This window comes from Chiloscyllium plagiosum, chromosome 1 (assembly GCF_004010195.1).
Source record: "Chiloscyllium plagiosum isolate BGI_BamShark_2017 chromosome 1, ASM401019v2, whole genome shotgun sequence".
Classification (NCBI taxonomy): domain Eukaryota; kingdom Metazoa; phylum Chordata; class Chondrichthyes; order Orectolobiformes; family Hemiscylliidae; genus Chiloscyllium; species Chiloscyllium plagiosum.
Window position 1 is genome coordinate 33,564,484 of NC_057710.1, and position 66,170 is coordinate 33,630,653.

General features: G+C 42.0%; 1 protein-coding gene across 1 annotated transcript; it reads left to right on the forward strand.

The window, feature by feature from the left end:
* Positions 1-26,584: 26,584 nt before the first annotated feature.
* LOC122564440 (endothelial lipase-like) lies at positions 26,585-60,279 on the forward strand. Its single transcript, XM_043719344.1, has 10 exons — positions 26,585-26,915; positions 38,764-38,960; positions 41,300-41,479; positions 41,724-41,835; positions 43,356-43,580; positions 44,598-44,840; positions 45,380-45,500; positions 49,858-50,085; positions 56,646-56,751; positions 60,032-60,279. The coding sequence occupies exons 1-9, from the start codon at positions 26,825-26,827 to the stop codon at positions 56,743-56,745; spliced, it is 1,497 nt and encodes a 498-aa protein (XP_043575279.1). The 5' UTR covers positions 26,585-26,824; the 3' UTR covers positions 56,746-56,751; positions 60,032-60,279.
* Positions 60,280-66,170: the final 5,891 nt, after the last annotated feature.

Sequence of the window (66,170 nt, forward strand, 5' to 3'; positions counted from 1 at the left end):
GACAAACAACTTGTTAATATTCAAGGCTGACACGTGAATAAATGTGGATGTGTCATAATATCAGAGGGAAGCAAGAGAAGTCAATATCTTCAAGTGGGGAGGGAAGAAAGTTGTTGGAAAGACATGAAATAGGAATTGTTTGGACTTTATGTTAACACAATAAGAGAACAGAGATTCCTAGTCAGTCATGAGGTAGAAAGAAAATTGGAGCGCCCATCAAATCAATTTGAGGCTCTGGTCTAAAGGTAAAGTCGCTCTAATCTTATCAGATCATAGACTGCTCTCTCATTAGAGAGAGACACACAACTGGTGGTGGTTTAACCTGAGAGTCACCACACCTCAGGTGAGGGGAGAGGTTGAGAAGGAGAGTCCTTCATGGTAACCTCAGCTGAAGCAGAAATTGAATCTATGCTGTTGGTGTCTGCGTTAAAAACCAGCTATCCAGACAACTGCGCTAACCAAGCCTCTATACTCTGGTCAACATGTATGCTGCCACAGTGACTCTGATTCCGGGGGTTGGGGGGACTTGGTTTTTTAAAAATTCATTCACTGGATGAGGGCATTGCCCGCTTTGCCTGGCATTTAATGCCCATTCCTAACTGCTTAGAGGGCAATTAAGAGTCTGTGGGTCTGGAGTCACACATAGGCTAGACCAGGTAATAATGGCAGTTTCCTTCCCTAAAGGACATTAGGGAACCAGACAGGTTTTGTTTTGACAACCTGCGAGGGTTTCATGGTCACCATGAGATTCCTAATGGCAGATTTTTATTGTATTCAAATTTTGCGATCTGCCCAGGTCCACAGAATATGCCAATAATGCCATTAAGCCATCATCTGCACTGCTGGCTCAGTTGGAGCAGAATGATGCTAACAGCATAGATTCGGTCCATGTTCCTGCTAGACTTGGGACCTGCATCCTTATTTTGAAGGTTATGAAACTGTGTTCATTAAGCAGAAAACTGAGAAAGAACTGAAATTCTATCAACCACTTACTTTCATTCTGCTGGCAAATGTCCCAGCGGAGTAGAGTTCTAATTGTATATTTAACTATCCAACAGATGCTTAATATCTAAATTGGATCATTTGCAGATAGTTCATTTATTGTGTTATTGGAATAAAATGAAAAGCTGCTGTAACATTATGGTTCAGCCACTAGGGGTCATCAGAATATTTAGTAAATTTTATGGTAATGAACAGGCTTTTAACACAAGGGGAACTGCAGCCAATTTTCTGCAGTCACTTTCCTCTGAGCATGTATCAGTAACCTAGCCTTCCAAAAACAAATTAACCTGCTTTTTCTAATCAACTTGTTGAGAGATGTTATTACACACCTCTGGAGCAGTTGGTACTTGAGCCTAGGTCAGGGGTAGGGACACTACTACTACACCACAAGAAGGCATCCCAAGGCTTCTGAATTTGAAAATCCTGTACTCTGCTTTCCAATCTTCACTCCTTGGAATAATTATCATGTTTAAAGGTGCCATGTGGGTGTTAATGTTTTAGAAATTAAATTTCAGGAGTAAGGTGCTATGGTTAAAGACAGCACCTGACTGAGCATTACGGGGTGCAGTAACGTAGAAACTGAACTGCTACCAAGAGGTACTTCATGCAGAAATGTGAGAACACAGCAAATGGTGGAACTGAATCCTGAGGAAAATGTAACATTTAGCCTCTACAGGCTTCAGAGGTCGGAGCTGTTGTCAGAAACTGTAAAGTTTCAGCAGGGGTTTGCAGAGAATTGAAATAGTTCAAAAGCATGAGAAGAAACCGCCAACTTGCATAAATGTTACTGTACATCAATAATCTGTGGCCATTTGTCTTTAGGAGAATTGCACAAAATAACAACCAGGAAGCTCATCATTTGGAACAAGCTCACAAATTCTCTGTATGATACTGTCTGTTAGATAATTTGAGGAATTTTGCTTCCCATTGGCTTTCCTCAATGTTAGTCCCACGAGTCTCAAATTCACTTTGGGCTTGTAACCTGAGTTGTCATGTTGTTATCACATATTTTATCATAGCCCCCACAAATGAACTTCACCACACACATTGAGTAACTGTCTAATGATAAATCCTACATCCGTCTCAATTTTCCTTTAGTCTAGATGCTTCTTATGCCCTAAAATTTGACTGAAATCCGAGGTAAAGACTAATTTAAAAAGTAAAGTTTCAGCTTATTCTCCACTGGTTTGGCATTACTGTTGAATACTTGCCTTGCTTTATTGATTTCCCAAAGTGACTGGATATGCTAACACCTCAATATCTCTTATTAAAAATGTTATCCTTGGCTACTTAAGTGATTACATGAGTTCTTGCATGACTAGGTCTCAAGTGTAATAAATAAGGAGAGTACAATTAACCAGATTTAGGGAGGTGAAACTGAGACAGATTTCCTACTCCAGATTTACTAATCCCCACTGGATAAATATAGGTTTTCACATTTCACACATGTTTGCCGTAGGAGGATTATATACTTCAGATGAAGTGTAAATCAGGTCTTAGCACATCTGCAGTCTGTTTTAAATCTCTCTCAACTATTGTTTCAAATGACATAATTGGAAATCATAACAAAGAGAGATGTAGAATGGGCAGCTCACTCAGTATTATTGATTTTAAATTAGCACACAGGGAAGGCAATCTGCCATCCTTTTCTGGTCTGGTCTACATGAAACTCCAGAGCTGCAGCAATGTCGTTCACTCTTAACTGTCTGCTAAAATGACCTAGTAAACAATCCATTTCATGGGTAATTAAGGACAGGCAACAAATGCCTGACAGTGACATGCCTTGATCAATAAAGAAATCTAACCACACATTCTTGCTTTTTATGGATATTGGCTGGCCAGATATGCACTTCTAATGTTGGGAGTTGGGGATTGGTTTGCTTTAATGGCTGGTTTGCAATGCAGTGTGATCCCAATAGTGTGGGTTCAATTGCTGCACTGGCTGAGGTCACAATGAAGGCCTTACCTTCTCAATTTTACCTGAGGTGTGGTGACCCTCAGGTTAAACTCATTCCTACCACCACGAATAAGAGGGCAGTCTATGGTCTTCTGGGACAATGGCAACCTCATTTCCAATGACACATTAATCAGTTGGAAGGTACATGCAATTGAATACCAAAAGTATTGGGAGGCAGGCTGAATATACATTCGAGGTATCACTGTTATCTTCTTCACTTGTTCAGTAACACGGCAGTGTGAATTGTTCACTCCTTACAGAACCCATTTGATTATAATTTCTATTGATGTCATTGAAATAAAAACTAGATAAATGCATTAAATGGAAACTAATCCACTCTGTCAGTTCTCTGCCAAGCAGTGAAGGTAAAAATTCATAAAGTCTGACAACAATGAATAATAATTCCAAGCAAAGAGCTATATGTGTGACTCGAGGAGAAAGTGAGGACTGCAGATGCTGGAGATCAGAGCTAAAAATGTGTTGCTGGAAAAGCGCAGCAGGTCAGGCAGCATCCAAGGAGCAGGAGAATCGACATTTTGGGCATGAGCCCTTCTTCAGGAATGAGGAAAGTGTGTCCAGCAGGCTAAGATAAAAGCCACAAATTCACCTGCACCTCCACACACATCATTTACTGCATCCGCTGCACCCGATGTGGCCTCCTCTATATTGGGGAGACAGGCCGCCTACTTGCGGAACGGACCAACCAACCCAACCACCCCGTGGCTCAACACTTCAACTCCCCCTCCCACTCCACCAAGGACATGCAGGTCCTTGGACTCCTCCATCGCCAGACCATAGGAACACAACGGCTGGAGGAAGAGCGCCTCATCTTCCGCGTAGGAACCCTCCAACCACAAGGGATGAACTCAGATTTCTCCAGTTTCCTCATTTCCCCTCCCAACCCTCGAACTCAGCACCACCTTCCTAACCTGCAATCTTCTTCTTGACCTCTCCGCCCCCACCCCTATTCCGGCCTATCACCCTCACCTTAACCTCCTTCCACCTATCGCATTTCCAACGCCCCTCCCCCAAATCCCTCCTCCCTACCTTTTATCTTAACCTGCTGGACACACTTTCCTCATTCCTGAAGAAGGGCTCATGCCCGAAACGTCGATTCTCCCGCTCCTTAGATGCTACCTGACCTGCTGTGCTTTTCCAGCAACACATTTTCAGCTATATGTGTGACTGTCTATAAAAGGACCAGACCTTGACATGTCAGGTTCTGAGCTAATAATTCAAAGAACCCACAATGCCAAAGATTTCGTTCTAATAACACAAAGCATTTTTGTTGGTGAGTATTTTATAGATGAGAAATGGAAAATCTTCAACCATCATTGGGAATCTCCGTGAGGTACCCATAATAGAAATGCAATGAGATTTATATAATAATGATTCAGAGGAAACTTAGAGTTTCCAGCCAGCACATTTCTTACTCAGTATTTCAATCATTCTACAACTGCATTCACAGTGTGGAATATTTTCTTCTCGAGGGTGATGAGAATGATGGCAGTGAGATGAGTTAATTGGTTAAGTCCAAAAATCAGATTCTCAATGTTGAGAAAATCAATTTTGTCCTCATGTCTTAGATGGTGAGTTCAGGATCACAATGCTAGATGATGAGATGCTTATTTCCATTCATTTGCATCTCGTTAATAACACAAATTACAATGTTAACATTACAGCTCCAATCTTCCGCTCCACAACTAAGAAACGTGACAGTGCAAAAACTCAACTGATGAAGCAGGGCAAATTTCTGGTGATTAGTCTCATCAGACCCAATACAGCTCACAGGATGGCTTTAACGTGAATCTGACCTTTCATCAAATGGAACCATTTCTTCTGTGTGATGTCAATGTTCACAATCCTCCTGGACTCTTCATCCACAACTTGGCTTCGGCAAAGCACTAGCTTCATGACATCATCATGCTTAACTTCAGACCATCTCATCCGCAACTCAAATTCTTCAAGCATGTACTTTGGAGGTGAGGAACAGCAAGAACTTGCATACTGGTGACAGGTGGTTCACGCTTAGTGGCAGCCAGGCCTCTCATGGATGTACACAGGACTTTCAGCGCTGTTTAGATTCAGGCATTCTTCGTGGTTTAGTACAGCAGGAAAAGCAAGTAGTTTGTGGTGATGGAGAGCACTGAGGTGTAAGTGTACCAGTCAGGGATATGTCGCTAAAAGACATGGTGATTTAGAAAGTACCAGCAGTGTGTGCTTGCTTGACAGAGATGTTGATGTGAAAGTCAAATGATACCACTACAGTCTGTCAAGAAGCAGGTTTGATTCCAATCCAGGGTACTGGCCATAGTCACTCAGCCACTTGGTCCTACATGAGTCCGTGGATCTGTGCTGTTGCAGTCCCTGGATTAGATGATGGACAAAACTCAAGATCATGTGCAATGAGTAGCCAAACTGGGAATTACATGTAGATGAGTCTAGTGATGTCAAAAGGCCACTCTGGGGAGCTGACTCGGGTTAGTCAAGGGTGTCCTGCCAAGTCAGTCCTTGGAGGTTAATAGTCAGGGAGCTTATCAGGGGCTAGTCCATGGCATTCTGAGGGAACTGGGAAAGTTAATGAAGTGTGCCTCATTGTATTGGATTGCTAGTGTCAGTGACGGGGCAATTGGAGACATTAAAGTGAGGACTCATTTACATACGCACAAAACACTACATAGGACAAACAGGAAGACAGCTAACGATCCGTATCCATGAACACCAACTAGCCACGAAACGACACGACCAGCTATCCTTAGTAGCCACACACGTGGATGATAAGCAACATGAGTTCGACTGGGACAACACTACTATTATAGGACAAGCCAAACAGAGAACAGCCAGGGAATTCCTAGAGGCATGGCACTCATCCACAGATTCTATTAACAAACACATCGACCTGGACCCAATATACCGGCCACTGCAGCAGACAGCTGGAACTGACAACCGGAAACGGCAGAGACAAACCACTATAAATGCCGGAGGAAACATCACAGAAGCGCTTCACAGGAGGCTCCCAACCACTGAGGATGTCACCTAGACAGGGGACGAAACGCCTGCAACTCAAATTCCCAGCTCGACGAACAGAACCACAACAACGAGCACCCGAGCTCGACGAACAGAACCACAACAACGAGCACCCGAGCTACAAATCTTCTCACAAACTTTGAACTCATTTACATAATTCACCAATTAACTAGCTTAATTAACTCATTGGAGGGGACTGGGATCTTTTAAAAGGGAATTTCAAGCTGGTCATAATTACTCTGACCATATATGTGAAGGTTGTAGGGACAGCAAAAACATAGACACCTCCAGAGTTATGGGTTCTGGGGATAAAGTAGACAAATTTATGTAAAGGAAATCAATCGAAATGAAGGGAGGCTGGCCACAATGTCAGCAACATTTAAAAAAATCATGAAAATTAGGGGAAATTGTGGGGCAGATGGAGCCTGAAAGTTATTTACAGTAACATAAAATTAGATCATTGCAATATTAGACAAAAGATAACCATGTAATGTGTGGAGGATGTGGTGGCATGGTGGTAATGTTGCAGCTCTAGTAAGCTAGAGGTCCAGATATTGTTTTGGGGACAAGGGCTTGAATACAATCACATCAGATGCAAAATTAGTCAACAAAAAAATCTGGAATTACGAGTCTATGCTGACCATGAAATAATTTCATTTGTCATAGAAGCCCATAAAAGTTCTGACCTTTAAGAAAAGCTTCTGTCTTTACCTGATCTGACCTACATGTAACTCCAAATCTGTAGCAATGTGGTTGACTTGTTACCATCCTCTGAAGTGGCCCAATCATTTGTATCGACCATTTGAAAGTCTCACAGAAGGAATGAAACTGGGTGGACCACTTTACAGAACTGGAAAAGACAACAGCAGAAACAGCCCTGTCGATCCTGCTAAGTACTCCCTGCTAACATCTGGGGGCTAGTGCCAGCATTTGGAGAGCTATCTCACAGACTGGTCAAACAACGGAATCATACCTTCAAGACTATGTCCCAGACACTGCCATCACTATCCCTGGATATATTTTATCGCACCAGGAGCTCAGACACAGGGGAGATGGTGACACAGTGGCATACAGTAGTGAGGGAGTTGTATAGGTTGTCCTCAATGTTGATGCCAGAGTATAGGAAGTCTCGTGAAATTAGATCAAGCATGACTACAGAATTCTCCTACTGTTCAGTTGTCCAAGTCCTAAAAGACGTAACTACTTGACCGGTCTGCAGCAGCTGGTGAGGCAGGCAACAAGAGAGAAAACATCTTAACCTCATCCAAATCTCTCTGCCTTCCTGAGATCTGAGTATGACAATATTGATAAGAATGTCCACTGCATAGTTCTTGTGAAGATAACATCCTGCCTTCACATGCAGGATATGCTCTGTCATGACACCATCACCATCTAAATGGGACTTTGAATAGATCTAATAACTTAAGACTGCACATTCATAAAGAGCTGTAGGACATCAGCAACTGAAGAACAGTATTCCAACACAATTTGCAACCTCATAGGCTGGCATTTCCTCACCTGTACCATTACCATCACGCCAAGGGATCAATCCTGGTTCAATGAAGGGTACAGGAACAGCACAGGCATACCTTAAAATAAGGTGTCAATCCTGATGCTACAAAACATGACTATTTGTGTATCAAAAAACATAACCAACAAGTGATAGACCAAGCTAAGCAATTCCACAAGCAGTGGATTAGATTTAAGCTCTGCAGTCCTGCCAGGTCCAGTTGTGAATAGTGGTGGAAAATCAACCAATGCACTGGAGGAGGAAGCTCCACAAATATCATCATTCTCAAAGATAGGAAAGCCCAGCACATCAGTTCAAAAGCATTTGCAGCAATCTTCAGCCAGAAGTGCCAAGTGGATTATTTACCTCAGGCTCCTCCAGTGGTCCCAGCATCATAGATATCAGTCTTCAGCCAATTCGATTTACACCATGTGATATCAATAAATATTATCAAGAAATCAACAAAGGGACTATTAGCTATCCTCCATTCATCTCGTGCCTCACTTATGGCCAGTGAAGTATGAAATATCTCTGCCAGGAACCTAGCAATCTCCTTCTTAGCCTTCCGTAGCAACCTGGGATACAACCTGGGGATTTATGCGCCTTTAGACCGCTGAAACACATAATACCTCCTCTTATTAATGCTTTAGAACTTCACCACTCCAACTGAAATCACCAGCTACCATATCTTTCTCCTTTGTGAATACATGTCATTGTATAATGACACTATAAGGCAGTAAACAGATGAGAAATAAAAGAGCCCAAGGATAAATCCTTGAAGGTCTGCAAAGATAATTGTGTGGTAATGAAGAATCTCAATTAATATTTCATCCATGCATAGATAAATTAGACTGCAAGGATGAAAATTTGTAAGTACCTCACTGGTAATGGAAGACTAATGGAAACTGAAAAGGATTGTGTGAGTGATTGGGATGTTGGTGTGAGAACAATAGCTGTGTAAGTTTTGACTGACTCAAATCTTGATATTAGGTAGAGCATTTGGAATTGTGCAAGCAACATTTTCATCATTAGATCTGATAAGCAGCCAATAAATTGCCAATAAATCAACTTTACAGTTTAGGACCGTCTATTTAATTCAAGCACCCAAATTCTTGATTGAACCTATTGTGGTTCATACGTTGTACTTCGCAGTGTGCTAGCTCCGCCTTTTACTGTGTTACTTCATTCAGTTAACTTTTCCTGTTACTGTAAATCTTTGAGAACTTTTCCTGGCATTTTATAAATGATGATACAAATGGTTTGAAAACAAATAGAGCACTTAAATCAGCTGTGAAGAACAAATCTCTTTGCGACAACAGGCTGTCCCACTTTTGTTTTCAGTTTATTTCGTTCACTTCCCTATTCTCCTGAAAGGGTCAGCATTTGCCAATGTTATCAACGGACTTCTGATATTCCACCCAATTGATTTTCTCCACATTTGATAGCAAACAATGTGTTTTGACAGCGCGTGTATCTATGGAGGCATCAGACTGCATAGCTAAACACATTCAATGCTGCATTGGCACCTTCCGGAAAGGGGAGGGGGTAAAGAAAACTTTAAAAAAAAACACCTTCTCAGAATAAGGAATAGGTAATTTATTATTGAGTTGAGGAGAAATTTCTTCACACAGAGGTGCAAATCTTTGACATTGTCTACCCAGAGGGCTGTGGAAACTCAATCATCAAATATGTTCAAGACAGAGTTTGATGAGTTTCTGGATAATGATGAACCTCGTGTTATGGGGTTAATACAGGAAATTGATGGTGAATTTGAAAGGTCAGTCATGATCTGGTTGAATGACAGAACAGTCTCCAGAGGCTGAATGGCCTACTCGTCAACCAATATCCTATGTTCCTATGAGCATATTTTTCATGAACAAGTATTTTTCAATCCTTTTTAGGAACTGGAAGGTAACCAAAAGAGCTGTGCTTTGTATTTTTTTGGATGACATTGGAAGCCAGTGAACACTTGTTTCGAGTTAAATCATTTTGTTATGTTCTTACAAATGAAGAACATTTTTTCCTGAAGCAATCATCCTTTAAAGAATTTTTCCAGATGCATTATGACCATTGTGTGTAAAAGGTTGTTTCACAAACAAACGGCCAACCACAGAAACAGTGATGCGTGCACTGTTTGTGTCAATGGGCGAGGCATATTAAATTCAATACAAAATACACACTGACATGTGTTTTCCCCGGATCTGTTGCTGTTTTGCCCTTATCAGGATTTTATGTTTGCTGTACTTCAGTACAGTACAAAGAAGAACAATTATTGATATTAAATGGTAAGAAGTTTTCTTTGTTGTTTTGTTTAGCAGGTAGGAAGGTGTTACTTCAGATTATGAAGTTCCACTGATAATGGATACAGAATCCCAACCTCTCTGTTGTCTTATAATAATTTTACAGCATTGGCAAGATTCTGGTATCTTGGCATTCTATTTTCACGGAATACTCAATTTACATTGGTTGGTGAATATGTACTCACTGAAATGCTGGATGACCAAGCCATTCGTTCATATTGTGCTGTGGATTTTATGTCGAAGATATACCCATGTGTCAGTGCAGGCAGCTTTCTGGTCTATTTGAATGAGATCTGAGGTTTAATTTCGATTGGCCAAGGGCCCACCAGTTTTGAAACAAGAATCAGACTGTGATCTTGCATGGTTCCTTGAAGCAGGCCAGGTCTGTAGGAATTTCTCTTCACTGATATGACAAAGGAATGGACACAGGTTTTGGTGATGCTGGGAATGAAGTGAGTGGGTGAAAGCACATAGTCCAAACAAAGACAAAAGAGCTGGATTCCATGGGGTGAGAATGTGACTACTCTTTTCATCAAAACAACATTTAACCATAAGGGCATCAAGGATCCCTAGCAAAACTAAGGTCAATAGAAATCCAAAGCAAATCTCTCCTTTAGCCCAACCTAACACACAAGGAAGATGGTTATGTGTTTTTGGCAGTCAATCACGTCAATTCTGGGATGGATAGTCATAGAGTCATAGAGATGTACAGCACGGAAACAGACCCTTTGGTCCAACTTATCCATGTCGACCAGATATCCTAACCTAATCTCATCTTATTTGCCCGCACTTCGCCCATATCCCTCTAAACCCTTCCTACTCATATACCCATTCATTTAAATGTTGCAGTTTTACTAGCCCCCAACCACTTCCTCTGGCAGCTCATTCCATACACGCACCACCCTCTGCATGAAAATGTTGTCCCTTAGTCTCTTTTATATCTTTCCCCTCTCACCCTAAACCTATGACCTCCAGTTTTAGATTAGATTAGATTACTTACAGTGTGGAAACAGGCCCTTCGGCCCAACAAGTCAACACTGACCCGCCGAAGCGCAACCCACCCATACCCCTACATTTACCCCTCACCTAACACTACGGGCAATTTAGCATGGCCAATTCACCTGACTTGCACAGCTTTGGACTGTGGGAGGAAACCGGAGCACCCGGAGGAAACCCACGCAGACACAGGGAGAATGTGCAAACTCCACACAGTCAGTCGCCTGAAGCGGGAATTGAACCCGGGTCTCTGGCGCTGTGAGGCAGCAGTGCTAACCACTGTGCCACCGTGCCGCCCGGTGGCACAGTGGTTGGACTCCCACACCCAGGGAAAAGACCTTTTCTATTTATCCTATTCATGCCCTCATGATTTTGTAAACCTCTTAAGGCCACCCTTCAGCCTCCGATGCTCCAGGGAAAATAGCCCCAACCTATTCAGCCCCTCTCTATAGCCCAAATCCTCCATTCTTAGCAACATCCTTGTAAATCTTTTCTGAACCCTTTCAAGTTTCACAACATCCTTCCGATAGGAAGGGCACCAGAATTGCACACAATATTTCATGAGTGGCCTAACCACTGTCCTGTGCAGCCACAACATGCCCTCCAAACTCCTATACTCAATGCTCTGACCAATAAAGGAAAGCATACCAAATGCCTTTTTCACTATCCTATCTAACCGCAACTCTACTTTCAATTAACTATGAACCTGCATTCTAGGGTCTCTTTGTTCAGCAACACTCCCCAGGACCTTATCATTAAGGACCTCACATTTATCTAAATTAAACTCCATCTGCCACTCCTCAGCCCTTTGGCCCATCTGATCAAGATCCTGTTGTACTCTGAGGTAACCTTCTTCGCTCCTCAGGGGAGTGGCCTAGGCCCAACCATCTTCAGCTGCTTTATCGAATGACCTTCCATCCATCATAAGGACAGAAGTGAGGATGTTCGCTGATGATTGCACAATGTTCTGCATCATTCAAGACTCCTCTGATAGTGAAGAAGTCCATGCTCAAATACAACAAGATCTGGACAATATCCAAGCTTAGACTGGCAAGTGGCAAGACACATTTACAACTAATAAGTGCCAGGCAATGACCGTCTTCAACAAGAGAGAATCCAACCATCAACACTTGATATTCAGTTGTGTTACCATGGCTGAATCCCCCATTATCAACAATCTAATAGGTTGTCATTGTCCAGAAACTGAACTGGACTGGCCAAGTAAATATTTTGGATACAGCAACAGGTCATAGGCTCAGAAATATGAGGTGGTTAACTCACCTCCTGACTCCCCAAAGCCTGTCCAACATCTACAAGGCACAAGTCACAAGCATGATGGTATATTTTCCTTTTGCTTGAATGAGTACAGCTCCAAAAATGCTCAAGAATCTCATCACCATGCATGCCAAAGCAGTCTGTTTAATTGGCACACTAACCACCACCTTCAACATTTGCTCCCACCATCACTGATGCACACTGACAGCAGTCTGTGCCATCTACAAGGATGCACTACTATAACTTACCAAGGCTCCTTCAACAGCATCTTCCAAATCAACAGCTGCTAGCACCTCAAAGAACAAGAGCAGCAGGTTTGTGGGAACACCATTGCTGCACATTCCCCTCCAAAGCAGACATTATCAGATTTAGAAAATATCACGATTCCTTTACAGTCACTAGGTCAAGATCTTGGAATTCTCTTCCTAACAGCATTGTAGTGTCCCTGTACCTCGTGGACTGCACTGGTTCATTAAGGCAGCTGACACTACCTCCTCAAGGTATAGCATCGCCACTGTGTGAAAACACTATCTGAAAACACAGTAAAATAAACCAAAACATTAAATGTAAAGGCAGAAAAGTGAAGAAATAATGAAATTGTCCAACTTTACAGTCCTTGTTGTTAGGTGCTCCATCGTGGATTGAAGAATTTAGACAGTTATTTGTGGAACGCGAACTTTCCTTACCTATATTGGCTATAATGTGATTCCGGCCCCAGCAGTTTAAATGGCGCTGCTATTGCATGATTTTCTTGTAACGCAAGATTGCACGACAACGCAAACATCACATTATATCAGAACCGACTGCAATAAAGAAAAATATTGAGAGAAGAGGGAAAAGCAAGAAATGAAAAGTGGATGCAGTGGAAGGGCCCTGGGCTAAGAAGCCCTACTCCACCATCATCTTACCAGAAGACGTGGCACATATGGCAATACCCGCAATATGGAGTTGGTTTGCCCATAGAATAATTGAGATAACATTAAGAGTACAATATAACTCTTCTTGCTGACAGACCTGCTGAGTTCTTCCAATACATTCTCAAAAATAAATTGTAATGTGTTTGTAGTTTAACATCAATAAAAATTAAAAGGGTCTAATTTTTATTTGGACACCTAATAACAGAACATTTAGAAAATCATAGCATTAAGCAGAGTTGAGATGGATTTTATAAATGGAAAATCTTGTTTGAAAAATCTCTTTGATTTCTTTGCATAAATGACAAGTAGAATGGATGAGATGTGTTTATTGATTATTGAAATAGGTTACCAGATTATTTATTGTCTTTCAGTTCTGAGGAAGAGTCAGTTGTCATAGAGTCATAGAGATGTACAGCATGGAAACAGACCCTTTGGTCCAATTTGTGCATGCCAACCAGATATCCTAACCTCATTTGGTCTTATTTGCCAGCACCCGGCCCATATATTTCTAAACCCTTCCTATCCATATACCCATCCAGATGCTTTTTAAATGTTGTAATTGTACCAGCCTCCACCACTTCCTCAGGCAGCTCATTCCATAAATGCACCATCCTCTATGTAAAAAAGTTGCTCCTTAGGTACTATTAAATCATTCCCCCTTGACCTTAAACTTATGGCCTCTAGTTCTGGACTCCTCCACCCCAGGGAAATGACCTTGTCTATTCACCCTATCCATGCCCCTCACGATTTTGTAAATCTCTATAAGGTCACCCCTCAACCTTCGATGCTCCAAGGAAGAATGTTAACTCTGCTTTCCCTCTACAGATGCTGCTAGACCTATTGAAGTTTTTGAGCATTTTCTCGTTTTGGTTTTGATTTCCAGCATCTGCAGTTCTTTCGGTTTTTGTTTATTGTCCTTTTTTTGCGAAACAATTTCAATGTTTATTTTCATTTTAATAACTATTCATTTATGATATTTTTTAAAAAGGAATAAAAATCAAACACTAATGTTTCTTTAACAAATACTTTTTATGAAAATGACAATAGCTTGAATCATGACATTAGATTTTGGAACTGTGTACAATATCAAATTAATAAGTAATTAGAACAGTTGGTTTTAATAAGATATTTTGATGTACAAACAAATTCACAAATGTGCTTCGTTCCATTTCACCTGAAGAAGGAACAGCCCTCAGAAAGCTTGATTCAAATTAACCTGGTGGACTATACTGGTGTCGTGTGACGTCTAAATTTGTCCACCCAATCCATACTGGCACCTCCACATCACAAACATACTGAATCAGGTGCAGAAGTAGGCCCTTCTCATCTGCTCTGCAATTTATTAAGATCTGTTTGTATTTCAAATTCCATATTCCCACTTACCCGCCAATAACCTTAGATTCTTGTAAGGCAAGAGAATCAACTGGCTTTTGATTTTAAAATATTCAGTGGTCCCACTTTCACCACTGTCTGAGGCAGAGTGTTCTCTGAAACACGATAGTTTTCCACCGCGTGCTAGACTGGTTAGTGAAGTTAGATCATGGGTGGCACAGTGACTCAGTGTTTAGCACTACTGCCTCACAGCGCCAGGGACCTGGGTTCAATTCCCGCCTTGGGCAACTGTCTGTGTGGAGTTTGCACGTTCTCCCCGTGTCTGCATGGGTTTCCTCCAGGTGCTCCGGTTTCCTCCCACAGTCCAAACATGTGCAGGTTAGATGCATTGGCCATGCTAAATTGCCCGTAGTGTTAGGTGCATTAGTCAGGGGTGAATGTAGGAGAATGGGTCTAGGTGGGTTACTCTTCGGAGGGTCGGTGTGGACTTGTTGAGCTGAAGGGCCTGTTTCCACACTGTAGGGAATCTAGTCATATAGGATTCAGGGAAGCTTGCCAAAATTGTCCTGACGGTAGGAGACAGAGGGTGGTGCTGGAGGGTTGTTTTTCAGTTGGAGGCCTGTGACCAGCAGTGTTCCACATGGATCAGTGCTGGATCCACTTTGTCATTTTTATGGATAAGAATTTAGGAGGCTCGGTTATTAAGTTTGCAGATGATACCAAAAATTGGTGGTATAGTAGACAGTGAAGAAGGTTATCTAAGATTACAAAAGGATCTTGATCAATTGGGCCAATGGGCTGAGAAGTGGCAGGTGGAATTTAATTTGGATAAATGCGATGTATTGCATTTCAGTAAAACAAACAAAGGTAGGACTTCTACCGTTAATGGTAGGGCCCTGGGTTGTTTTGTCGAAAGAGAGACCTAGGAGTTCAAGTACATAGTTCTAGGAAAGTTGCATCACAAGTTGGTTAAGAAAGCTTTGAGCATGCTTGCCTTCATTGCTCAGACCATTGAATTTAGGAGTTGCGACGTCATGTTGCAGTTTTACAGGATGTTGGTGAGGCCACTTTTGTACTGTACAGTGTACAGTTCTGGTCACACTGCTATAGACAGGATATTATTAAGTTGGAAAGGGTTCAGAAAAAATTCTTAAGGATATTGCCAGGAATGGAGGGTTTGAATCATAAAGAGAGACTAAATAGGCTGGGACTTTTTAACTGGAATGTAGGAAGTTGACGGCTGACCTTATAGAGCTTTATTAAAATCATGAGTGACATAGATAAGGTGAATTTACTTACTGACTTATTGAACTTGTAAGTAAGACAGATATTTTACATTAAGTGTAAAAAAAGGACATACAAACCAAAAATGATTGAGGTAATTCTGTGACTGTCTGTAAATGTCTGTAAGTACTGTATAATTCTAGTCTATAGTCCTGCTGTAGAAAGGATGTTATTAAAATAGATTTCCAAAGATGTTACTGAGACTACAGGCTTTGAGTTATAAGGAGAGGCTAGATAGGCTGGGACTTTTTCCCTGGAAAAGTGTGCAGGTGGACTGGGAAAATCAACTTGGTAGCGGATCTCAAGAACAGAATTTGTGGAATGTCTATCTTTGGAGTGGCTTATGGTAGAGCTTACTAGGGAACAGGCAATTCTGGATTTGGTGATGCGTAATGAGGCAACTTGAAGGTGAAGGGGGCAGTAACCATAATATGAAAGAATCCTCGCTGTAGTTTGAGGGGGAGAAGCTGCAATCAGATGTTAACAGAATTACAATTGACTGAAGGTAACTATGATGGCATGAGAAGGAGCTGGCCACAGTTGATTGGAAGGGGAGCCTAGCAGAGAAGACAATGAAGCAGCAATAACAGGAGATTCTGGCGTTAATTCAGGAGCCACAGCATAAATTCGTTTCAAGGAAGAAGAAACATATGAAAGGGAGGATGAGGCAATTGTGGCTGACAAGGGAAGTGTGATGAAGATTAGTGGGAAACCTAAAAAAGCAATAAGTGGAGGTCGGGGGATGAAGTATGAGGGTAAGCTACTTCATAACATAAATTAAGACTGTATGAGTTACTTTTAGATACAGGAAAGGTAAGGGAGATGCAAGAGTGGACTTTGGACCACTGGCAAATCAGGCTGTAATGGTTTTGCATCAGGTTTTGCTGTGGAAGACAACAGCAACATACCAGAACTTCAAGAGAGTCGGGAGGCAGAGGTGACTGTAGTGGTCATCACTAAGGAGAAATTGCTGGGAAAGTTAAAGTGTCTGAAGGTGGATAAATCACTTGGACCAAATGGACTGCACCCCACAGTTCTGGAGAAGATAGTTGTGGAGGCATTGGTGATGATCTTTGGAATCACTGAAGTCAGGGAGAGCTCTAAAAGACTGGAAAATGCCTAATGTAACATCCCTGTTTAAGGAGGGAGAGAAACAGAAGGCAGGAAACTATAGGCTGGTTAGGTTGACCTCAGTTGTTGGTAGGATTTTAGAATCCAGTAAAGTTGAGATGAATCAGCACAGCTTTGTCAAGGGAGGTCATGCTTTGAGGATGTAACAAGCAAAGGAGAGATGGAGATGATTTATGGGGATTTTCAGAAGGCTTTTGACAAGGTGCCACACAGGAGACTGCTAAATAAGATGAGTCCATGGTGTTAGGGCGAGCTACTGACATGGATAAAGGATTAGCTGACTGACAGTAGGCAGAAAGTAGGGATAAAGGGATCTTTTTCAGGATGACAGCCGATGATGAGTGGGGTGCTGTAGGGGTCAGTGTTGAGATCACAATGATTTACATTATACATTAATGACCTGGATGAAGGAATCGAGGACATTGTTGCTAAGTTTGCAAATGACACAAAGATATGTGGGCGGCACGGTGGCACAGTGGTTAGCACTGCTGCCTCACAGCGCCTGAGACCTGGGTTCAATTCCCACCTCAGGCGACAGACTGTGTGGAGTTTGCATGTTCTCCCCGTGGCTGCGTGGGTTTCCTCCGGGTGCTCCGGTTTCCTCCCACAGTCCAAAGATGTGCAGGGTCAGGTGAATTGGCCATGCTAAATTGCCCGTAGTGTTAGGTAAGGGGTAAATGTAGGGGTTTGGGTGGGTTTCGCTTCGGCGGGTCGGTGTGGACTTGTTGGGCCGAAGGACCTGTTTCCACACTGTAATGTAATCTGTAAAATCTGTAATCTAATGTGGAGGGACAGATAGTGTTGAGGAGGTAGGGAGGCTGCAGAAGGACTTGAACAGGTTAGGAGAGTGGGCAAAGAAGTGGCAAATGGAAAAATGTGAAGTTATGCACTTTAGTAGATAGAAGATGGCGTACTATATGTTCTAAACTCAGATCACAGCTTAGCTTCCAGCATGAACTGTGGGACTGCTGTGCACTCTGCTTCACAGAAACTTGGCTCAACCCATCCATTCCCGACTGTGCACTTCAGGCTGATGGTTTTTCTATCTATCATATGGACCGTACAGTGTCCTCAGGTAAGACAAAGGGTGGAGGGGTTTACTTTTTAATTTGTGGTGCACGGACATTGCAAACCTGGGAAGCCATTGCTCCTCAAACCCTGAACTCCTCTCCATCAAATGCCGCCCCTTCTATCTACCACAGGAATTTCCCGCTGCTATACTAACTACTGTTTACATACTGCCACAAGCAAAGGTTGAGGAAGGTCTGGATGTGCTGTACTCCACCACTAACACCCTGGAGACGGAACACCCCGAGGCCCTGTTTGTTGCGACTGGCGACTTCAATCAAGACAATTTAAGGAAGGTGTTGCCCAAGTACCACCAGAACATTACCTGCTCCACCAGGGCCTGAACATTTTAGACCACTGCTACACCACTGTGAAGGAACCCTACCACTCCATCCCCCACCCTCATTTTGGGAGCTCTGACCACAATGCCCGTGCTTTCTTTTCTCGGCTTACAGGCAAAAGTTCAAGCAGGAGAAACCCTCGCGGATACAGGTCCAGTGCTTGTCGGAGGAGGCAAAGGATCAACTCCAGTGCTGTCTGGAATTGGCTGATTGGGCCCTGTTCAAACAGTCTGCAGGTACCTTGGACATGTACGCCACCACCATCACAGACTTTATCAGCAAGTGTGTGGAGGACTGCATACTGAGGAAATCAATCCGGGTGTTCCCCAACAGGAAACCCTGGATGAATCAGGACCTACAGAACCTGCTAAAAACCAGGCATGAGGCTTTCAGATCAGGAGACCCACTCAAATATAAGGAATCCAAGCATGACCTTCGCAGAGCCATTAAGACAGCCAAGGACCAATACCGATCCAAACAAGAGACCCAGACAGACACCCGGCAACTATGGTAAGGACTGAATGACATCACAGGTTCTAAAAAGAGACAGTGCAAGATAGCAGATGATGACACATCCCTCTCAGATTGTCTCAACATCTTCTATGCTTGCTTTGAGCAGAATTTCGGAAGAGAGGTAACACCTATTCTGAGAAGTCCCAACAAACCTATCCCAACAGTCAGTGCATCAGAGGTCAGATCAGTTTTCCTCCGTGTGAATCCAAGGAAAGCGATGGGACCAGATGGAGTACCAGGCCATGCACTCAGAGCACATGCCTATTGGACTAACAGATCCATGTCAGATGCCATAACACTTTCCCTTCACTCCTCCCCAGAACATCTTGACACCAAGAACAGCTACGTATGAATCCTACTTATTGACTACAGTTCAGCCTTCAGCAATATTATTCCCTTGAGACAGATTACTAAACTTAGTGATCTCGGACTAAACCCCACTCTCTGCAACTGGATCCTCTGTTTCCTGACCCACAGGCCACAATCAGTGAAGACTGGGGACAATATTTCATCCTCACTAACACTCAACACCCTACACTCCAGGGATGTGTACTCATCCCCCTACTGTACTCACTGTATCCCCATGACTGTGTTGCCAAATACCAGACTAATGCCATTTACAAGTTCACTGATGATACCACCATAGTTGGTCGAATCTCAGATGGCAACGAAACAGACTACAGACGGGAGGTGGAAGACCTGGAAAAATGGTGCCCTGAAAACAACCTAGCTCTCAATGCCAGCAAAATCAAGGAACTCATTATTGACTTTCGGTGGGATGTTACTCATGCCCCCCCTACACATTAACAGCACAGAGGTGGAACGAGTGGAGAGTGTCAAGCTTCTGGGACTGGTCATCCACAAACTTTATTGGACTCTTCATGTGGACCTGCTGGTTACAAAGGCCCAACAACGTCTCCAGTTCCTCAGGCAGCTGAGGAAATTTGGCATGACAGCGAATACCCTTGTCAACTTTTATAGGTGCGCCATCGAGAGCATTCTGTCTGGATCTATCATTAACTGGTATTGCAACTGTATCATTCAAGATCAGAGATGGTTACAGAGAGTGGTGAACTCAGCCCGGATAATCACAAAGGCCAACATCTCATCTCTAGAATCCATCTACCAGGCCCGCTGTCAAGGAAAGGCTGCCAGTATTCTTAAAGATCTGTCCCACCCTGGCAATGTTTTTCTACAACCTCTACCATCGGGGAGAAGGTACAGAAACCTGAAAACTTGCACCAGCCGGTTTCGAAACAGTTTCTACCCTACTGTTGTTAGATTACCGAATGAATTCACAAACTCTTAACATTTGCCTGTACCTGTGCTTTTGTTTTTGCCACTGTTTACCTATTATTTACTATCTATGCTACTTAACTCGGTGATCTGCCTGTATTGCTCGCAAGACAAAGCTTTTCACTGTCTCGGTACACATGACAATAAATTCAATTCCATTCAATTCAATTCAATTCTAAGTGCAGAACGGCTTCGGAAACCTGAAGCATGATGGGAATTGGGGAGTTCTCGATCGGGATTCTGATGGTAGTTCAGTTGGTAGTTAGGAAAGCAAATGCATTGCTAGCATTCATTTCAAGAGGGCTAAAATACAACAGCAGAGATGTACTGTTGAGGCTGTATAACGCTCTGGTCAGATCGCACTTAGACTATTGTGAATAGTTTTGGGCCCTATATCTTAGGAAGGATGTGCTGGTGTTGGAGTGAGTTTACAAGAATGATCCCAGGGATGAAGGGTTTGTCACTTGAGGAGTGGTTGAGGACTGTAGGTCTGTACTCAATGGAGTTTAGAATGATGGGGTGGTGGAGAGGGGTGGAATCTGATTGAAACATATAGAACACTGAGAGGCCTGGACAAAATGGACAAAGAGAAGCTGCTTCCACTCATAGGAGAGGCGAGGACCCGAGAGCACAGCCTCTGAATGAAGAGATGATCCTTTAAAACTGAGATGGGGAGGAATTTCTTGAGCCAGGGCATTGTTGTTTTGTTGCCATAGTCTTACCAGACTTTAGGGATTGCTGTCTCATTAGGGAGAAGTGATGGTGGAGATTTAACCTCAGGGCCACCAGGCTTCAGGCGAGGGACGAGGTTGAGAAGGAGAGTCCTTCATGGGAACCTCAAACCGGTGATGGGAATTGAACCCATGCTGTTGGCATCACACTGCTTTGTAAACCAACAATCCAGCCAGGTCATCTCTGGAACTCATTGCTGTAGAAGGTTATGAAGGCCAAGTCATTGAATGTATTTAAAACAGAGGTAGTTAGGTTCTTGATTAGTAATGGAATCAAGGATTATGGGGAGAAGGAAGGAGAATGGGCTTGAGAAATGTATCAGCCATGATCACATAGCAGAACAGACATGATGGGCTGAATGGCCTAGTTCTGCCCCAATGCCTTATAGTCTTATGGTCTATACTCCAAAGGATGTGATGCATTGCAAAAACTGGCCTGCAATCTCTTGTACTTGCAGAGATTAACAGGGATAGATTATCAGCTCAGCAGAATCCATTTCCTGTGGGTCATATCCCAGATTTTGGAAATGATGTGTGTAAAAGAAAACAGTTCTGGGTGAAGGACACAATTTGTGTTTTCGATTTCTGACATAGACACGTGAAGCAGTTAAACTCCAACTGCAGCCTGAGTAACTGTGTACTACTCTGGTCTTCTCGTTCTGTGAAGCTGGTGTATGTTATGAAGCTCACAAATAAAGGACATTCTCTATATTCCCCTGTGCTGGCTGGTAAAAAGAAAAATCCTTGATTATTAGAAGTAAATCACAAGTCAGCAAAGCCACTGTTGAAAAGGAAACAGGAAAATTCCTTTCAGCTGACTTATCGAACCAAGAATCTCCAGTTGAGCTGCTCAACTGCTGAAGTCAGCACCACTGGAACCACAGTTTCATGGCCACTTTTCTTCTCCCTGTGGATAATCAAAAGATTAATTTGTATAAAAGCAAAATACTCTGAATGTTAGAAATCTGAACTAAATTTAAAAGTGCAAGAGTAACTCATAAAGTCTGGTAACATCTGTACTGAGCGAAGAGCAGGAAAATCGATGTTTCGGGGAAAAGCCCTTAATCAGGAATGGATTCTCCATTCCTGATGAAGGGCTTTTGCCTGAAACATCAATTTTCCTGCTCCTCGGATGCTGCCTGACCTGCTGTGCTTTTCCAGCACCACTCTAATCTAAACTCTGGTTTCCAGCATCTGCAGTCCTCACTTTTGCCTAACATCTGTAGTGAGAGAAACAGAGTTATTGTTTTGAGGCCAATGACTATTACAGAGTTATAAAGTTATGTAGCATGGAGAGAGGCCATTTGGCCCATTGTGCCCATGCTACATCAAGCATTTATCTACTCTAGTCTCATATTCCAGCACTTGGCCTGTAGCCTTGTGTGCTATTGTGTTTCAAGTGATCATCTAAGTGCCAAAGTTTTGAAGAAGCGCCATACTAAATTCAAAATATTCATGTTGCTGCTCTGTCCACAAACACTGCCAGTCCTTTTGAGTTTCTCCAGCACATTCCAGTTTTATTACTGATGTGTACATATTTTTCCAAATTATCATGTGTTTTCTCACTTCTCACTTCTAATCTGTGTGTATGTATTGTGTTTTATTATTATTCATTGCATTTTAGTATCTCACTCTTTCCTTAACCTAAGAATGTCTGTTTAAATTAGCTTCTTTTAAATTATAAGTATATTGGAACTCGGAAAGGTATCCATGAGGCAAGAGTTCTGTGTTAAGCTAATCTTGTTGTGCCAACTGAAGTGTGTAGTGTGGAGGGCGACAAATTAAGCATAGTGGGATTTGTTTAAACTGCAGGGATTTTTTTTTAAAAAAGAGAAGCCTTATCTTCTCCAAACTATATTTCACAATCAGGTTTTGAAGATATGTTTGTCAGGGCACATCCACCAATAGAATGCATTTAAAGCACAGTTCTTGGCATCACATGGGAAATGGATTCTGCTGAGCTGATAATCTATCCCTGTTAATCTCTGCAAGTACAAGAGATAGCAGGTCAGTTTTTGCAATGCATCGCATCCTTTGGAGTATAGACCATAAGACTATAAGGCATAGGAGCAGAATCTCACAGCTCTTGGCACTCAGTCCGAGCTCTGTGGTCCAGCACCCTTGCTGCTTTGGAGGTTGTGACCTCAAAATCTTGTCTCATGACCACATTAGGGATTATGGTCCATATTTTGGAACACCCTGTCTTAAAGTCAAGCAGTATGTTTCCTTTTCTCTTCTAATTTTTCTGAAGAGTCTCCTCGATCAGATATAGTCTTACAATTGCAATGCCCCAAATGATGATTTATTGATCTTGATCTATTTACTCAATGATTCAGATCGCAGGGATCTGATGCATCTCCGTCAGCTGGGACAGTGAAAGATGAGGCTCTGTGCTGTTGACCTGGCAAGTTGTTTCATTTCACTTGGTCTTTTGTCAATTTTCAAAATTTATTTAGTTTTAAAATGTCATTTTCCAGAAACTGGGCTGCATACTTCAGAGATCTTTGTTGTTCATAACATTTAAAAGGAGTTGCTGTAAGATCTAAGCTCACTAGAAGCTCAAAAGAATGGGTAAACTAAACATTGTTATTTTCCAAATTACATGCATTGTAATTGCCAGTCTGCTCATGTCATTCTTATAATTTTCTTATAATTTTCATATCTCACAGAATTGTTACAGCACATAAGGAGGCCATTCAGCCTATTGTGCTGTCCTGGTCCTATCACCTCCTGCTTTTTCCCCACATTCCTGCATACCATTTCTATGAAAGCAATTATCCAATGCCCGCTTGAATGTCAGAAATATAGAATTTAAATTTCACCATCTTCCATGGTGGCATTTAATCTCATACCTCCGGAACATTAGGGACATTACTCATCTAGTGACATTATCACTACACCACTGCCATCCCTTGCACTGTCTGCTTCCAATGGGAGTCAGATAAAATGAATTTATGTTCATGACTCAGTTTCCCCTTTTTTAAATAGCTCCAATGTAACTCACATCTCATTCTTGAGCAATATTAGGTATTTCTTAATTTTAACTGACTTTTTTCTTAAGCATGTACTTAGTATTCGAAACTGCTGTTACAGATGTTCCTTTGTATTTTTAGACATTGCTGAAAAATGTGTTGCTGGAAAAGCGCAGCAGGTCAGGCAGCATCAAAGGAGCAGGAGAATCAATGTTTCGGGCATAAGCCCTTCTTCAGGAATGAGGAGGGTGTGCCAAGCAGGCTAAGATAAAAGGTAGGGAGGAGGAACTTGGGGGAGGGGCGTTGGGAATGTGATAGGTGGAAGGAGGTTAAGGTGAGGGTGATAGACCTGAGAGGGGTTGGGGGCGGAGAGGTCAGGAAGAAGATTGCAGGTCAAGAAGGCAGTGCTGAGTCCGAGGGTTGGGACTGAGAAAAGGTGGGGGAGAGGAAATGAGGAAGGTGGAGAAATCTGCATTCATCCCTTGTGGTTGGAGGGTTCCTAAGTGAAAGATGAGGCACTCTTCCTTATGCCCGAAACGTCGATTCTCCTGCGCCTTTGATGCTGCCTGGCCTGCTGTGCTTTTCCAGCAACACATTTTTCAGCTCTGATCTCCAGCATTTGCAGTCCTCACTTTCTCCTAGTTGATTTTTAGCTATTGGTTTTCACCTCACTAAACAGCTGCCACTATGTCACTCTCAGTGATATCACTATTGAGAAGGAGCCCTGTATGCAGCAAAGGAGTTCCACAGCTTGTAGAGGCGATCATAGGCTTGTCACTTGGAGCATGAACCTAGGTCACTGGATTTACAGGAAAAAATCTGCCCCTGCTGAACATCTATTTCCCCCTCTCTCTTTTAAAATCCTCCTTAAAACTCACCTGCCTTAGTCACCTTAAAATCTCCTTCTTTAGCTCTGTGTTAATTTTTGTTTACATCCCTGTGACGCTATTTGGGGCAATTTATTCAATTCTATTGTTTATAAATACATCTCATTGAATATTAATCTATTTAACATGACTCCCTCAAGTTTTCTTTAACCTGAAGATACTGTTTTGTTTAGTTTATATAATTCCACAAGTAGTGATGATCTTAAGTAGCCATTTTATCCATTTAACAGACAGCAACCATTATTCTGTGCAAAGGATCATAGTATTTTAAAATGTCACTTTTGGGATGTGGATACTGTCATGCTTGTGTTTATTGTCCATCCCAATGTGGCCATGAGGAGGTGATGGTGAGCTGCCTCCTTGTACTAGTTTATCTGGCATAGGTGCTGTTAGGAAGGGCTTTCCAAGATTTTGATCCAATGATAATGAAGGAATGGCGATATAATGTCATGTTTCAGTGGTGTGTGACTTGAAGAGGAAAATGCGGTGGGTGGTATTCAGATATCCCTGATGTTTCTGTTCTTCGAGAGGGCTGTGGTTGTGGGTTTGGAAGGTACTGTTGGAGGAGATTAACGAGTTGCCACTGTGCATCCTGCAGATGGTATGCACTGTTGCCTCTGTGCACTATGGTGGATGAACGAATTCCCCATTCAACTGCTTTGTCCTGGGATGGTGTGGAGTCTGGTGAATGTTGTTGGAGTTTCCAGAACAAGTGGGGCGTATTCCTTCACACTCTTGACTTACACCACATTGATGCTAGACTGCCTTTGAGGAGTCAGGAGGTGAGTTTGACTTTGTAAACAATCCAAGCTCTGATCAGTCCAGTCTTATTCTGAACTCATCTACTTTGATTAGTGCATTTCCCAGCCAGAATCCCTGAATAACGATCAGAAATGGGGAATCTTGTCTATTATTTTTCTCCACAGTATGTGGGATGATGATACTAATTTCAGATCTTCAGTGTTCTGAAAAGGGGTCACAGTCTGTAAACGTGAACTCTGATTTCTCTCTACACATGCTGCCAGATCTGCCGAGTTTCTCCATCAATTTCCGTTTTTGTTGCTTTAATGTCACCTAATATTTGGGATATTATTGATGTGGATGGGACATTTCGCACAACGGAGCAATTTGAAAAAAAAGTCCACACCTGACGCAGCGAATTTTGCCACATGGTAACATTAGAAGGTCAAACACCACTAACCGAGTTGAAGGAAAGTGAAACCGGCGAACACTAAGGTTCACACGCCCTTTCTCCAAGGAGCAAGACTGAGTGAATTGGAGATTCATTTGCCCACATTACCTGATGTACAGGATAGGAACCTGTTTAGGCACCTGTCAGCTGTTTAGGTGGCTTTATGACGGGTGTGTGGACTGTCTGGGTCCTCGGAAGGAGGTTCAATACGAAATCAATGTAACACGCACTCCCTCATTTCGTTTAATTCATTTTTTTCCATATCTATGTTAAAGGTACCTTAACATAAAGCCGTCAGGACAGAGAAGGTTTGATATATCGGATTGTTAATCCTCTTTTTTGTTGTAAATTAACCTATCACAGCCGTGACAATTCGTCCATCCGTGTTACACACTATGCAAATATTGTCCCGCAAAAGTAAGAAATGCTTTTTTTTGCAGCAAATGCCACATTAAAATGTTTACTCTTCATGTGCAAAGACTACTTCAGTAACTGTGTATGTACATAATGATATTTTATGAATAAAGTGTATTTTTGCAATAAAACATTTTGTCCGTGTTACACAGACTATAAAATAGTTGTGAAACAATTTAGTAACTTCCAGCAAACTGCATTTCTTAAAGAGCAAACGCCTTAAAGGTGACATTAACGTATTTTAAACTGATTATAAGACTATGAATTTTGCCGTTTCTCTGAGAATTCAATTTCCCAGACCCCTGTCGAGTCTGGAATATTTGGTAAGAACTCAGTCCCCCAATGTCATTCATCTATTGAATATTCAGACTCCACCTCTAAGGCTCGACCAATGGCGGGGAAGAAATGCTGAAACATTAGCCAAATATCTATCTGCCGATTAGTCGGATGACTGAAGAGATTTGTTTAAAAAGCCAACTGCAGGACTCGAGCATGTGAAACAATTGAAACAAGGTGCCTGAAAAGTTTGAACTCACTCACAGAGTCTGAAGTAGCTTTTTGAGGCCAGTGGAATCGGGGCTGGCTCTTTAACAGCAACATCATTAATTAAAAAGTACAAACATTAATTCACAAAGATCCGCCTTTGTAAAGCACACCCGAACATCAAAGGGGCATCTGAATGAAGGCGATGACTAGCGTCACACTCTGTATCTGTCTATCTCTCTTATCCGTGGGCTTCTCAGAGAAAGACTTCAAGGACACAATTGCTGGTAAGAATGCGTTTTATAGTTATTATCAAGTGTTCTGTAAACTTTAAAAAAGCAAGAGTATTAAACACTAACAGTGTTGGAAACTTTTCTGAAGCATCTTCCTGTAATTAATATTCTTATACAAATTCATGGCGTCTTTCAATTCATAAAAGAGGATACCATTTTTACTCTTGTAAGAACTTGTACCTCTGATCCGGTCGGTTTAAGCTCCTTAGTGCTTTGTTTGTAAGAGCATCGCTTCTCCTCATGTGCGGAGAAACAAGACGCCACCACAAAACAAAGAATTGCGGATGCTGGAGATCTGAAACCAACCCAGACATTGCTGGAGAAACTCAGCAGGTCTGCGGAGAGAAAGCAAAGTTAACGTTTCGGCTCCAGTGACACTTCTCCAGCTCTGAACAAGGGTCACCAGGCCCGCGATATGAATTCTGTCTCTCACTCCTCAAATGCTGCTGAGTTTCTCCAGCAATTCAGCCTTTGGTTTTAACGGGAAAAAAATCTTCCTTAAATGACAACAGCAATGTCCTTCCGTGCAAAGCGGCTGGATTGCTGCACAACTAACCCAAATACCTTCTGAAGACAAGAGGCCGTGGTATATTCTAAGACATCTTCACCGAGTAGTTGTGTTACCAATCATACACCTGGCTGTCCTCAACTCCTGGTGAACCCCTGAACGCTGCTTGATGGCAGAATGGGTGGCGGGGCTGTGGGCAGATCCAATGATCGGGTTTAGTCAGTTTTCATCCCAAGACTGAGGCGAGGGAATTAGGCAAGAAGGCCAGTGTTACGAGGCAAAACTCCAATTGATTTTCAAAGAACTGTACGGAAAGCAAAAGTCAACTTTAGATCGACTTACAGAGAGAAGCCAACAGTTTACAAAGAAAGCGAGGCGTGCGGGAGAAATGAGAAAGGTAGGAGGGCAGAGAAGTCTGGGAGCAGGAAAACGATTCAGAGATGCCGAGATGTTTGAAACACAGTCCCCCTCTCTGACTCCTGTAAAAAAGATCATCCGCAGGTAAACAACAGACAGGTTAAATTGACCACAGCAGCCGGTTCCAACAGTTTTTACAACAGCGACTACACTGCAGAAAGTACTTAGTTTAGTTGTATAGCGCTTCGAGATGTTCGAAAGTTAAAGTACATTGTTTCCTTTTCCCGGCTGAACTCAATGTTCAGTCCGCGTATCCGCGTGCTTTCCATCCAAGTTTCCTCCCACATGTGCAGGTGAGGTGAATTGGCCATGCCAAGTTGCCCACAGTGTCCAGGGATGTGTAGGCTAGGTCCATTAGTCAGGGGTAAATGTGGAGTAATAGTGTAGGGGAATGGGTCTGGGTGAGTTACTCTTTGGAGGGTTGGTGTGGACTTGTTGGGCCGGATGGTCTGTTTCCAGACTGTAGGGATTCTATGATTCTGTGAATGTTCAACTCTGGAGGTGGCCTGGCATCCCCTGCCCCATCCCCTTGGTGCTTGAGCTTTTCCTCTGGGGCAGTGGTAATAATAAAACTTCCCTAATGTAAGATGCTGTTTTCCCACTGGTAGGCGGTGAGGTAGAGCAGTGTCCTATTGTTGTGAGGCAGTGGCACTTCACTACCATACTCAAAGAACGCTAACATCGCTGGGTAAGCTGCATTTATCAAAGCAGCTTCCTTCGTATTGTCTGGCTAATCCCTTCCCTCCTGTTGCCCTTGTGGTGTTTGACATCTGCAGGCTCCAACTTTCCCCCATTCTCTTCTTGCTGCAGTATGATTCCCTCACAGTTTCACAACCTTGAGACACGCAAGGTTAAGCAGGTGATGAGATTCTGCAGTACATCACAGGTATACGCAGGCTGGGTCAGGGGTGCTAAACCGTCAGGAGCCAAAGTTACATAGAGCAAAAATGCATACTAACGCTGCTGCAGTGGGCTCAGATATCAAATGCGAGAGCACAGACTGCAGCAAGGCCTAAAGGACACTCATCAGGAAACTGCAAGCAATAGATCGCAGTGTGGAAAAAAAACTGCCCAAATTTGTGCCAAAGCATTTATCCAATATGGGTCAAGTGCACAGCTCCATAGAAACCATGGTGGTGCCCACCATGCTGATGTCAAGGTTGACTACTTCCATGGTAGCTAACATTGCAGAGAGCTGCAACCTTGGCTTCAGGGGGCAGTGTTTTCAAGGAGCCCTGGAGGCTCACATCACTTCTGCATTGGTGTAACGGTGGCTTATTTCAAGAAGCTTTTTCCTTAAAAAGATCAGATCTGACCACACATTGGCCAGGAAGTGGAATTGGTCTTTGGCCTTGAAATCACTAGCTTTCCTTTCTCCTATTCCTTTTCTGAACTTCCTCTAACTGACGGTGTCCCTTCATACAGAAGTTTTTTCTGAACAAGGGTCTCCCAGATAGTAATACAAATAGAATTCAGTTGTCTGATAAATCAACCTTTTGTTCTGGATTTAGTTTTGATATTTATATAAGTAGTGAACTGAGGGAAAGATTCACTGGGGTGGACAGAAGAAAGATAATGGCGGGTGGTGATAAAAGTTGTGGGATTGTTGCTTTATTTTGGATAGGCGACATGTTTCATGTGGAGCACTCTTCAAGCAACTCTTTGAGAGTTCTAGGATCTGGGGGCACTTGCTGTCCATACTCTTCATGGTGTTCCTCGTTTTTGCTATACTGCTCATTCCTGCTGCATCTCCTGCTCCATTTCTTGCCACCCAGGTTGTGCCAAAGGCAGGCCCCTCACACTGGGGAAGTTGTGCAGTCATCACCAGAGGATGACAAATCACAGCAATGTGTTGTAGAGCTCCATTGGAATAGTCCAGGCAGTACATACAATATATCACTTCAGCATGCCAGCTTTCTGCTTAATGACCTTACTGGTGGCAGTGTAGCAGCATTGCTACTCTGCTCTGTAGCTCTTTGTAGACTCTAATAGGAATTAGTGGCCAAACCAGAAAGTAGCATTTAACATGATGAGCTGTATTGGACAAAGGCAATACAGATGATTGAAACACAATATATTATCTGCAAATAAGATCGACATTGAGAAAGTGAAATGTATTGAGAAAGATACTAGACTAACGATAAGAATTGTACATGGCAACATGGATCTTAGATAAACTTCCAATATATCTTAAATTTAATGCTTGCTTAGTCTCCTTTTCTCTGACCATGGGAAAGGGTTATAAGTATGCTTCCTGATGTGAAGAGCCCCTTGTCATTCTCTAGCATATTGGCAGCCTTAAAACTGTAAAATGGCACTCATCTCATCTGCTGCAAGCTGAAAGGAAACTATGGTAAAAATAGAGCCACGGTGACTGTGTCAGCCACAGGAAGCATTGTCAGTGCCCTGGCCTAAAGTTCAATTAGTTACTGCAGGAGGTGAAGTCGCTCATTTAACACATTATTTATAGAGGAAATGCACCTGAAACATTTCTTCTCACTGAGGTTTCTGTAGGTAAATTGCTCCCCTGAAGATATGGGAATGTTACACTTTGAGACCTGTAGGATTTAGAGTCACTGGTGGTCCATTCACGCCACACTGTTCTGACACTCTCTACTCTTGGTCACCTCCTGCTCCAAATTTGGCATTCTCAGGTGGTGGAGCTTATTTTTGCTCCTATTTTTGCTCCTGTTCTTCCCTGTTTTCCCTTGCTGTTCTGCCTCTTCCAGGCCAAAGCTATTCCTACCAGTCCACTAAAGTAAACCTGTTCAGAAGGTGGCCAAAAAACCATTGCAGCACCAGCAGAATCACCGTCTCAGCAGACAGGTTTGCCTTGATGTAGCTAGAAACCAGACCATTAACATCTGGATAGAAGCCGGGAAAACTGCAGATGCAATTCTCAGGAAGGGTCACTGGACCCTCAACGTTAAATCTGATTTCTCTGCACAGCTGCTGCCAGACCTGCTGAACTTTTCCAGCAATGTCTGTTTTAGTTTCCAATTAATGTCTCCAATTAAATGCAATAGTAATTAGCTCTTTAAATTGAAGGGGGTGGGTGGAGAGTTGGTGTGAGGATTATCGTGTGGCCAATCTGGAATTGCGGCAAGCCAATAACAGTTAAACCCACAGCAACTTATTAGGACCATTATTTTAATGTTTCATTCACAACTTTAAAAGTTTCTGGCATGTTCCCTAGATACTTATGGATTAGTGCAATACAATAGCTGAGGCAATGCATTTCGTGTGTGTGTGTGTGCTCTCACCTGCATATGAATGCTGAAGCATCTGTCACATGCAAGATAACTTCAGCCCCAGTGATTTTTCCATGTACTGAGTTTAATGTTTACTGAGTTTAACCTATTCTTCAAGTAAGTTCAGCTGCAAAGTTTGAACGTAAGCATTCATAACATTTTTATGACTTGAATTTCCACTTTTAACCTTCATGATCACCTTCTCTTGTATCAGCTGTCGAAAGCGTCATTACTACCCAAACCTCAATAATTAACTTGCATGAGATTCTTTGGATGTTGAGTAGGTTCCAGTAGACTGCTTCATGGATCCAGACAATGAGACATCAAATGCTTTCTGAAAAATCATCCTGCTTCCTGCTGATGCATGGTTCAAAGATAAACTCCTCTATTCGTTAGCATTTCTAGTCATAGATCATAGAGTCATAGAGATGTACAGCACAAAAACAGACCCTTTAGTCCAACTCATCCATGCTGACTGGATATCATGAATCAATCTAATCCTATTTAAAGTAATAGAGTCATGGAGATGTACAGCATGGAGACAGACCCTTTGGTCCATGCCGATATCCTAAATTAATCTATTTGCCCATTTGGCCCATATACCTCTATACCCATTCTATTCATATACACATCCAGATGCCTTTTAAATGTAGTAATTGTACCAGCCTTCACCACTTCCTCTGGCAGCTCATTCCATACATGCACCACCCTTTGCGTGAAAAAGTTGCCCTTTAGGTCTCTTTTATGTCTTTCCCCTCTCACCCTAAACCTATGCCCTCTCATTCTGGACTACCCCAAACCATGGAAAAGACCTTGTCTATTTACCCTATCCATGCCCCTCATGATTTTATAAACCTCTATAAGGTCACCCCTCCGCCTCCAAAGCTCCAGGGAAAACAGTCTAGCCTATTCAGCCTCTAACTATAGTTCAAACCCGCACCCACCAACCCCATCACCCCTGTGGTTGAACACTTCAACTCTCCCTCCCACTCCGTCAAGGACATGCAGGTCCTGGGCCTCCTCCACCGCCAAACCATTACCATCTGACTCATATTCCACTTTGGGACCCTGCAACCACACGGGATAAATGTGGATTTCAACAGTTTCCTCATTTTCCCCTCCCCCCACATTATCCCAGTCCCAAGCTTCCAACTCCAGACCTGTCCATCACTTCCCCCACTGACCTATAACCTTCTCCCTCATCTTCATCCACCTATCGCTTTCTCAGCTGCCTTTTCGCAAATCCCACCCCCTCCCATTTACCTCTCAGCCCTGACCTACAAGTCTCATTCCTGATGAAGGGCTTATGCCTGAAACGTTGACTCTCCTGCTCCTCGGATGTTGCCTGACCTGCTGTGATTTTCCAGCAGTACACTCTCGACTCTGATCTCGAGCATCTACAGTCCCCACTGTCTCCTAGTTGAATTCAAATCCTCCAACACTGGCAACATCCTTGTAAATCTTTTCTGAACCCTTTCAAGTTTCACAACATCCTTCCTATAGCAGGAAGACCAGAATTGAATGCAGTATTCCAGAAGTGACCTAACCAGTGTCTTGTCCAGCTGCAATATGACCTCCCAACTCCTCTATTCAATGCACTGACCAATAAAGGCAAGCATACCAAATGCCTTTTTCACAATCTTGTCTACCTGTGAGTCTAGTTCCAAGGAACTATGAACCTGCACTCCAAGGTCTCTTTGTTCAGCAACACCCCCAAGGCCTACCTTCAAGTGTATAAGTCCTGCCCTGATTTTCCCTACCAAAATGTAGCACCTTACATTTATTTAGATTGAACAAACCACTTGATATATAGGGAGGTAGCCAGGATAACATATAAACAAAAATTAGCAGCAATACCTTAAGCAGCAGATACTTCAGGGAGACACATCGGCACATTCCAACAAGGTTAAGGGGTAAAAACAGGGCTCATTGGATGATGAGGGAGTTTCATAGATCAATTCATTGAGTCTCTGCAATGTGGAAGCAGGCAATTCGGCCCATCGAGTCCACACTGCCCCTCCAATGAGCATTCCATCTCTACATCTTCCATGGCTAATCTACCTTCCCTGCTCATCTTTGGACTGTGGGAGGAAGCAGAGCACCTGGAGGAAACCCACACAGACACAGAGAGAATGTGCAAACTCCACACAGTCTCCTGAGGGTGGAATTGTACCTGAGACTCTGGTGCAGTGCTAACGACTGAGTCACTGTGTTGCCCAATTTAAAAATTATGATGAACAAAAATATGTGCTAGTTCCTGCTCTGCCAATCACATGTGTGAATCAAAACAGATGCTTGTCACAGTAACGTAGCATCAAGTTACCATGTAGGGGCTCTCTGAATATTGTACACAGGCTAGCTGCTAGTTTCCTGGAAAAGTATAATTATAATCATAGCTTATCTGATTGACTACTTTTTCTTGCTCAGTTTTTCCAAGTGTCAGAACAGTTTCCTTTGGGACTAGCTGCCCTATAATAGTTACCCAAGTGGCAATTCCTCATAACTGAGCTGAGGGAATGTTAGAGTGCCATTCTACATTGGGTGGAATCATTGATATTCTGGTTCTATTTTTTTCCCAATATCCTCAGCTGTTAAATAGTAATCAAATGTGGAATTCCTGGTTTAATTTTTCCCACATCATGATTAAGCAGTTAATTACAGCTCATCAACCTTTCCTGGCTGAGATGAATTAATTCAATTCAGACTGTAGTTTGAACCTGGAACTATTTTGCTCAGTTCCACATTAAACAGTGCATTCCATATTTGATATCCTCATGACCAAAGTAAAATATTGTTTGTATCATGGGTAGTGGTTTTTTTCATGTTGTGAATATACCTACAGTGTTAAGAGCAGATTAAATTGCAAAACAATGACCAACAGTCATTACAATCATTACAAAACATGGAAACTGCAGCTAATTCTTGCTATGGTGGATAGCATAAAACAGGGAGTGGTGAACTAACAGTCTGTTTTACATTGTTCTGTAAGAAATTTAGAACTGACTCTAGACTTGCTATCAGGCTGTTTACATTATCACACAAAAACCAAACTTGCCCAATCAGCACTGGTTAGGTACATGAAGGAAAGGCCAAACCAATAAATTTAATGCGTTGGTTTACTCTCTTACCTTCTAAAATCAAGGGTACAAAATATAACAGTTGCTGGTTGTTGTTTTCTGTTCAATTAGCTTGCCTTGTTATCAATGGCCTTACTATTGAGTAGCTAGAAGCACCATTTTGATTGTGGGAAATGTAAGCTCAGTTAGAGAGCGGTCTCAGGTATTGAAACCAGGAAAAGAAATGTCCTGAGTAAAATCCAAAAAATGTAGCAATTATCACTTTGCCTCCTCCTCCCACATATAGCTTTACAGTGCTGACAATTGATTCCACCTTAGTTTATCTTTCTTTGTTCTTTCCTACCAAATCTCCTCCCTAGGTGAAACACTGCTTTGTAAGGTCAGTAACTCCGTTTGAATCTGAGTGGCTATTAATAGAAGAATGGATTAAGATGATAGGAGTGGCAGAGCAGACGTCTTTCTCATGAGTCAGCATTACACTGTATACTTTGTGTAATACACTAATGGTCAGTGTTATTAAAAACTGGTGTAAATTCTGTGTATTTCTTTAATTGTTCAGGGTTTGGTTTTTGTTTCTCCATTCACTTTCCCCCCAAACAGTGTCATTACAGTAAAGTCATACAGTATAGAAGATGTCCTTTTGCCCATTGACTTTGCAAGGGGCAATCTACAATAATCCCACTTTCCAACACTTGTCCCTTGGCCTTGAATGTTATGACATTTCAACTGCTCATCTGTGTACTTTTTTAAAAGTTGTGAGGTGTACATCCTGCTAGGTACTGCATTTGAGTTTGATTTTGAGATTGATTTATCATTGTCATATACTGAGATACAGTGAAAAGTGTTGTTTTGCGTGATATGCAGGTGATCGAACCATGCGAAGTGCATCAGCTTAGCAGAACAGAGCACAGAATACAGTGTTACAGCTGCAGAGAAGACGCAGAAAGACAGATCAAAATTAACACATTTGAGAAGTTCATTCAAAAATCTGATAACAGCGAGGTAGAAGCTGTTCTTGAATCTGTTCTTATGTGTATCAAATGTTTATATCTTCTGCCTGATAGAAGAGGGTGGAAGAGAGTATAACTGAGTGGGAGGGAGCTTTGGTTATGTTAGTGGCTTTCCTGATGCACCGGGAAATACAGATGGAATCAATGGATGGAAGGCTGGTTTGCACGATGGGCTGGGAAGTATTCACAACTCTCTGTAGTTTCTTGCAGTCTTGGGAAGAGCTGTTGCTGTTCCACGCTGTGATATGCAGATAGGATACTTTCTATAGTACATTTATTAAAATTGGTAAGAGTCTTTGTGGACATGCTGAAGTTCCTTAGTCTGCGGAGGAATAGAAGTGTTGTTGTGTGGACTGGATAGAGTCCCTGGCCATCCTGTGCAGACCAGCTGGCAGGAGTGGCTTCAAGAAGACCATCATCATCTGAGTGCCAAAGAGAAACCATGCAGTGTGCCTCAATGACTGTCACCTGGTGGCTCTGACCTCCATAATTATGAACAGCTGACATCAACTCCAGAGTCAAAAAGTGTGGTGCTGGAAAAGCACAGCCGGTCAGGCAGCATCCAAGGAGTAGGAGAGTCAACGTTTCAATCATAAGCCCTTCATTAGAAATGACATCAGCTCCAGCCTGCCAAATTGCCCTGCTTTACAATTTGCTGACCAGCGCAACAGGTTTACAGCAGGTACCATCTCCCTACCAACTACCATCATCCCTGCAACATCTGGATAACAAGGATATCTACATCAGACTCCTATTTATTGACTATAGTTCCAAATGTTTCTGTTCATCCACTCTAGTGGAATCACATCCTTCCTATAATGCAGTCACCAGACACACACATGCTACCCTGGTTGTGGTTAACCAAAGTTTTGAACAGCTCTAAAATAACCTTTCTGCTCTTACAATTTGTGTCATGAGTAATAAAGGCAAGTGTCACGCATGCCTTCTTAACAACCCTACTAACCTGTTTTGCCACCTTTGGGGATATGTAGACAAGCACCCCAAGATCTCTCTGTTCTTCTGAGTGTCCTGCCATTCATTGAACACTTCCTTATCTTATCACCTCACACTTCTCAGAGTTAAATTTCATCTGCCATTGGTCTGTCCATCTGATTAACCAGTCTATTTCCTCCTCACTATTAACTACTCAGACAATCTTTGTGTCATCCGCAAATCTACTTATCATCTCCCCTACATTCTCAGCTATATTGTTTCCACTATCACAAACAATAAGGGAATGATCACTGATTCCTGTGATACACTGGCCTCCACTCACACAAACAGTGATTGATTTCCTGTAGGGGACAATTCAATGAGTACCAGCTACTTTCCTTCACCTTGCCAAAATGGTTATGGTTCCTATCTGAGTTCTGAGCCTGTTCTGTGAGGATTGACACACACACACACACTATACTGAGGTCGCTGGATTTCAAGAACTTTTCCCCATCCTCTCTAATCCAGGTGCAAGGGATGTCATTTTGGTATTGCACCAATTATTTTAACAGCACCTTATTGTGATGAAATGGAATGCACTGTGGATAAATACCTGAAGCGCAAAAATGATGAGGCTATGGAGAAGACTTATTGGATAGTTGTAGCAAAGCAATGACAGTTAGAATGGGCAGTGCCTTCTCTTGCTGTGCTGGTAGATTCGATGGACCACCACTTCTCTGTGATTGACCAAGGACTTGAGACCTTCCTTTGGTCTTAGTGGGATGTAATTACCTAACTTGTAATATGAAGGAGCTCACCACTGAAGGATAAATCATTGTGATATAACTACTGGAGATTTATTGAAGGATAATGACCAGTTATTTCAAGAATAATAAGCCCAATATTACATCCAAGGTCATCCAAGAAAGCAAATGTTCCTTACTTCTGCAGTAACATTCTTAACATATTTAATCAAGGATGTTGAAACTAATTAGTTATGAGCATCTGAGTTCATAATTGTTAAACTGAATATAAATTTGACCAACATTTTCCATCTTCTGCTGACCCACCCCATGGGATGCTGATGCCAAATTTCCAAGTACTCAGCCTTGTATCTGGGCTGGAGGAGTGGCCTTCTGACTGAGTAGCCTGTGCTAATTAGTGGTGCCCACCAGATATTGCAACCTTTCCTTCCTCCACTGCCCACTCCATTGCATCCTATTTAAACTGATCACTTAAGCCAGCTCCCTGGAGCTTGCCTGATTGACCATCATGTGTGGCGAAAGTGAGGACTGCAGATGCTGGAGATTAGAGTCAAGATTAGAGTGGTGCTGGAAATGCACAGCAGGTCAGGCAGCATCTGAGGAGCAGGAAAATCGTCGTTTCGGCAGATCGTTCTTGATGAAGGGATCCTGCCCGAAACGACGATTTTCCTGCTCCTCGAATGCTGCCTGACCTGCTGTGCATTTCCTGCACCACTCTAATCTTGACCTGCATGTGTCCCCAGACTGACTTACCTGCAAGTCCAGGTTCCAAGTTACTTGCCCATTTGGAGATAGCCTGTGGTCGCAAATATTCCCATTTCATTGGCTGGCTGCTCATGGGAATGGGACTTAGGGGCAGGGTCCTCACGCTCCAGTAGGAATGTTAGCGTGAGCCCTGTTGCTCTTGGGTAACTACATTTATGGCCACAGGGCTTTTAAATGGAACCAACATTCATGCTGTGATGTAGGGACACTATCCCCACTATAAAACCTAGATGTTATAGCTGATATTTTCCTCTGGTATTTTACATTTCTGGTAGATTACTCATATAAGCAAAATAAATTGTGAATTCTATTAACGTTAACTTTTCCTTTAAATGATGTTCATAAATTTGTGTGCTGACAGAAGTCTTTTATTTTATGTCCTCTACTCATTTATTCCTCTTTTCTTGGCACACGTTGTATAGAAAACTACATCATTCACTTTAAAGTTAGAGGATATCTGCCACAGTTGTGATTTATCGTTTGACATGACGGATCTGAATTTCTAAAATATATTCGTTGCAGTTCAATTAAAAATTACACATTTTCTGCACTGCGCCTTCATTTGATTTGAAGAATTGACCTTTTGGAACGTTGCCTGTCACAGTACAACTTGAATAACTTATTTGGTTATTATAAAATAGTGAATGCTAATACAGTTTGTATATCTTATATGGAATGAAGGAGACCTAAAGCTCAAGTTATCAGGCCAAATCCCAAATTTAGGCAGACCGTCTTCTAGATCAAAAATCAATTGAGTTTACAAAGCTTGAATGCATTGTTAACTGATAACTGATATAATACCTTCATCTTTATACTAACATATACAGCATACTTTATAAAATGATTTTAACAACTGCTGGGTCCAATCTTGCTTTGCTGTACCATTTCAATTTTCTCTACGGAACAAACCAGCACAATCTGATCCAATCTCTTGAAGCAGTCGTAAGCCTTTTTTCTTGTCTCCTTTTGTGTCTCTAGACAATACATAGCCTTGGGGTATATGAGCAGATATCAGAGTTTGAGCAGAGTTTTAGTGTTTCATTATTATTTCATTTTTTAGTTTAACTGCAACCTTGTACTGAGTTCCTGAACCTGACCTTTAGTGGTTTTCTTACAGGCAAATCGGGCCACAATCTGATGCATAAGGAAAATAAAGGTTGGGACTACAGCAATATTCAGACAACGTTTAGCCTTCAGAGCTCAAAATTGACTGATGATGAGGACTGTGACATTATTGCAGGTGTGGGAGAGAGTCTGGTGAAATGTAACTTCAATGTGACGTCTAAGACATTTGTTATCATCCATGGGTGGACGGTGAGTTGCACAGTCTGCTAATATTGTCTAATCTCCTCAGAACTGAAGTACTGACCATCTTAGATATCTCATTTTGCTAATTATGCAAATATTCAGATGCACATCAACAAATAATCTTAATCTTTTGGGGAACATGATTAAAACCTTTAAAACTGTAGTTATTTTATGCAGTAAATAAACTATACTAAACTTTTTATTGACTTGCAATGAGTCTTTTCAAAAATCTAGTTCATTAATTCTAACTCTGGGGAGCAGTCGTTTTAAAACAAGGTCCTTAAAATATTGTGCTTTATTCACACACACTGTTATCAAAAATAAAAACATGATTCACTAAGTTGTTGAAAAAGGACAGGTTTAAAAAAAAATTAGATCGAGTATTCGAGTGACTTAATTTTATTATAAAAGCTTTGAGTATATCAAAATTAAATGATAAAGAAGCCCAACATTGATGCATATGGTTAAAATCAGGGTCATTGTTTCCTGATCAGAAGTGGGTCAGCCTTCTTCACCCTACACTAAATTTAGCCCAGAAAGTTTTGTGGCAAATTGTGCAATCCCAGTACCAAATCAGCAAATTTAGTGAAGGTATTTTACTCAAGATCAGGATGACCCACAAATGGATAAGGTATGGGATCTTTTACATTGACACGAGGCAGCAGAAAGACTTCAGTTTAATAAGAAAGTGTGTATAACAGTACAGCATTCATCGCATTGCCTCATTCCATCCTGTCCCTCTGACCAACTGCAGCCGTCCAATCCTTTGAGTTCCATCATCTAAACTTATTTTTCTTTTAGCATCTCTGATTTCATTACTCTACCATTCTTGGTCCTACCTCCAGCTGCCTCCAACCTTAGTTTTTCCTCCTTAACCCCTCCAGCTCACTCCCTTTCCCTCCTTTTTTAAAATACTCTTTTACACTTATGTCTTTGAATAAAATTTTGGTCACCTTTTCCAATATATCCTTTTGTGGCTTGCTGTGTCAAATACTGTTTAAAAACTCTTCTGCAAATCACTTTAGGGCACTTTATTATGTTAAAGCAAGTTACTGTTGTGCTTCTAAGAACACCATGTATAAAAATGATTGCTGATCCTTGATTCTTAGGTTTTTATCATGTAAATGACGCATATAATACAGAACATTTCCCAATGCAAACTGCAAGTTGTTCAACCATCAATGACCAAGTAACATTGTAGTAGATAGTGATTGGCAAATAAAAGTGAGGCTGTTTCTTTCAGATTTTTTGAAGTTTGTAGTCAATTATTAAGGGTGAACTAAAAGCTGTTATCCTCATCTTTGAATAATTGACAAGATGGGAATAATCTGTGAGATCTCACTTGAAAGATATAATGGATATGAGTAATTAAAAGAATGCTCTTTTCTTTGGTTAACTAATTCAAATTTGAACCAAGATTGTTTTCAGAGTAAGAGCAAGTGGAGTAATCATTAGATCAAATAGAAGACAATTATAATTACACTGTGGCAAGAGTGTTGGTTAATGCCTCTGACAGTTATCCAGTTACTGCGCCTGCATTTTGAAGTTAGGTGAGAGAGGGAGACCTTGAGGGAGAATCTCAGCTCTTTGCTGGATTCTATAAATTTAAAGGTGCCCAATAATCTGCTTCCTGTGTCCTAAGTTCCATTTGCCCATCACTCCTGTGCTCGCTGAATGATGGGAATCTGGTTCAGCAATGCCTCAATAGTGAAAAGTCTCATCCTTGATTTGAAATACCCCAAGGCCTTACCCCCTTCCCCTCTTTATTATCCCCACCAAACCTACAACCTTCCGTAATTTCCTCTTTCCTCTATTTCTGGTTTCCTGAACATTCCTGACTTTAATTTTTGTGTTAGCCACAACTTCAGTCAAGACCTAAACCCTGAAATTCATTCCTTAAATGTCTCTGCCTTTCTGTCTCCTCCTTTAAGACATTTCTTAAAATTTAACACCTTCACTAAGGTTTTGGCATTTGCCCTACTTTCACCTTATGTGATTTGGTGTCAATTTTTTTAATACCACCACTGTGAAGTACATTGGAATTTTTATCATGTGATTAACATGTTATAATACAAATTGTTGTTATTTTTGGAGTTGGCGGTGTGCTTTTATATGAGTTTATCTTATAGTTCACCTCAAGAGTTGATGTATTCTTTTGTACTTATTTGATATGCCTATAATCAATAAAGCAAAACAGCTAGGTTTCCAGGAGCATCTTAAAGGAGGAGAGTTGATGAGGCTTAGAACAAATTAAATTTTCTTAAAACCTACTGAGGGTTCACAAAAGTATATCAGTGAAACATGAAGAAGTTACTTTTATTTATAATCATTGCTCTTGTTTCTAGACAACTGGACTGATGGAATCTTGGATCAGCGGAATGGTTAAAGCTCTGCAAACACAAGAAGTATATGCAAACATCATTGTAGTCAACTGGCTTGAGCGTGCACACCAACTTTATACAATTGCTGTCAATAACTCAGAGGTGGTTGGAAGAGAAATTGCCATGTTAGTTGACTGGCTGGAGGTAAGTGATGCAACGTTACAACTCAGCAGTTGTTCTCTATTGTAGTTGTCAATCAAAGTAAACATCATTAATTTTGGTTGGGTGGCTAGCATAGCTATAAACTACAGTAATATATCCTGTGAAGGGTACTGTCCAGCAAGGAACATTAAAAAAAAGTACGAAAAAAGCTACTTATTTTTAATCTACTGTTACTCTGAAAAAAAGATTGTCTAACTGCATATTTTAAAAATTTCTACAACTGCAGCAGGTGACTGATGTGCCGCTTCATAAGATACATATGATTGGCTACAGCTTGGGAGCTCACGTTGCAGGATTTGCAGGAAAAGCTACACAAAATAAAATTGGACGAATAACAGGTATGATTGGTGACGTTGGGTTCAATGTTTTGACAATATATATACCTAGTGTATCATATCCAAGATGCATTTGACTAAGGATTGGTAGAATATTGACTTTACTGTGGTAGTTCATAGCACTTGCTGCCAGTTCTCCTGTAAGAGTTACCATAAAGGAGAGAGGCCCTTCTTCTGAGGTAGAGATGGGTTGATAATTGTCTCCTCACCCTCAGTGAAATAATGCAATATATGAAGTGACATTGAGACTAAAGCTGAATGAGATTGTCTGATACAGCATTAATTATTGAATCTTGGGAAAGGTTGGCAAGTCAGTGATACTGCTCCAGCAATTTGAGGTTGACAGCAATTTCTTTCCGTAGAGAATTGCTGTGTATAGACTAATTGAGGTTGGACTTTATGTTAATGTTAAGTTGCAAATATTTAAAAGAGAAGAAAAGACAAGGCAACTCTAAGAGACGAGGGAAGAAAATAACCAACACAGACTTGATAAACTGAGTGTCTGCCTTCTACCTTGCAAATCTTCATAATTTTATAGTCCATTTTAAGTGGGGAGGTGATGGCTTAGTGGTATCAATGCTTGATTGTTAATCCAGTGACCCAGGTTATTTTCTGGGTGATCTGGGTTCAAATCCTACCACAGTAAAAAATCTGGAATTAAGAATCTAATGATTACAATGAGACAATTGTCAGGAAAACTGATCTGGTTCACTAATGTTCTTTAGGGAAGGAAACTGTCATCCTTACCTGGTCTGGCCTACATGTGACTCCAGACCCACAACAATGTGATTGACTCTTAACTAGCCTCTACGGGCAACGAATGCTGGCCTAGCCAGTGACAAAAAAAAGGCATGAACTTGATATTACATTTGACTTCAACTGCATAAGCAAATGGAAAAATAGCCTATAGCTCAGTATTCCATACCATGGCTGAGTGTATTCCTTCCTTCGTACCAGATCATAATTCAAGCCCTGCCCTGCTATGTCTCCCTCTCTTCCCCAACCCAAATGCCACTCACTTGCCTGTAAACAGGGTTCTATCAGGCGCCATGTGTAGTTTTTTTTTTAGATTAGATTAGATTACAGTGTGGAAACAGGCCCTTCGGCCCAACAAGTCCACACCGACCCGCCGAAGCGAAACCCACCCATACCCCTGCATTTACCCCTTACCTAACACTACGGACAATTTAGCATGGCCAATTCACCTGGCCTTGCACATCTTTGGACTGTGGGAGGAAACCGGAGCACCCGGAGGAAACCCACGCAGACACGGGGAGAATGTGCAAACTCCACACAGTCAGTCGCCTGAGGCGGGAATTGAACCCAGGTCTCTGGCGCTGTGAGGCAGCAGTGCTAACCACCGTGCCACCGTGCCGCCCCTGTCTACATTCTCGGCAATACCCACCATGCAACTTTGTTGCAGCCAAGACCTTCAGAGCTGCCAGCCAATTCTGAGAGACAGAAAGCAGTGAGTACAGAGGAGTCATTTTCACTGAAACAAAAAACATATCTTTTTTTTCCAGGTTTGGATCCAGCTGGACCCATGTTTGAGGGGGTCAACCCGGACCAGCGACTCTCCCCAGATGATGCAGACTTTGTAGATGTACTACACACTTTTGTATATGATACACTGGGAGTTAGCATTGGCATCAAACAACCAATTGGCCATATTGATGTGTATCCAAATGGTGGCAGTTTCCAGCCTGGATGTGGCCTTCATGATGTCATCAGTATTATAGCCAATGCAAGTATGTATTTCAATATTTTGACACCCTGCCCTAAAAATGCTTGTTCATTGTAATTTCTATTCATTAGGATTGTTTCTGTAATGGGTTATTTAATTAAATATTACCTGTTTCTTAGTTTTCTTTCTGATTGTCAGAAAAGCTCTATTATTTTTCACTGAGTCTATTTGGTTATTATTTGAAACCAGCTCATGGCCTAACTTAACTGCAAGACATGTCAGGTGTGTGCCAGGTTTGACTTCCAATTAGTTCTGCATTGGTTGATCATAAATTAATAAGCAGTTTTATGAACTTTTAGAAGAAAGAAAGATCCCTAAGCTAAAGAAACCTGTCCAATTCCAAATATCACCATCTCCCTTGCCCCTGCATCTAATTCTCACAATATCCTATCTCCTTTCTACAGAGTTCAGTCACTTTTTCTTGAATCCATTGAAACTTCCATAAGATACCTTCATTATTAGGTTTATTGCTCAGTGGCATATGTGGAAAACTTTTCACCAAATTTTAGGTTATGCAAAATTTCTTAATTTTATTTAGGCCCGTGCTTTGACATCTGGGCCTTCGCTATAATATGCTGCAACAATTTTGCCAGTGAACTTTACAAGCTTGAAAAACTCATTTAGACTGCAGTGGACCCCGAGTATTCATTTTTCATATTCATAATAGGGACACCAAGCTGCTTTGCAAGGTCCTATTGAGATTTAATTGAAATTTCTAAGGCTCTGAAGTGAATGGACAATTATACTATTTCCATTCCCTCCTTAAGAGTCTGCTGACTCTTAATTGCCTGTAGAAACTGTGTTTAGACTTAATGTGAACATTATAAGTTTGGCTGTGGTAGGCCCCATATTTAGGTTAGGCTACTCTTACTGATGTTCTCGGCCAGTTTGAAGAATCTATATGTTATAGGAAGACAGCCAACACCTGTAGCAAAGGCCCTTGTCTGTTTCTTCAGAAAGTGTAAGGAACATGTGTGGAGATTTTTGAATGTTATAATCGTTTCCTTATTTCTATTGGCAGATATTGGTGAAGTTGTTTATTGTGAGCATGAGCGTTCAGTGCATCTCTTCGTTGACTCCATCCTGAACCAGGATAAACAGAGTCTGATGTATCGATGTCCCGACACTAAGACATTCGAGAAGGGAATGTGCCTCAGCTGTCGAAGGAATCGTTGTAACAAGCTGGGCTACAATGTCAACAAGATCAGAAGCAAACGTCTCAACAAGATGTACCTGAAGACACGAGCAGATATGCCCTTTAAAGGTGAGTAACAGGAAAGCCTTACATACATGGTCAAAAACACAGATATATGTTTTAAAACAGCTACACTTTCTATCTGGAAGGAATAATAAGAAGAATGTTTCTGCCTGGAAATGCCTCACACATATGAGATTTATATGCAAGTGGCCAAAATCTTTCAAGGTACCTCCTTTAAAAACAACAATTTAGTTTAAAATTTAGTTTGAAACTGGTACTTTCTCAGAATCTTTCTTGCTGCATTCCCACAATGTCTTCTGTTACTCTGATGTACGTATGTAAGTTATGATTTGTCTAGTTAGTGTGACCACAATACCTTTCACTGTATCTCAGTACATCCGACAATAATAAATAAGTTAAAAGAGGCAAGTTCTAAGAGCTACCACTTTGCTAATGCATACACCAACCCAAGTGTCCTTATTGACTTTGAATCACTGAGATTTTGGCATCTTTAGTCAAGATTCCTAAAAAAACAATTGAATTGCACAGGACTTTTAAAATGTTATCCTCTATGAGTTAAAATATTTTCTCTACTTCTTCTCCAGTTTTCCACTACCAGTTGAAACTGCACTTGTTCAGTGCAGAAGAAATACAGAATTCAAATCCTGAACTCCATGTTAAGTTGTATGGGACCAAAGCTAACAGCAAGAAGACCAGAATCGAAATGTATGTATGCCTCATCTTTGAAAGTTAATAACGAGGTTGCAAATGGCTATTTCTGGAATGCATGTATACAATAAATGTGGGATATAGAGGCAATTTCTTTTGTATTTAGCAGGGACATAAAACAGTAAATTAACATGGAAACTCCCAGAGAAGCATTTGCTTGCAGGCATCGGGTTGTGAAGGTGGGGTTTGGGGTTTGGTGTGGGGGAGGGGGGGGAGCATGTCATCATTGTGGTAATTTCATCTGTTCTCCTACCCAGCTTCTGTCAGGGTTTAAAGAATCTAAAATTACTGTTACCACATTACTACATTAATAAAGTAATGTTAGTATTTCTCCACAATTTTTAATTTAAAATTGATAATTTCACTTTTGTGGAATCATCCCAAGTCAGTTGAATAGTGGAAGTTGTAACTTAGAAGTTTATTTTTCCTGTTGTGTATCACACCCATCAATTAAGTGGATCATGATTGTTTTCAGGAAACAGCTTTGGCCTTGAGAATGCAAAATACTTGCATTTATGTATAATTTTTAACATCCCTCAAGGGCTTACAAAGCAGTTTACTACCAATAAAGTATTGTTAAAGTGTAATTGCCAGAGGAAATATAGCAGCAATTTGTACACAGCAAGGCAATAATGATAAGATAATCTGCTTTAGTGAAATTGACTGATGGATAAAGTTTGGTCAGGTCAACAGGAAAAACTCTCCTTATTTTCAAAGTAGGGTAGGCAGGAAATCACTCTTAACATCCCCTCTGACTGTGGACACCCCCTCAGTATTGACCTTCAGACTGTGCAGCACTCTCTCAGTACTGACCCTCTGACTGTGGACACTCAGTACTGACCCTCTGACTATGCAGCACTCCCTCAGTACTGACCCTATGACTATAGAGCACTCTCAGTACTGACCCTCTGACTGTGGAATACTCTGTCAGTACTGACCCTCTGACTGTGGACACTGCCTCAGTACTGACCCTCTGACTGTGGACACTCTCTCAGTACTGACCCTCTGACTGTGAACACTCCCTCAGTACTGACCCTCTTACTGTGGACACTGCCTCAGTACTGACCCTCTGACTGTGCAACACTCTGTCAGTACTGACTCTCTGATTGTGGACACTGCCTCAGTACTGACCCTCTGACTGTGAACACTCCCTCAGTACTGACCCTCTGATTGTGAACACTCCCTCAGTACTGACCCTCTTACTGTGGACATTCCCTCAGTACTGACCCTCTGATTGTGGACATTCCCTCAGTACTGACCCTCTGACTGTGAACACTCCCTCAGTACTGACCCTCTGACTGTGGACATTCCCTCAGTACTGACCCTCTGATTGTGGACACTCCCTCAGTACTGACCCTCTGACTGTGGACACTCCCTTAGTACTGACCCTCTGATTGTGGACACTCCCTCAGTACTGACCCTCTGACTGTGGACACTCCCTCAGTACTGACCCTCTGACTGTGAACACTCCCTCAGTACTGACCCCCTGACTGTGGACATTCCCTCAGTACTGACCCTCTGACTGTGAACACTCCCTCAGTACTGACCCTCTGACTGTGGACACTGCCTCAGTACTGACCCTCTGACTGTGGAAACTCCCTCAGTACTGACCCTCTGACTGTGGACACTGCCTCAGTACTGACCCTCTGACTGTGGACACTGCCTCAGTACTGACCCTCTGACTGTGGACACTGCCTCAGTACTGACCCTCTGACTGTGGACACTGCCTCAGTACTGACCCTCTGACTGTGGACACTGCCTCAGTACTGACCCTCTGACTGTGGACACTGCCTCAGTACTGACCCTCTGACTGTGGACACTCCCTTAGTACTGACCCTCTGATTGTGGACACTCCCTCAGTACTGACCCTCTGACTGTGGACACTCCCTCAGTACTGACCCTCTGACTGTGGACACTGCCTCAGTACTGACCCTCTGACTGTGGAACACTCTGTCAGTACTGACCCTCTGACTGTGGACACTCCCTCAGTACTGACCCTCTGACTGTGGACACTGCCTCAGTACTGATCCTCTGATTGTGGACACTCCCTCAGTACTGACTCTCTGACTGTGGAATACTGCCTCAGGGCTGACCCTCTGACTGTGGACACTCCCTCAGTACTGACCCTCTGACTGTGGACACTCCCTCAGTACTGACCCTCTGACTGTGGAACACTCTGTCAGTACTGACCCCCTGACTGTGGACATTCCCTCAGTACTGACCCTCTGACTGTGGACACTCCCTCAGTACTGACCCTCTGACTGTGGACACTCCCTCAGTACTGACTCTCTGACTGTGGAACACTGCCTCAGTACTGACCCTCTGACTGTGGACACTCCCTCAGTACTGACCCTCTGACTGTGGAATACTGCCTCAGGGCTGACCCTCTGACTGTGGAAGTGGGTACTGAGGCAGTGTCCAAAACCAGTAAGTAACAGAACAATATCATGGGATTTTTCATTTTTATTGGTGTCAAAAAGAATTAAAATTTGTACTATTAACCTAATAATGTAGTTCATAATGACTTATGCTATAAACTCAGTTTGATTTTTTACTTAGCCCAAGAGTTTTTCTATCTTACGTCTTGAAGGTTCTTTCACTTTTCCTAGAACCAATCAAAAGTATGGGACAGCCTTCTGCACCATATTCCACTTATTTCATTTCTGTTTAGTTTCCAGCTATTCCATGAGGTCAGAATTTCTCGGTGATCCTTCCATTAGCTTTTGTCTAACTGATTTTCCAATTTTCTTTAAAGACCTCACATCTGTAGACTTGTCAGTTCCTTGTCTCACTTTGGACATATATGGACTATGTTTTCCTAAGATGCTATCACAGCTTCTGTGCATCACTGCTCAACTAATCATTCAAGCTGATTGCTATCTGCCATAAGATTATATGAGGGACACTTAGATTTATTTCGATAGTTGCAAGCTAGAGAAAGTCTTCAAGCTACTTTTCCCTCATGAATCCCAATCTGAACAGTCTGTTTTTGTCAGCTGGGCAGCACGGTGGCACAGTTTGGGTGGCACGGTGGCACAGTGGTTAGCACTGTTGCCTCACAGCGCCAGAGACCCGGGTTCAATTCCCGCCTCAGGCGACTGACTGTGTGGAGTTTGCACGTTCTCCCCGTGTCTGCGTGGGTTTCCTCCGGGTGCTCCGGTTTCCTCCCACAGTCCAAAGATGTGCAGGTCAGGTGAATTGGCCATGCTAAATTGCCCGTAGTGTTAGGTATAGGGGTAAATGTAGGGGTATGGGTGGGTTGCGCTTCGGCGGGTCGGTGTGGACTTGTTGGGCCGAAGGACCTGTTTCCATACTGTAATGTAATCTAATCTAAATCTAATCTGAACAAAAGGACATTGTAGCCAAGCTCCACCTTAAGTCAATGCTGCCATGACAATGTGGCATTCTTTGGAATGATTCAAACAGAAATGAGATTGAGTTATTTTACCTTAAGCACAACATTTTGATTCTGCAACTCATATGTATAATTTATGTTTCCAATGAGTATAATTGTCCTCCCTCCAGATTGGTTCATTACATTGGTTAAAGATGGATCATTCATTGTCAATCTGTTCACTATTACCTCTGACCTTGTAAGACATTTACAAGTTACATTTTAGGTGTAAAAAATCCAGGCTTGGTTTAGTTGCATTTATGTCAGTTGTTTTACCAGTTTCTCAAACAGGTGCTCCATTTTTTAAAGGGTTAAAACCATAATGCTTAAAACCAGAAGTTATACTATAAAACATATAAGCCTTGAACTAGACTTATAATAATATGCCAAGTGTCTCATGGCACTTTGGCATGAAACATGGCAGGGGAAGATTCCTTTCAAAAATTTCAAAAATGAACCAAGGGGGTGGGTCAGTGGGTCACTAAAAATCCAGCCTGGTCTCTAGTTTTAGAAGGGTCAATCAATTCCATAATGAAGGAGGTTATTTCAGGCTGGATGGCAGGTTGACGTCTCTGTGGTCACAGGTCAAGAACTGGGCATGGACTTGCCCAGGAACCAAACATCCTGCATTCTCTCCGTGTCCCAGTCACTCAGCAGAACCCAGGCACCATTCAGATGGTTTTTCGTCTTAGAGTTCCCTCCTCTGACTTCAACCACACTGAAGTAGGTCAGTTTGATGTTTAACCCCCACCTTTCTCCCTGATAATCTGGTGGCAGAATATTAATTTTAATTTTATTCCCAGACTAAATTTGAGACCTTCTGCCACAGACTCCCTGCACAGCATCAGAATTTTGGGGCTTTTGCTATCATCATTGATTGTGTGGTAAGGTTCAGCTGCATTGCGATCTCTAAAGTTTTGGGATTATGTTTTGAGGTGTTAAATGTTTGTTCTGTTCCAGGCCTGAGCAAATTACTGCAAACAGGACAAGCTCCTTCCTTGTCTACCTGGAGGAAGACATTGGAGATTTGCTTAGCATTAAACTAATATGGGAAGGTTCCTCATCATCCTGGTCATTTTGGACACAGCTCAAAAATCTCTGGTATGGGTCAAATTCTAATCAAAGAAAAGAATTGAAAGAGCTGGAAATAAGGAAGATCCGTGTGAAGTCTGGGGAAATGCAGAAGAAGTAAGTATGGGCTTACTGGGGTAATTATAATCATTGTTCTGAATGTGAATAATGATATTATTGGATTTATAAACCCCCATGATTCTTATTCCTATTTAAGATGATTTAAACCAACATGAGGGTGTCTGAGGAATAGGCAGGCTCTCTGGTTTTAGGCCATCTACACTATCACTGAAAGATATGATTATCTCCACTGTATGTTTAAAATTGTGGTAAAGGTCAATTTAACAAGAGTATTCCTTGGTAATTTCAGGCAGCGAGTTTTCATAAGGGTTCATTTCTGCTACTCCTTATGGGTCAGGAGCAGCATGGAAACTGGGTCCCAGTCACTCATACTTTCCCAGGTTTCTAGCATCCCATATTCCCCCATCCCTCAGCCCTCACAATCTTAGCATTCTTGCCTAACCCTGTCAGTCTTTCTGTGTCTACCTCTACCTTAAAAATAGTCAAGGACTCTGCTTCCATCATCTTTTCAGGAAGAGAGTTTCAAAGACCTTTGAATGCCTGATCTCTGTTGTAAATGGGTGACCACTGGTTTTGTTCTGCAGACCTCCCATCGTGGATCTCTCCAACCTGCAGATTGCTGGGACCACCCAGAGTCCCAGCCTTGGCCTAGCTGTCCATATCCCCACTCACCAGACAGGAAATGGAGTAAACAATTGTGAACATAATGGAATATTGTGTACAGTTTTAGTTACTCCCATTACAGGAAGGATGTGGAAGCAGTGGAAAAGGTGCAGAGGAGATTTACCAGGATGTTGCCTGGTCTGGAGGGGAGGTCTTATGAGGAAAGACTGAGGGACTTGGGTCTGTTCTCATCGGAGAGAAGAAGGCGAAGAGGGGATTTAATAGAGACATACAAGATGATCAGAGGGTTAGATAGGGTAGACTGTGAGAGTCTTTTTCCTAGGATGATGACGTCCACAAGTGCAACGGGGCATTGCTGCAAATTGAGGGGTGATAGATTTAAGACAGATGTGAGAGGGAGGTTCTTTACTCAGAGAGTGGTAAGAGTGTGGAATGCCCTACCTGCCAATGTAGCTAACTCAGCCACATTAGGGGCATTAAAACCATCCTTGGATAAGCACATGGATGAAAATGGGCTTGTGTAAGGGGGTGGGCTTAGATTAGTTCACAGGTCAACGCAACATTGAGGGCTGAAGGGCCAGTTCTGCGCTGTATTGTCCTATGTTCTATACTCCAGGCATTAGGTTCAACAGGGCCCCTTGTGTCTTTAACCTTGCTGGGTTCTGTAACTAGCTTCATCCTAAGCCACTCCACCCAGCAAATTCTGGGGCCAATAGTTCAATCTGTGGAACAGGTGTTCCCAGAAGATGTTGACTGTGGATGGTGTTGATTCACTTAATTTCAAAGTAGTTAAATTTCATTTAGAAGATAAGAGTTTGGAATACTGTGCACGAATAAATGCATACAATGCATGCTAAGTATAGCATGCTTGGGAGGACCAAACCATGGGGACTTTTCTCACCTGATTGGTCTGTTGTAGTCCCACTGATAGAGATTAATAGCTATGATTAGACCCCAACTCCAACGTCGTAGCATCATGGGACAAACAGAATTCTAGAAAGTTAGTAAGATGAATTGATGTCCTCTTGGCATCTAGAAATAGCCATGTTCCTTTGTTGCACTGTGAGGGCCCCTGAGGTGGATGAAAGCACTCCCCACAGATTACTGGCATATGTTCCCTGCCATTTCTGCTCCATTCTGTCATTACGTACCTCTTGTGTTAGCTAGCCTTTCAATGTGAAATGAAATTGAAGTGGGTGTTGAACGTCCACAGGAGAGGGTTAAATATCAGGGTAAGTGCCAACTCAGGACCATGATGACTGACAAAGTCAAAGGTTTACAGCTCAGGAAAATGATTGGATCAATGTTCCTGCTTAAACTATGTGGCTCCACAGCTGCATGACAGGTACTGCAGAGCCATCATTCTGGGAGAAATAGTGTATGTACAGACCACATGAGGCAATATAGAGAGTCAAACTCTGAAAACTTGACTGTACAGGACAGGAAATATATTTGAAAGGAAACATTGGTCTCTATACTAATAAGCGCCTGAAATACCAAGGAGAAGTCCACTCACCATTATCAAGATTTTGAAATGTTTGGCACAACCTAATAGTTATCAGATAGTTAGATCATTTTCATGGAGAGGAAGATGACATTTTTCCACGAATCCTGAGAATGATTCTGACTAGATGCTGAGTCAATGCCCAGTTCAGTCACTCAGTGCTGACAAAGTGTTCGACCCTTCTGACCACATGGAAATATGAGACTGCTGATGTAGGGAATCCCCTGCACTGTCACAGCTCCCTGCTGAATTAATAGCCTTGTTTGGAGAAGTTATGCACTCTTCCCTCAAGAGGTTTTCCAAGAAATTCCTACATTGAGCCAGAATCAGGATTTTAATGAGAACCTTCTTGCTGGGTTCTTATCAGAATTACAAAGAGAATGTGCTGAAAAGGCTGCTGTTTAATCAGCTTTACAGTTGGTTTGGAAAAGAGTTCCCCTGTTGTACAGCAGCTGCTACTCGATTTTGTTGCCTGTTTATCTCTCTGCAATTCAAATGGGCATAATGTCATTGGATTAGTAATCGAGAGGCCCAGGACAATGCTATGCAGATTTGTGTTTCAAGCTCCTTGCTGACCCTGTAGCTTGTGGAATTTAAATTCAATTAATAAAAACCCAGCCTGGAGTTGAAAATCCCACCTTGGTGAAATGATCCCTTTTCATTGCTAAAAGCCAATCTGGTTCACAAATTTCCTTTAGAGAAGGGAATCTATCATCTTTAACTGCCCTGGCCTCTGTGTGACTGCAGACCTATAGCAATGTAGTTGACTCTTAACTACCTTCTGAAATGGTCTGGCAAGATACACTGCAGAAATTGATCAAAGACAGCACCTACCAAACCCACGACCACTTCCATCTAGAAGGACAAGGGCAGCAGATACATGGGAATACCATAACCTGCAAGTTCCCCCTCCAAGCCACTCACCATTCTGACTTGGAAATGTATTGCTGTTCCTCCACTGTTACTGGAAGCCCTCGCTAAAGGCATTGTGGCTCAACCCACAGCAGGTGGACTGCAGCAGTTCAAGAAGACAGCTCACGCACCACCTTGTCAAGGGCAACTAAGGACGGGCAATAAATGCTGGTCAGCCAGTGACACCTACATCCCACAAATGAATAAAGTCTCTCGGTTCAAGGGAAATTGGGGTTGTGCAACTACTGCTGGATTTGCCAATGATGCTTACATCTTACAAAATAATGATTATGTACTCTTGCACATGAAGAAACAGAATGATTTGCATGTTTGTGTTGTGTCAGATTCCCCACTCAAATTGATGAATGGGGCAGCTCATGCAAGAGGCTTGGCCTGATATTAATACACTGCGCTCTAATCCTGTTGTCACCATGACCTTGGAGCACCTATAATAATACAAAGCCTTGGTTTCATTCACATTCAGTGAGCTGTAGTACATAGTGTTCTGGTTTACAAGAAGCAGATAAAAATGTTACTGTGACACCTTTTTTTTTCCATTTGAATCTTCCCTGTCACATCATGAAAGTGATTTTACATTTGCTCTGGTCCCAGATGTAGTAGGTTTGCTCCCAGTTCATTCTGACTCCTTGGGCAGAAATTTCCCATTTTCAGTTTGAAGTATTTTGTCCACAAAGGCTCAGAGTGATTTTTCTCACACAATCTTCTGCTCTTCACCTCATTAATTCTGTGACTGGGCTCTTGGATACCTTTCCCTCATAGGACTGTGCAGCTGAAGAGGTGAAAGTGCTCTCCACTGCTGACTCTCCAGTTTCCATGCTGCTGCTGCCATACTTAAAGCTCAGCTACTCTCCACTTCAGAGGCTGGAAGTGAGGAACGGCCCCACACACTGTAATGCTTGACTGCTACCACATGGGCTCAGAGGAAAGGAAAGCTCACTCCCTGCATCGCAGGCAGAGACCTGGAAATCTCGATGATGGACTGGTGGAGAGGAGGGCTGTCCTTTTCTCCAGCTGACTGCCACAGACCGCACCACCAGACCAAGCCAGCTGGGACCCCAATTGTAGCCGTTACTCAAATACCTGTGGGGGGATACAGCTGCCCTTAGTTGTATCTCCCATCACAGAATTGTTAAAGCATAAATGGAGGCGATTCGGCCCACTATTCCAGCTGTGGCTCTTCAATTGAGGATCATTACTGATTACCAATCTCCTGCTCTTTTCCCATACCCAAGCACATAGTTCCTATCCAAATAATCATCTAATTTCCTCTTGAATCTGCCTCCACCAGGTTTCCAGGTAGGGCATTCCATACCCTAACTACTTGCTGTGTGAAAAAGTTTTTCTCACATCGCTGTTGCTTGTTTTGCAAATCACTTTAGATCCAGGCTCACTTGTTCTTGTTGCTTATATGCGTGGGAACAACTTCTCTCCATCTACTCTATCCTGTCCACTCATGATTTTGAAAACCTGAATCAAATCTTCTCTCAGCCTTCTTGTTTCCAGGGAGAATAGTCCTAATTTCTTCAATCTATCCTCATAATTGAACTTTCTCATTCCTGGAAACATTATTGTAAATCACTTCTGCACTCTCTGCAATGTGTCACATTTTTCCTATAATGTGGCACCCACAACTATACACAATACTCCAGCTGAGATCTAAAAAGTGCCTTATACATGTTCAACATCAACTCCTTGCTCTTGTGCTCCCTATGTATGAAGTCAAGAACACTGTATATTTTATTAACTGCTCTCCTCAACTGTCCTGCTGCCTTTAATGCTCTGTGCACATATACACCCGGGGCCATCTCACCACCCCCCCCCCCCTTTAGAATGTGTTGAAAGCAACCCTTGGCACCAGTGCTGGGTGCTGTACTGCTGACATATACCTGCTTAGAAATTTGGTTTTAGCAGAGTCTTAGGCCAAGTTGCTGACTATCATAATTGGATTTTGCCTAGCAGTGCAAACACAAACATTGTTTGGACATTACTTTCATGGAGAAGTAAATATGGTGTGGAGTGGGCTGATCGACACAGGTCACCATGTTTCAGGAGTGCTGAAGGAGTGAATGTAAGGGCACACATATTCTTGGATGCACCACTGGAGGTCTAGAGGTTAAAGGATGCCTAGTATCTGCAGAGAGGAGAAGTCCAGCTCCCCCACCTGTGCCTTTTTTCTGTAGTATCTGGTGCTACTCTGTCTTGCTTTATCTCCTCCTCCCATTCCTTCTGCCAAGCAGGGAGATGTCTTGAAAGCTGAGCAAGCAGTCCCTTTCGCCTGATGACTCCTATGAGGTGCATTGGTTGAGCATTATTCTACTTGGGAGAATGGTGGCTTAGTGGTTAGCACTGCTGCTGCACAGCACCAGGGACCTGGGTTCAATTCCAGCCTTGGGCGACTGTCTGTGTGGAGTTTGCATATTCTCCCCATGTCTGCGTGGGTTTCCTCCTGGTGCTCTGATTTCATCCCACAATCCAAAGATGTGCAGGTTAGGTGAATTGACCATGCTAAATTGCTCATAGTGTTCAGTGATGTTTAGGTTAGGTGTATTAGTCAGGTGTAAATATAGGATAATAGGGTACGGGAATGGGTCTAGGTGTGTTACTCTTCGGAGGGTTGGTGTGGACTTGTTGGGCCGAAGGGCCTGTTTCCACACTGTATAAATTCAATGAAGAGCTTGGATAATTTCCAGAATAATTGTTGCTGAAGTATTGGTGGAGTCTTGAGAAAGGATCATAAAGTTTCCCAACATAATTCAAAAGTTGTCTTCAAACCTCTGGAAATAAGTGAACTGTAAAAAATTATAAATCTTTAAGTTGTGTATAAAATCCTTGGCAGCCACATACTTAAGCCCAATCAATTGATCACTGTGAGGAGTGTGTTTTTAATAAAGCATTATGCTCCAAAATGCTGTACAGCATCAATGAGTACAGCAGCTGTTTAACAATCCTCTGGGCAGATGGTTATAGGACAAACTCCCAAAGCCTCTACAAATGGTGTCTTGCACTAAATGCAAGAGAAAGCATCATGCAACACCAACTCATTCATTTTCTCTATACATAGCAAGTCCTCTGCTGATGCTACTTTTATGAAAACTGAGCAAAATTAATTTATTTACAAAATGGCATTCTGAGAGACCTCGATGCTGACTGCTGTGTAGCCAAAATGGCAGTGTTCCATTTCTCAGTGTGATCACTGATGGGCATTTAATCCATCCAATAAAAATGTCATTCAGTTGTGACAACTGTTGGCCAATCGGCAGATTGACAACGACATTTGAAATATTCATTCAGTTGTTCTGCTTGCGAAACATTGCAGCCTTTAGTTAGAAAGAGAAAAGAATGAGAGACAGAATCAGTTGATAAAACTAAAGGGTGAGATGGAAGAAAAAGTTCTTTTAAATTAAGTTTAAAAAAAAAACACAACACCAGGCTATAGTCCAACAGGTTTATTTGGAAGCACTAGCTTTTGGAGCGCTGCTCCTTCATCACGTGGTTGTGGAGAATGAAATTAAATTCAAGCTGGTTTTATTCACAGATATACATTTTGTGCGGCCAGTCCCTCAACCATGAAAATTTCACCGGGAAGGGAAATGATGTTCACGAAGTGTCTAGATGGCTGGCCAATTAAAAAATAAAATGAGGTACTGAGCAACACTTCATTGTTAACATTTTTGTGCAGAATTAATGTATTCTTTAGGATTTGTTTATAGGTTAAGGCACATTGTAAAGTGGAATTTAATAATGTTAAACATTGAATGCAAATCTATAAAGTCAGTATGCATGACTGTAAATATTTCGAATGCGCTTTGACCCTTGCAAAAAATGCAAAGTAAAGCCTCGTTGTATCGCAATTAAAATGGGGTTGACAAGTGTTGTTAATGTCGTAATAGTTCATGGCTTATAGCAAAGACATATTCCAGTGAGCTATAGGATTCTAGGAAGGAGCTAAGCTAACCTAGGGGTTAACCATGGCAAATAAGGATAGAACAAAATTGAACAAAAAAGATTAATGGTAAGCCTAAAATTGGGAAAGTTTTATAAAACAAAAAAAAATGACCAGAAAAATAATGAAGAGGAAGAGAATAAACTTTGGGGGTAATCTTGTAGGTAACATCAAGATGAACTGTGAGAACTCCTTTAAATATATATAAAAAAGAGAAGCCAACGTGAACAAAGGCCTTAGAGAATGAGGCTGGGTAAATAATAATGAGGAACCAAGTAATGGTAGAGGAGTTGAATAAATACTTTGTATCAGTCTTCACAGTAGAAAATACTAATCATATTTCCAAAGTTACTAAATATTCAAGATGCAAAAGGACAATAGGAAATAAACACAATAACAATCATTGGAGAAAAAAGTGATAGGGAAACTAATGAGTCTAATGATTAATAAGTTCCTGGACTCAACTTAGGCATTATCTGTATAAGAAACAGCGTGACCGTATCAGAGCTGTCCTGACAAGGGTCATCAAATTGAAATATCAGCTCTGTTTTTCTTCAGAGTTCCTGCCTGACATGCTGAGGACTTTCATCAGTGCTTGTCTTTGTGGTCCTCAAAAGGCCAGCTTGATGTTGGCACCATTGACAATGCTGTTCTTGCCTCTTTCACAGGGGAACAGGGATGGTACTGTCACTGAGAAGTAATCCAGAAACCCATAATAATATTCCAGGAACACAGGTTCAAATTTTGCCACAGCACCTGGTAGAATTTAAATTCAGTGAACTTCTCTGAAATTGAAAGGTAGTCCTATGAAACTTTGTCATAAAAACCCATCTGTTTCCTAATGTCCTGGAGGGAGTGAGATCTGCCATTTTTACCTGGTCTGGCTGATGTGTGGCTCCACAGCCTTAGCAAGGTGCTTGACTCTTCATTGTCCTCTGAAATTGTCCAGCAAGCCACTCAGTTCAAGGGCAATAAATGCTTGCCTTGGCAGTGACATTCACATTAACATTTAAAAAAAAAAATTCCTTGTATTCTCAAAGAACTAACAGACCTTTGTGTGCCAAAATTCCTACTCCATGGCTTCAAAGATGCACAACTGTGGCCTGGCAGATTTACCTAATAATGCTAATTACTGAGTCTTTTATTACCCAGCTAAGTCAATATTTTACCTTCCACATGTGGCAAGTGCATGATTTGCTGCAAACTCATCACTACTGCACTGAGGGCATATTATCGAGTATCATGTTTTTGTTGTCTACTTGGAATCTGTTTGTTCAGTAGAATGGGGGTTAAAGAGGAAATGTTATTGCACATTTATAACTTAATGTTTTGCAGTACAGTGCAATCATAACCGATTCTGAGGTTCACTGTGCTTTCAGGGAGAGTTGCTGAACATAAGTCACGACCACTCTCTCTGATCTGCTGCATCAGAGGAATGGAAATTTCAGATTCTCATTTGGTTTATCCTATAGGGTGAAATAGAGAGTGGCACTGCAAGACACAAGACATATGAATGAACAGGAGTAGGCTATTTAGTCCCTTAACCCGGTTCTGGCATTCAGTTAGGTCATGGCAGATCCGTACCTCAATTCAATTTTTTATACTTTTTATCTTCCTTGATATCCTTATGAAATGTAAACTTATCAAAAATATAAATGTTCTCAAAATTCATAGCATTTTCTGGAACAGAATTCAACATTGCTACTATTATTTTGTGAGAGGTGTTTTCTGATTTCATTCCTAGCTCCAATTTAAAGATTTTGCCCACTAATCCTTAATTCTCTAGCTGAGGTAAATGTTTTAGTCCCTGCCCATAAGGTTCGTTTGTTACCTGAAAGATCTTCATTAGATTCTCTTCAAACTTTTGAGCTCTGGGGAGTTTAGCAATAAGGTTTTGCACAAGCAAAAGATTGCAACTACTAGAAACATAACTTCAGACCTGGTATCATCGGTAAGTTCACACTGCACCCTCTCCAAAGTCAACATACCCCTCCTGAGACATGATGTTCAGAACTGACTTCAAGGACAAAAGAAACAGTTCACATTCTCCATATGACAGTAAAACATTCTGATATTTCATGTGAGAGATAAGAGAAAAACAAGCTTTTTCATAGCACACTTTTAGTCTCAAAGGCAGTATCATGGCATCATGGAGAAGGATTACATTTGCATATGGAGGATAGTGGGCTAGTGTAGGTTAGGTGGGCTTGGATCGGTGCAACATCGAGGGCCAAAGGGCCTGTACTGCGCTGTATTTTTCTATGTTCTATGTTCCATGTACATAGCAGGGTACACAATTAAAATTGGGAAATAGGAATAGCAGAAAGATGGGTGTAATGTTTTTCTAAACAAAATATAAAAACTTGACATATAAATTATCACATGTGGCAATGAGGCAAATAACAATTATTTGCATTATAACATTTTAGTAAAATTATAGGGGAGGGGATGGCCTGGTGGTATCATCGCTAGACTGTTAATCCAGAGACCCAGGTAATATCTTGGGGACCTGGGTTTGAATCTCACCACGTTAGATTGTGTAATTTGAACTCAGTAAAATCTGGAAGTAAGAGTCTAACGCTGACTGTGAATCCATTGTCGATTGTTGGAAACACCATCTGGTTCACCAGTGACCTTTAGGGAAGAAATCTTGCCATCCTTACCTGGTCTGGCCTACATATGACTCCAGATCCACAGCAATGTGGTTGACGCTTAACTATCCTCTGGGCAATTAGGGATGGGCAATAAACGCTGGCTTAGCCAGTGAACCCCTCAACTCTTGAATGAATAAAACAAAACATAAAAGGGTTGAAGAATTAATTAAATTTGTTTTTGCATTCTGAAGAGCCTGAGGGGTGAAGTAGATAGTTCAACCTAAGTCAATTTATTGGATTTATTGACTGTGTCTTGCTGCGTTTGTGAACTTTATTAAATTTCATATTGCACATAAAATATTTTTTCCCTTTTATTTTCTTTAGTTTGCACTTTTAACATTACTGTGGTGATCTTTGGAGTTACGCTACAGCATGTTCAAGGGACTTGAAGTTGACAAGTTCCTGGATGCCTTCCCGAGGAGTTGCCGCAGCCTTTGTCTCAAGAAAGACTATTCCTACTACAGCATACAGTTTCTTCATTTGTTCTGCAGGGCTTGTTTAGCACATTGTACTCACATTATGACAAGAGACCTCCTGAACATTGGCTGTGCTGCTCATGGACTGAGTTCCCACAATACATTTGTACTTCCATTACAAAGCCTACAGACATCCTGCGCCAGTCGCAGCTTCCATTGCAATGACTCTCTAATGCTATAAGCCACGACAATTTTTATACTGCTGATAATTTAAATGACAAATGCCAGTTTCATAGCCTTATTTGTATATATTGTCTCGCTACATTTTTGTACATGATGGACTTACACTTGTTAAATGCTATTTATGTATTGAATGCTGTATATTTGAAAATAAAATTATTTTTCTGTAATAATTGCAAAGAATTGAATGAATGAATGAATGAACATATGTACTAAGTTATTTACCTTCGGTTCTATAGATTTGGTAGTTCCATTTGCATCAATAATGTTTCAATATTTTCCTCAAGTAGAGTCCTTTGATCAAAGTCAATAGAGTCAGAAGTTTATTTGACTGAGGAAGCCATAAAGTAGAGTCCAATCCAAATCTCGATCAGCATGAGTGTATGTGCGTGTTTGTCAGTGGAAGTAGCTAGGAGAAGTATTGGCTGAAGGGTTGACATAGGTTTTAATCCTTGAGGAGAAAGTGAGGTCTGCAGATGCTGGAGATCAGAGATGGAAATGTGTTGCTGGAAAAGCGCAGCAGGTCAGGCAGCATCTAGGGAACAGGAGAATCGACGTTTCGGGCATTAGCCCTTCTTCAGGAATCTGAAGAAGGGCTAATGCCCGAAACGTCGATTCTCCTGTTCCCTAGATGCTGCCTGACCTGCTGCGCTTTTCCAGCAACACATTTCCATCATAGGTTTTAATCCTGCCATGATGCACCAATCTGTGATGAAACTACTGAAAATTACAAAATCAGATAGCAGGTGTTATAGTGGTGCGTGTAAGGGAAAAAGAAGAAAGACAAATTTTATATGGTGCCTTCTCCTTAGGACATCCCAAGGTCATAGTTGTGGAGTTTTTGCAGCATGGAATGAGGCCCATCTGTGATAATTTAACTGTACCAGTCAAAAAAAAACATTCATCAACTGTAATTTCATTTTCCAGCACTTGCCCATAGCCTTGTATGATATGGTATTTAAAGTATTTAACCATAGACTAAATGCCCTGAGAGTTCCCACCTCTAACATTCTTTGGTGAGCTCCTTATACCCACAAGCCACAGGATGAAAATTGGTTACCTCAAATTCCTCAAAAGCTCCTGCTCCTTGCCTTAAAACTGTGCCCACTGGCTATTGACACCTCTACTAAAAGGGGAAAGTTTTCTCCATATCTACCCTTGGAATTTTGTACACATCACTTCCTCCCTCAGCCTTCTCTGCTCCAAGGAACACACCTCCAGCCTATCGAGTCTCTCTTCATGGCTGATTTGTTCCAGCCCAGAAACATACTGCTGAATCTCTTCTACACCATCTCTAGTGCAGTCATATCCTTCCAATAGTGTGGTGATTTGAACTACGCACAGTGCTCAATAGTGGCCTAACTCAAATTATATACAACTCCATCACAACTTCCTTGCTCTTGTCTTCAATGTCTCGACTAATGAAGACAAGTATCCCATATGCCTTCTTAATTACCTTATCTACCTTTTCTGCTGCCTTCAAAGATCTCTGGACATGAACACCAAGTACTGCTAATCCTGTGTATCTCCACAGCTCCTATCATTCAACATATACACCTTAGGGGCAGCATGGTGGCTCAGTGGTTAGTATTGCTGCCTCACCGCGCCAAGGACTTGGGTTTGATTTCGGCCTCGGCAACTATCTGTGTGGAGTTTGCATATTCTCCCTGTGTCTGCGTGGGTTTCCTCCGAGTGCTCCGGTTTCCTCCCACAATCCAAAGATGCGAAGGTCAGGTGACTTAGCCATGTTAAATTGCCCGTAGTGTTGAGTGCATTAGTCAGGGATAAAACGTAGGGAAATGAGTCTGGGTGGGTTACTCTTCGGAGGGCCGTGAGGGCTTGTTGGGTCAAAGGGTCTGTTTCCACATTGTAGAGAATCGAATCTATTTCTTATTAGCCCTCCTAAAACCTCACACTTTTCAGGATTAAATTTCTTTTGCCATTGTTTAACCCATTTGACCAGCGCATGTAAGACTTTCTTCCTTGCTATTTACCACGTCAATTTTTATGTTTTCTGCAAACTTACTGATCATACCTCCCGCGTTCATATCTAGGTGATTAATGAACAAACTTTGATACACCACTGGACTCAGGCTTCCTGTCACAAAAACACCCTTTGATGATCACCTGCTTCTTGCCACTAAGCCAAACCTGGTTCCAAATTTGTCTATTTGCCCTGGAGCCCATGAGCTCATTTTTTGCATTTTTTCTGCAGTACCGAACAAAGCTTGATAAGGGCAATGCTATGTGAAGAAAGTGAAGTGGGGGTGGGGGGGGGGGGGTAGAGATTAAATCAAAATAGAGTTGGAGAGTGAAATAAAGCACTCCACCCAACACCTTCCCCACCCCCACCCCATGGTGCCCACCTCTTCATAAAAACATCGAGAATATCGGTGGACACCATGTACTCCGTCTCCAAGGACCCCGGACTCAAACGTTACAGTGGAAGAGGGACAGGCAGTTGGCATAGATGACCCGCCTCCATGGCCCGCTGCCTGGACCTGTTTATAGCCAGCCTGGCTAGGCCCAGTAGCAGACCGAAGAGGAGATCCTCCAAACTGCCCACATCCCTCCGCACCAGGAGCGGTAAGATTAGATTCCCTACAGTTTGGAAACAGGCCATTTGGCCCAACAAGAACACACTGATCCTCTGAAGAGTAACTGTCCCAGACCCATTTTCATTTGACTAATGCACCTAACACTATGGGCAATTAAGCATGGTCAATCCATCTAACCTGCATATCTTTGGACAGTGGGAGGAAACTGGAGCATCCAGAGGAAACCCATGGGGAGAATGTGCTACCTCTATACAGCCAGTCGCCCGAGACTAGAATTGAACCTAGGTCCATGGTACTGTGAGGCAGCAGTGCTAACCACTGAGCCACCGTGCTGCCCAAGATCAGGAGCCTGGGGCTGAAGTACATTTAATGGTAAGGTCCTGGGGAGTGTTGCTGAACCAAGAGACCTTGGCGTGCAGGTTCATAGTTCCTTCAAAGTGGAGTACCAGGTCGACAGGATAGTGAAGAAGGTGTTTTGTATGATTGCCTTAATTGGTCAGTGCACTGAGAATAGGAATTGGGAGGTCATGTTGCAGCTGTACAGGACATTGGTTAGGCCACTCTTTGGAATACTGCATACAAGTCTTTCTCCCAGCTATAGGAAGGATGTTGTGAAATGTGAAAAAGTTCAGAAAACAAATTACAGGGATGTTGCCAGGTCTGAAGGGTTTGAGTTGTAGTGAGAGGCTGGGGCTGTTTTCCCTGGAGTGTCAGAGGCTGAGGGATGACCTTATAGATGTTTATAAAATCATGAGGGACATGGACAGGGTGAATAGACAAGGTTCTTTACCTGTGGTGGGGGAGTAGAACTAGAAGGCATAAATTTAAGGTGAGAGGGAAAGATTTAAAAAGGACCTAAGGGGCAACTTTTTCACACAGAGGGTGGTGCTTGCATTGAATGAGCTGCCAGAGGAAGTGGTGGAGGCTGGTACAATTACAGCATTTAAAAGGCATCTGGATGAGTATATGAATAGGAAGGGTTTAGAGAGAGATTGGCCAAGTGCTGGGAAATGGGACTAGATTAATTTAGGATATCTAGTCATCATGGAAGAGTTGGACTGAAGGGTCTGTTTCTGTGCTGTACACCTCTATGACTATGACTGGTGAACTGTGGTTCACCACTGGTTCTGTTACCTTTGAGTTTTTATCACTGAGGAGGCTTTTGGTCCATCAAATCCATGCCAATTCAAAATATAGCAAATGTCTTCCACAGGTTTATGCTTGTAACCTTTCAAATTTATTTCCTTCAAGTCCCAAACAAATCACTTTATTTCTCATTTGTCAAACATTCTGCTTCCATCACCCTTGTAGCGTGCAAGTTTCTTTACCATGACCTCCATGTTGCCTCTCCCTCTCCCATCTGCCAAAATGGATCAGCTCACACTTTTTAATATTAGATTCTATTTGCCATTTGTCTGCACATTCTGCTCACTTAGCCATGTCCTTTTGTAAACAATGTTTAGCACCCTCAACTGTCACATCTCCAACTTTGATACCATTGTCAAACTTGTTTGTAAATGCTGCAAACCCGAAACAAAACAGAAAAGCTGGAAGAACTCAATGAGTCTACACTTATGATGAAAGAAACAGAGTTATCATATTAAGAATCTTCTTCAGAAACAATGCTGGAAGATCTGTTGGGTTTCACATCACTTTCTGTTTTTATATTCATGTCTACTCTCCTCTTGATTTCTCTGATCCCTCCTGCATTGATTGAAAGATTTTGACAAGTCCTTCCACTTCTTTGATCAAGCCATTTGGATTAGAGACACCCATTTTTGGTTTAGATAACCTTTCCAGTACATCTGGCTTATCAACTAGATCGATTATCCTTGCTATCAAGTCTTCCCCCATGTATAAGAATGATCAGAAGGTTGTGGGTTAAAATCATATTTCAGAGATTTGGAGAAACTAACCAGTTCGATACTACAGCTCAGTTAATGAGCAGTTTTGCACACTTAGAGATGTCATATTTTGACCAAGATGTAAAACTGATCTGTTCTTACATATTAAGCCAAAGACTCTATGTTACTGTTCAGAGGAGAGAGGGATAGTATCCATTTATTCTTCATCTGGGCCACTTTAATTAAAAAATAACAAGATTCACTTGTCATTTATCTTGCTCCTGTTAGTGAAGCCTTGCTGTGCAGAAATTGTCTCTCATGTTTGAATTGAATTGAATTTCTTGTCATGTGTACCGAGGCACAGTGAAAAGCTTTGTCTTGCGAGCAACACAGGCAGGTCACAGAGTTAAGTAGCATAGATAAGTAAATAATAGGGAAATAGCGGCAAAAATAAAAATACAGGTACAGGCAAATGTTAAGTATTTGTGAGTCCATTCAGTATTCTGACAGCAGTAGGGTAGAAACTGCCTTTTGAAACCGGCTGGTGCATGTGTTCAGGCTTCTGTACCTTCTCCTCAGTGGTAGAGGTTGTAGAAAAACACTGCCAGGGTGGAATGGATCTTTGAGAATGCTGGCGGCCTTTTCTTGACAGCGGGCCTGGAAGATGGATTCTGTAGATGGGAGATTGGCCTTTGTGATTGTCCAGGCCAAGTTTAAGAATGCTGGCGGCCTTTCCTTGACGGTGGGCCTTCTAGATGGATTCTGTAAATGGGAGGTTGGCCTTTGTGATTGTCTGGGCCAAGTTCACCACTCTCTGTAACCATCTCCGATCTTGAATGGTACAGTTGCCGGACCAGGTAGTGATACATCCAGACAGAATGCTCTTGATGGCACACCCATAAACGTTGGCAAGGATATGCGCCATCATGCCAAATTTCCTCAGCTGCCTGAGGAAGAAGAGATGTCGTTGGGCCTTTGTAACTAGTGCATCCACATTAAGAGTCCAAGAGAGCTTGTTGTGGAAATCCACTCCAGGAGCTTGACACTCGCTACTCATTCCACCTCTGTGACCACATTATAACAGTGATTACAATTCAAAAATACTTTGGTGGTTGCAAAGTGTTCTTAGATGTATAGATTATTTGAAATGAGCACTAAAGATGCTATTATCTGCTTTCTGTTAGCTTCTCGAGAAACCTGGCTGAAGGGCCAATGCTCACAGTGCAGAATTGCACCAATGTTTAAACAGGACATGACTGACAAAGTGAGAAGCTGTTTCCCCTCAGTGACCATTACAAAGACTTTCAAAGTTAAAAATCACACAACACCAGGTTATAGTCCAACAGGTTTAATTGGAAGCACACTAGCTTTCGGAGCGACGCTCCTTCATCAGGTGATAGTGGAG

Coding starts and splice junctions, on each gene's coding strand:
- LOC122564440 (XM_043719344.1), top strand. CDS start 26,825: ATGAAGGCGATGACTAGCGTCACACTCTGTATCTGTCTATCTCTCTTA. Junction 26,916..38,763: donor CTTCAAGGACACAATTGCTG/GTAAGAATGCGT, acceptor GTTTTCTTACAG/GCAAATCGGGCCACAATCTG. Junction 38,961..41,299: donor TTATCATCCATGGGTGGACG/GTGAGTTGCACA, acceptor TCTTGTTTCTAG/ACAACTGGACTGATGGAATC.